At 39.5% G+C, this 52,216-nt stretch overlaps 2 protein-coding genes across 2 annotated transcripts; one reads left to right on the forward strand and one right to left on the reverse strand.

The window, feature by feature from the left end:
- The first annotated feature begins 3,336 nt into the window (after positions 1-3,336).
- Positions 3,337-24,797, forward strand: ccn6 (cellular communication network factor 6). The gene is made up of 5 exons (XM_032584537.1): positions 3,337-3,467; positions 6,419-6,698; positions 9,414-9,650; positions 23,151-23,323; positions 24,291-24,797. The coding sequence occupies exons 1-5, from the start codon at positions 3,420-3,422 to the stop codon at positions 24,570-24,572; spliced, it is 1,020 nt and encodes a 339-aa protein (XP_032440428.1). The 5' UTR covers positions 3,337-3,419; the 3' UTR covers positions 24,573-24,797.
- A 390-nt stretch (positions 24,798-25,187) lies between these two features.
- Positions 25,188-51,501, reverse strand: tube1 (tubulin, epsilon 1). The gene is made up of 12 exons (XM_032584536.1): positions 51,359-51,501; positions 51,148-51,221; positions 48,689-48,741; positions 48,555-48,612; positions 44,104-44,219; positions 41,777-41,898; positions 39,451-39,638; positions 39,177-39,349; positions 38,410-38,550; positions 31,588-31,728; positions 27,105-27,279; positions 25,188-26,400 (listed from the first exon to the last, which is right to left on the reverse strand). Exons 1-12 carry the CDS (start codon positions 51,381-51,383, stop codon positions 26,242-26,244), a joined length of 1,425 nt encoding a protein of 474 aa, XP_032440427.1. The 5' UTR covers positions 51,384-51,501; the 3' UTR covers positions 25,188-26,241.
- Between the last annotated feature and the right edge of the window lie 715 nt (positions 51,502-52,216).

Here is a 52,216-nt window from a genome sequence, read left to right on the forward strand (position 1 = left end):
GAACGTACGCGCAGGATTGAGACGCTTCGACTTCACATACCGATTATTCCACATGGTTTGTAGTGCGGCCGTTTGGAAGAAATGCTTTCATCCTTTCAGCTGCTATTAAAATCAGCAAAAATAATTTGGGACCCTGAAAGTGAGCTGCACATGGGAATGCTGTGTTCTAAAACGCTGATATGAGGCATGCAGCTGACTGAGCGTGTTCAGCCTTCCTGTCTCAAAGCATCTGGGAATTATGTTTGGTAATCCGGTCCAGAATTCTTGTATTCAAACAAACGTGCAGTCTCATGCAGGGCTAACACAGTTAGCACATGTAGGAACATCAGTGTTTACACTCTAGAGCTGGAAGAGCTAACTTTTACCAAAATATGCTTCTTAATGTTTTTGCTAAATCTCTCACTATGTAATGACAATATTAACTCAGATATATAATTGATGAAAAATGTAAAATTTCTCTGCCTCCTTCCTGTGGTCGTGCTGCCATTTGCAGAAATATACAACTCAGTCAGAAGCAACCAATCAGAGCGAGGCTGAGGGTCTTAGTGCTGCCAATCATCCTTGTGTTTACTGCGCTCAACCCCAGTGCACAGCAGCGGGTAGGGAGGGGCAACACACACACAATAAGGTCTTCAATCTGCACTGCAGTAATCTTACACAAACAACCTTTCAGTATTAGATATTGTGCATTCTAAAACGCTTTGTTTATTTCTGCTTGCTTGTAAAAAAAAAACACGAGGCGTTTCAGTCATTTCATTGAACAGTTGTCATGTGGTGTCGGGTTTGGAAGTGATGAGTGGGCACAAACGTGGGAGCGGTCCCTGCTCATAAAAGAAGCAACTAGAGGAAGGAAAATGGGGCCAAACGGTGCATTCCTCACAGCCAGCATACATGTTGTTCTGAGCTGATGAAAATGACAAAGGAAAAAAAAAAAAAAAACTGGAATAAATAAGTCGGCTGGTCCAGCAGGCTTAAAGGAACGTTCTGTGCTTTTCTGCGTGTAAATATTAAAAGTATATGCTCAGTCCCTTCACAAGTCCAGATGACAGGATGTTATAATCAGGCGCACGGATCTGCATGCAAAGTCCCGATCACTGGAAAGCTGAGAAAAGCCCAGTAGATGAAAAGTTTCAGAAATCTGACCAAAAGAATTTATATTTCCGGTTGTTTATGGAGGCTATCTTTCGGCCTTGTAAAAACAAACAAACAAACTCCAGCTGAGGCTCTGGGTGACGTCTGATATGATCATCACCAACACATGTTGGTATCCAGGAGCTCATCTGGATGAAGTCTCAGTCTCAAAATCTCAATAAATCCTACAATAAATACTCTCAATAAATATTGAGAGTATGTAATACATCAATAAATATTGAGAGTATTTATTGTACTCTCATTAAATTCGGAGTACAAAAACTGAAGCATAACTTAAAATTTAAATAAAAGTCTGGGAAAAAGTAAATAAGCAAATGTAAAAATGTTTCTAAAAAACAAGCATGCATAATAATATTTTCAGATATTTCAGCTTGTGTCCACAGCCTCATCTACTCTAAATACAGCATTCAAAATAAAATAACATTTCGTTTTATTCTAATATCATTAAACTATTTAATGATTTTTGATTCACTTTTAGGACCATCCTAAATTTGGTGGAGTTCATAATTTCCCAAGTGAGCTCATGAAAGCCAGCAGAAGAGAGAAGGCGTTATTGATCCTAACTTTGAGATCCAGAAGGTCTCATCAGATCTCTGGGATCTGATGATCTGATGCCATGTGAGTGCAGGTTTGCAGCCGGTCCTGAGTGACGGCGTCACAGAGGAGGAGTCACGTTTCACTGCAGCAGTTATGAAAATCCTTAGCTCTGCATAACTTTACGCTTCACGAAGTTATGCATCAACAGAAATTTGTGAACGGTACAAAACCAGTGTCTGACAGGGCTGATTTATCACAGGTTCAATCATTGCTAATAATCATCACATCAGTAATAGCACAATTTTAGTCGGCGGCAGCTTTTGGAGATGGTATGTGTGTCATAAAGAACAAGGCTACTACATGAACATGCTATGGTTACATGTTTGGTTGACAAATCTACACGTGACAGCGTGGTGCGTTGTTTCGTTCTGCCAATAAAAACAGCTGTGAGGTGAACATGAACAAGTACGGAGCTGGGTGTGTCCGCTGACTTCTCATTTTGTGGTAAGAAATTTTTACGCTCCCCTGTCCACCTCACCTGGCTGTAATGACCCGGGGAGAGCAACATTCTCTGCACTTTTCACTTTTACGTCCTAAACAAAGCCTTGCTGGAATAAAATCACAATGTAAAATGGGTTTTATTTTGATTTTACACGATAGAGCAACACAATGTAGTGTAAATTTGTGAAGTGGAGGGAAAGTGACACATTCATTTTCAAGTCTTCCAGTAGATTTGATTTTGAATTCAGTTCTATACTTTGACTTGGCTGTTGTAACAAATCTACTTTATTCTGAACCGTTTTGGTAGCACTGCAGCTTAACGCTTAGGGTCGTGACCCCGCTGGAAGGTAACCTACACCTTATCATGACGGAGTGGGATACAAAACAGTTCCATGTGAACATGACTTCCTGCCAAACGGTTTACTGTGACAGAGTACACACACAGCGTTGAAAAAAATGGACCTTTGAGTGGATGTGCTACATGGAGTCTGTGTTGATTCTCTATTGACTGTGTATTGACTCTGCATTGAGTATGCATGGGCCTCTGAGGAGTGAAGTGTTTGGCCTTTACTGTAAGAGGAAGCTGCTCCCTCCTGCATCCTTCCATGTGACGCTTCAAAGGCGTTTTGGCTCAACAGATTGAAGTCGTGTCACATGGACCTCTTTACTCAGTGTAAATACAGAGAAAATATAATTTCAAGTACATTCCACATTAAGTCGGCTTTAGCACCAAATCGACCAAACCAGAAAAGACTGAATGGCTTTAATCAGAAGAACTTTGCTCATGACATCAGGTTTGTTCAGCACCTTCTCCTGAAAACAGGCCTCTCTCTTCTCTGCTGAAATATTCCTGGGTGTATGCATGTGTAGCCTTGCAACGTGGATTACAGATTTAGCTCTTTCACCAAGCTCAATCTGAGCGAGGTCCACAGACGTAGAATAAACAAGTGGACCGGGCTGGACGGCCCGGGAGCCACCCAGCAGTTATGAAGACAAATATTTCCCTTCTGGATCGGCAGAACGAGGAAAGGTGTGTTTACAGAGGAGACAGAGAGGCGCTTTGTCCCCTTCCCCAACAGGTCGGCTCTCCAATCTCTCCCCGCCCGACCCGACCCCACCCCATTCCACTCTCCCTCTCCCAGTCTGTCCACCCTGAAGCTCACTGTCCGACTCCTTCAGCGCCCTGTGAGTCCTCCTCTGGTGCTCACCACAGCCTTCACACTGAAGAGATGCTATCGCTTCTCTGCTGCTCTCTCGTGCTCATCTTTGCTCAGCAGGTAAGAAGAGAAATCTTTTTCTGCTCTCATGTCACTGACAGAGTGGATCTCTGATGGGTGATACAGGGCATCACTCAGCATTCATCTTTGAAGAAAAAAGACCAGCTTAAAGACGCTTTGGTGCTCCGCATAGCATCAGAACCTGATCATCATCCAGAAAGCCATAGACATGCTAACATGTTGTTTGCATGCAGGCTGTATTCAGGGACCGGGTTCAGTCTTTCAACAGACTAAGCGGGCACAAGCCGTTTTCTAAGGTCTGTGTAGTAAAAGCTCACGGAGATCCGTTTTCACACCATCAAATGAGCTCTTTCAGTGAAGTCGGCAGACAGGCTTCAGATTTTTGGCATAGCCCTCAGTGACCTTTGGAAAATTGTCAGCAGAAGTGGAGCCCAAGCAGCAGCGGCAGCAGCAGCATGCCGGACCACAACCACGCAGCGCCGCAAATGTTGAAAAGCTGCTGAGAAGTCAGCGGTATGCTGCAGCAGTCTGTGTCGCTGCAGGTCCAAACCCTCTGAGCAGTCAGGGCGATGCTGCAGGGTGTAACCATTGGTGGAGGTACTGTACCTCAGTCAGCATGCTGTCTCTGATTTGTTTAGACCATGAGACTGACAGGAAGTGGACTATGAAGGAACAATAGCAAGGACTAGGACGACATGAGCCTCAGTTTTGCATATTCACCGTAATAATAGCAAAATATGAATGACAGACGCATAGTCCGACACCCATCTGGAACAATATCATTAAGTAAACAAGCAACAGAAGGATGGAGAACTCAGCTGCAGTGTGTTTGGTGGCTCAGACTGCAGCATCCAGCTCCGTACTTTATCCTTGACTGTTTCAGAAATGCAGTATTTTATAATATATTACAAAAAAATCTCAATACCGCTGTAAAGGGATTTGACTGTGTTGAACTTTCATCCAGATAACCAATATGGATGTATTTTCATTACTGCTGGGACTTGATTAAGATTTTAATCAAGCTAATTAGAGGGAAATGAATTAGTCTTTAGAGATATCCTCATATTTTTTAAACAAATATTTTCTTCTCAGGATAGAGCAGTAAAGTAAGGGTTTCTTTCTTCCTTACAAAGTTATCATTAAGATTTTGTTTATAAATCAGCCATTCATAATCAAAAATGATCTTTTGGGCTTAACAGCTGAATATTTAGTCACATGTTTAATTAGCTGAATCATAGCAGGAGGAACTGCTTTTAAGACTGTTGGGCTGGATTTTAGTACACTTTAGTGCATGTGCATCTTTTGACAAAATCATCATGCGATGAAAAGTTGTCATCTTGGAAATATGAGCAAGCTGTCACAAAAAAACTGTTTTCAAATGTAAAGTATTGAAATAATAATGTGAATAACATCAAATTCTGTCATTGTGTCACAACAAAACACATTTTCAACAGCCAAATATCTCCTGAAAGGACTTTGGAAAGCAAAAAATATCTACAGTGTACATTTAAAATCAATTGCTTGTTGTAGTTGTGCTGCCATTTTTGGCAGTACAGATGCCTAAACAGCAACTGGTCTGCCATTTTGGACTTCAGGTTGTGACACAGAGGCATGTTTTTCCAATTCTCTGATGTTTGCACACTTGTAACCTGGCACCGAAACCCTTATGTTCACTCTGAGTACACACTTCGTAGAGGGCGTAGTGCGAGTATTGGGGTCGGGCTGTCATCCATCGCTCAGTTTGTGGATGTTGCTTGTGCATCGGATTTACAGGCGTACCAGGAACACGCAAATGCAAAGGTTCCGACAGGAACAAAAATAAGATGAATTGCCTTCAATTTTTTTTTACCTGTTCAGATCTATGTAATTAACTAATCAAAATGAATGCATTTATGTCCCGGCCCTAATTTAAACCCTTTCTCCAGATGCTTTTGGTTTGGCAATGAGGGAACATTTTCATTGACACAGTATAGCAAAATAATAATAATAATAATATTATTATAAAATACATGTAATAATATATAATAATATATTTATTGTGTAGTAAATTTTCTTAATCTGGGACCTGAGTCCGAATTGTGTACCACAAACAAGCAAAGGTGGCATGACAATAAGAAATCCTTGAATCCTGTAGTGTACTGTATATCAAAAGACCTGGAATACATCTTCTGGGAAAAAGAATTGTTCTATCAAAGTATATAGAAAGCCAGACTTTTGAAATTTTCCTAATAAAAAAAAAACAAAACAGAAAAATTACAAGAAAATACTAAATGGATGCTTCCATGCCTGTTTTGAGTCTTTGCATGTAAGGCCTGAAAATCTCTTGGGCATGCAGCTATCTGCTGTGGAATCTTAAACCTTCAGTAGATTTACTGAACAAAAGCAAGGGATCTTCAATAAACTGTACAGAGCAATCTGCAGTTGCTCTGTCTTTGTAGTGTTACTTTCTGACTGACAGGCTGAGCATCAGGCATGCAGTAGCAGAGTTTACAGATGTACAGTGAAATGTTCTGTCCTATGATGATTTCAGATCAGAGGCTCTTAGCACGTTTAATTACACTCACTGACAAACTAGTTAAGCACCCGGACAGAATGATGGGATCAAAGCGAGGTGTGTTAAAGGTCATAAAAATGTGTTGGAAAAGATATTACAACATTAGATCAGCTCAGTAGTAGATTCAGATGCTACACTACAGTGTAGGAAACTTTCACCTAGTCAACTCCAGTATCTGAGCCACAATCTGGCTCAGATTGAGGTTAGTTTGTATTCACACCAGAAGCAAACTGCACCAGAGTTTGCTTGGAAGTGGACAGAAACCACCTCAGGTCCAGTTGTTTGGTTCACACAGGATTCACAAGTATTCACACTTGTACAAAAGATCCAAACCAAGATGTGAACACACATGTAGAGTGTACGTCTGAAGGAAGTTTTGTGTTGAAAAACTGATTCAAACCAGTTCTTAATGAATGTTTTGTCCCTCTTTACACAGCCCACCAGTGATGCTGAGAGGAACGGGCAACAGCCGGCTCCCAGAGGAGGACGGGAGCCGGCCGAAAGGCGGCAGTTCTGTCAGTGGCCTTGCAAGTGTGCTGAGAGGAAGTACTGTGCCCCGGGAGTGAGCTCTGTCCTTGACGGCTGCGGCTGCTGCAAAAGCTGTGCGCGGCAGAGAGGGGAGCACTGCAATGAGAGGGATGTGTGTGACCCACACAAGGGCATGTACTGTGACTTCTCAGCAGACAAGCCTAGATATGAGGTTGGAGTGTGTGCATGTAAGTGTCTCTCCTTTAATTTAGTCAGAGCTCTACACAGTTACATCAGAAAGATCATTCTTGATTGAATAGTGCAACGTTTGTTTTTTCCACATTCAAGGCAGCTTCAGAGCCAAAAGTATTCACTCCTCGAAGTTTTTTTTTCTTGCTGTTTGTGACAAACTTCAATGTGTTTTCTTGGGATTTTATGTCAAAGACCAACACACAGTTGTAGGAAAAGAAGAGATGTGGAAAATGCAACATTTCAGTTTAGTCCATTTTACTCCAGTGGAATCAATTGTCCCGTTTAAAAGAGGCAGCATCATGTAAGAAGCAACTTTTTTTAGCTTTACATCAGGTTATAAAGTTATTCCATCATCACAAACATACATGGAGTGTTGTCTTGATTCTTTCAGGAGAAATCCTTTAATCTCCATGGCAACCAGCTGTGCAAAACACCTGGTTGGACCTAGCGCTGCCTTCTAACGGCTCCTTCACTTCCTGAAGGCGGAGTTTCAGAAAGAGCTAAATGGTCTTAAACGGACAGAGGCCCAATTTCAAAGTGTTAAATTACAAAGTCAAATTTCTTTTAAATCATGTTTGATATATGCAAGATTTTTATAACAACTGAAGCTAGCCACTACTTCATTGTGCTATAAAAATGGCAAACATGATACTGTCCCTTTAAGTCACCTAAATGACAGAAGAACACAGCAAATCAGTCAGGAAGAACTGAAGGAGCTGCAGAGTCACAGCAAAAAAAGAAAACTCTGCTGCTAAGATAACTTTTAGTTTCACCCCAAATATGACCTTTATGAATAACTGGCAAGAAGAAAGCCATGAGAAGTCCACTTCCAGTTCTTCACAAGCAGTGAATCATTTGTGCATCACAATTCAGATGCACACCGCACTATTCCTCCACTTCACAGTTATATAACTTTGTGTTGGTCGATCCCTTAGTTGTATTTTATATATGAATGTTTCCATACACATGAACACCCCGTCTGACACAGGTTTTGTGGGAATGTCAAGATGAAAACCGTCAAGAGCGAAAAGCACAGGCGAAGCCCAAACAGAGCTGGGCCCCGGGCAGCTCAGCTGGAAACCAATGCAAAAACACGCTGGTGTGAAAAAAACCTGCGGGGATTTTTTTTAGATATATTACTCTGTGGGGAGTTTCAAAGAAGCGCTCTGCTATCTTTACATCAGACACATTCCAGAGATGTTTGTTGTTCACATGCATGTGATAAAGATCTACTGTTTAATCAGACTGTTAAACTCATCTAATCCTGCCATGTCAGTCACAGATTAATTGTTTCCATCATAAAATCAGATTGAAATCAGATTTTCGGGGGTGAAGCATAGGAGGGCTCATATTGATCATGTAAAAGCTAAAATGTCAACACCTATTGCATTATCGAATACCATAACATATTTTGTAAATAAGAAATCCCTTAAATGTTATGGTCTTCCATATATGAGTTATAGTGCGGAGATCTGGAGAAACTCGTATGAAACTAACACAGAAGAGAACTGTATGAATTAGAACTGCATCAATTATTTTTATCCAACTAATGAAATATTTCTCACACTGCATGCTGTAAAATATTACAAATTAGTCACATAACTAATTACGTGACTAATTCTTAATTAGTAACTAATTCGTAACTCACACCAGATAAGGAGAAGGATATGTGAGTAACTGAACTGTGTGGAGCGCGCTCCCTGAATCAGAGGCAATAACGACGGATGGTTGGGTGAAGGAGTGTGATATCGTGTTTCCGGATGCAGTAAAAGGCTCTTTTTCTTTTTTCAACAACACGTTGTTGATTATGTACAACGCTGATTATGTTCATTATGTACAACACTGTTGTAATCAACAGCGTTGATAATGTACATCCTATAATAAACTCCTTCCCAGGTATACAGAAAGTGAAGAAACAAACAAGAAAATACAAACTTTTTAAATAAAAAAACTAAAGGTCAGGATGAATATGAAAAACAAATGTTCTTCAGTCTGAGGGGTGCAGGTGGGAATAATTGTTGTGTCGAGTTAAAACATTTTTCACTCTTTAAAAAATATATATTTAAGCCATTTGCTAAACAAATACAATAAGGTCTGATTATGTTTACTCTCATGAGTTTGTCTGCAGACTCAGCTGGAGTTCTTTGCAGTTATGTTTTAGAAAAATATACAGGAAAGAATGTGATGATGCTTTATGCATCACAAGGTGAATGTAGAATAAGCTACACTTTTTTCAGTCTACACTTTGTGTTCTTGCCATCAATGGGAATCTAAATAGTCTTTACCTATTGTGTTTTCAGTCTTATATTTTTTCTTTTTTGACTTGTGTATGGAAAGGTTGAAAATGGCTGAAAAAAAAGAAAGAAAAGTGGCCCATACCAGCATCCGCCCTGCAGTTTTGACAAATAATGTAACAGCGTAACATAATGTGTGTTGAGGATTCTCTAAAGTTGCATTTTCTAAAACTTTAATCCCAAATGAGGATTAAATAATTTGTCAAAACAAACACTGAAATGATTGGAGACTAACTTTATATCCTGATAAGTAATGAAACTAAGTCTGGTCTTTATGTGTATGCTGGAGAACATTAAGTGTGGAAAACCTCATTCCATATTTTCAAAGGAGCGTATTTATCATGAGAAAAATGAACTGGCCCTGAGCTCAAAGGCAAACCACATGAGGAGTCCTGACGCATTTCCCCTCTCTAACAGACATGATGGCGGTTGGCTGCGACCTGAATGGGCTCCACTATGAGAACGGGGAAACCTTCCAGCCCAGCCCCCTCTATAAGTGCACATGCATCGCCGGAGCCATCGGCTGCACGCCTGCTTTCATCCAGAAGCCTGCTGGCCTGCTGGGCCCCGCGCCGCTGATGGGCAACAGACCGGCCGGCCTCCGCAACGGCCCAAACCCCGGCAAACACCAGCAGGAGACCACATACATAACAGGTGTGTGTTCAGAGTAACTGGCCTGGAACTGGCTGGAGATGATTGGAGCTTGGATTTCCAACGTTGAGGAAATGATCATAATGAGGAAGATTGATCGTTTTCTGAAGTGATGGTAATCCTGGGACTTCTATTTAATATCTACATCCTCCCACTAGTTCAGGTTACGACAACACTGCAAAAACACAAAATCCTACCCAGTTAGTCTTGTGTCTAATTGGGGCCTGCCATGCAAAGCAATGGCAGGAACCTATTACTATTGTCGGAGAGAAGCGTCTCTTTATTATTCTTTATTTTTCTTCCGTAACCGTTAATGCGGCTCATACCGCTGGGTGCACACCTACAAATGAGGTATCAAAACGTGCAGAAAATTCACGCCATTGTTGCTATTACTTTTGGTGGGATTTGGGGTTAACATGGTGACATAATTCGCAAAAAACTACGAAAAAAACCCCATTATAAGTCAATGGGAAAAATCCTGGAAATACCCTATTTTTGAGGATTTTCTGTGTCGTCACAAATTCACGTAGAAATGCCATTCAAATTTCATTTTGTAGATACGTCTGTGATCTCTTCGAAAGTGAAGACGGCTTGTCGATACCAGTTACAGTTTGTCCACAATTTGTCTCTAAGTGACCCAAAGTTTCTCCTTTTTCCTAAAATTAGAGTGAGAGCCCATCCCGGCTAGAGTGAGAAATGGAGAGATTTTTTGAGCCCAAGATAATTTTCAAATCGCCATCACGCCCACAAATATCGCACGATTAGTATCAAAATCGGTCCTGACATTGATACGCCTGTCTGCTCCGGTAAAATGTTTTCGAAATTTATCTAGACCGTACGGTTTTCTGTCACGGTGCTTCAGAGCAAAGTCATGCGACAGGATTTTCTGAGGCTCTCAGGCTCTTTCACTAACAGTTCACACCTTGGTGTGAAACTTATTTAACATAGCAACGGATCTCAAGAGGCTATTGGCTGCTGGTTTGGACTACAAATACGCATCGCTTGTAGTTCTATCTATCCTCAGTTGAAACAGATCAGGACTGAACTGGCCTTTAGAACTAATTGCTGCTATGGGCTGTATATAACTGATTTAACTCAGTAACTGTTACACATGGGATTAGTTTGGAACTTTAAAATTAAGCATATTGAAAATTTCAAAATAAAAGCCTTGAATATTTTTACATCAGGTAATTGCACTTTTTGGCTTTATGTGACTTTTTTATCCAAAGCACTGTTACACAATGGAATAGCTTGGCCCTCTGAAATGAAGCATACTGCAAATTTCAAAATAAAACCCTTGAATATTTTTAAATCAGATAATTGCTCTGTTGAGCATTATATAACTGATTTAACCCAATGACTATTACGCATGGGATTAGTTTGGCCCTTTGAAATGAAGTTTAACAAAACTTCCAAAATAAAAGCCTTGACAAAAATTTTAAATCATACTGAATGGTGCACGTCCGCCTCACTTAACGTTCTTGTGGTTCTCCGCGTGCCATTGATTACGTTGCGGCGTTCTTTAGCGTCGATGCCAATTTGTGGCGTGACGACGCCGGGCCCAAACCCCACGGGCGCGCCTTGGCAGGCCCCGGCTAAATTTCTTCCGAAATTTTGTTTTTCTAGTTTCAGGTTTATTCACCAGGCCAAAAAGGTCCCTCAGGTTTAGTCTCAGACAGGTGTTCAGCCAAGTACCCGTTGAAGTATGCGAGCGCTCCCTACCAGCACATTTCTTTGGCACCTACTCTGCATGGGAGGTTTTCCAGTTGCTCTTGCAATCTTTTAATTGTTTCTACCGCTTCAATTACAAGTGGCCTAACTCAGGTTTTTTTGTTCCACATGCAATTGACTTCTATCTCAAGATTCTAGCCTGTTATTTTCTCTGCCATTTTCTTTAAGATGTTATTGTCATCTGGGATAAACACATCAAGCAAATTACATATTTTGTTATTCTTACAGCATAAGGTCTGGCTGCTTTGTAGAGATGGCACAGGTATGATTTTTAGAGCGGGTAATGCTCCACATTACAATATAATCCTCATTGTCAACCACTTTCTCAGTCCTGTGCTCATACCACTTGTCAATTGTACTTACACCCATCCTCTGGCATAATGCCTTGTGCATGCAAATCCTAACCTTGTTGTGTCTTTCTATGTAGTATTTTAGCGCCAATAATTTGCAACCAGATACTACATAACATATTACTCCTAATAGTAATAATAATAATAATGTTAATATTATAAATACTGCATGATACACATAAAGTAATTGAAAGAAGTTGCTTTTGTTATTTTGTTTTTGTTAAATCACCAACTATATACAGTAGATACATATGATACAGTATAATAAAAAAAAATGAAAGGACTACATTAACACAGAGCAGCGTTCTTGTAGCAGGTCAGTTACCATCGCAACAGGTTTGAACACACTGGAGACGAGAGAGGGAGGAAGACAGAGACAGGAAAACAGGCCTGAACATCAAAAAGTGAACCAGAAGGGAAAATCAACATGGTCAAAGTCAAAAAGAGAAAAAGAGGATTGGGACAGCACAGGCAGTGATCTTGTTTACCACATGATATATGTGGTCGTCATAACACAAATTGTATATTGTCCTAAATGGTTTCTGTGGCGGAACTGCACTCTTTTGTTTCCATGTTCTCTTTCACATCAAGCTCAATCTATTTTATTCTCTGAAGGGCATCATGAAAGTAACATTGTTTGCAAAGGATTCTTGCTTGGACTGTGACTGCATAGCAATAACATCTAAATCATAGCTCCAGTCGTTACTATTAATATGGTTAGTGAGGTATTCCAGTTCTTTACCTTTAGCCTTTAAGGCCCCACTGCACACAGCATGTGGCAATGCTGCAATGTTTATGTTAATTATGTTACCTGAGAAATTCAGGTTCAACTCAGTTAATATAATTTGCGCCATTTGCAAATGTCATCTCAAAGTATTTAACAAAAAAAAAAATCAATTCAATCCAATCATTCTCATTTCAATTGATTTTGGTTATCAAACAATTCAGTCAATTTCAGTTAATTATTCAACTTAGTTAAAAAAATAAACTTCTATCTAAAAAAATCCGGGCAGATTGCACTGAGTCATTGACTTGAAATATTCACTCCTGGATGATAATGTACAATGGAAAATTGCTTCTGTTGTTTTTTACCTTACAGCAATCCCTCATACAAACTGAGCATGCATGTAGTGACAGTGGAGAGGAAAAACTTCCCTCTTTCAGGAAGAAACCTCCAACAGAACCTGGTTCAATTCAAAGTACGTAGCACATGCATAAAAATACAGAATCCCTGATCCAGGAATACTTTCTATGTTATTGAAAAGGAAGAAGTTAATGGCATTAGTAGCTCCTTTAGCATCTTCATTTGAAGAGAAACATTAACAGGTAAGCTCTAAGCCAGTTTTAATGGCAGTAGGATGAAAGAGAACACATAAAGTTAGTCACAACAAAAGCTCAGCTAGTGATTTTGTCTAGGAGAGAACTAGGATCAACTTCATCATCTATCAAGAGAGAATGTTAAGTTGTTGGCAGCAGTAGCTCAGCCAATGCCCAGCCTCCAGGAATGTGTCACAGCTAAACAGAATGATAAATCATGTTTGGCTTATATGAAAAGTAAAAAACAGAGTGAACAAATCACGCATGTACATGACACAGTTGGTTAAAGAGCTGCAAGTGTGATTTTGCCTACATGGATGCACACAAGCAGGCCGTCGATGATGGATGACCTCAAGTTTTGGATAAACCTTTTTGCATCGGTCTGCTTTCCTAAAACGGCAACGTTTCGTAGTCAATTTACTGAGTTTATTTATACAGAGCTGGTTTACAACAAGACATATCAAAACAAACATTTCTATTTCATATAGAAACAAATTTTTCAAATCAATCTAGCTGTAAAGACAGGTTACATACATTCCAATTCAATCCCAGTTGTATTACAATTAAGTTAGTTTGTAATGCCAGCTGGCTCAAATTTAATTGGTCAAGCAACGATTAAGTATGTCATAAGAAAAAAAAATGATGGCATCACACTGTCAATTGTACATCATTCATTCTAAGGCACGTGCAAAGTATGTAACAGGATGTATTGCAAATGAGAAATAGCCTACATATAGATTTGACGGAAGTTGATGTTTCAGAAAATTTTTAACTTCACATTTGAATCTACCTTTAATGGGGCGTCAGATAAACCAACATGAGTAAAAGATAGGAAAAAGCAGGCAGCTCTTGGCTCATATGGCTCACAAAAAACATTGTACATTAACATTATTGCTCTCTTAGTGAAGTGATGCAAATTTTATTAATTTACTTACTCATGTATTTATCTCTTTATTATGTAGAAGACAAGAAGCAGAGTCACGATAAAACTTAAAGCAACAACTGTGAAACACTATGGGAAAAAAAAACTGTCAAACAGAAGAAGTTTTTGCCTGAATAGTCTGCATCTGTGTGTTTTTTTTAGAAAACGTTTCAGCATAGGTAATACAACTTGGTATAAGTTGGTATGGGTATAGAACTTGCTGCTGGTCCTCTCTGAAGTCTCAGCCCTCTTTGTTGGCTGGGATCAGAAGCTTTTTTCTGCTGTAGCTTCCTAATTCCTCAAAAAGCATGTGGTGATACATATATATGTTTAGCCTTCTTTGATTTTTGTTTCCATTCAATTTAAATAAAATGTCTCAAGATAATTGGGGCCTGCCCATAGCAATGCATAAGGAGAGCAGTGACTGACTTGCGAAGGGACAAGGGAGCACTGGGACCACCAGGGGGCGATGAGGGAGGACTGGGAGACACGACATAAAAATGAATGACAGGAGTTTGAACCTCCCGTAGTTCTAAGAGAGCAGTTGTTTGGATCCTGGCAGAGCTTTTTACCGTGTGCGGTTCTGGTGGGTCGTCGGTTTATGAGCTTCTTTGATGTTTGCCAAACTAGTCCATAAATTTATGCAAAACTGTAAGCTTGAATACAATAACTTAAACTTACTACCTGTCTCTTGGTGTTTTATTCACACTCGGGCTCCTCAGCCTAACCTTTCTGACTGCCTATTACCATATTTGTAGTCAGGCGCCTAGCCTTAGTTAGCAATACATGTGACTTTATCCACAACAACGTAGAAGCACAATTTATGCTGTTATGGGAAGATTCTTACTTGGCCTCACTAGAAGCTCAACAATTCAGAGTTTCTGATAAATCCTTTATTGTCACTAGCTAAATATCATATTCATTGTTCCAGGTAGGGGAAGCCATGCCTTGCTGCATTTTACCATGAAGTTAAGTTTTATATCCCGACCATCAAAGACAAAAAATAGATATTAAAACAATTGAAATCTGTATTGCTTTGAATGTACAGTTAGGAACCGAAGCCCCTTAGCTTTTTCTTTTTCTTGAACATGTTTATCTGTATTTGTTTTTTCTTGAGGCAGAACAAATGTTTCTCTCTGTCGTCATACAGTGTTAATAAAGTTTTTTTTTTAAAAAACATCCTCCCTTCCCCCCCCCACACCCAACAGACTTCTTGTGGCTATGATGTCGAACTGTGATGTCACACATCCTGTTTGTGACATCACTGGTGACTGTCTTTGTATTCCCAGATTCCACAGAGAAATTCATTTGCAGTTTAAGGTTCGAACGAGAGAGAAACAATGGCGGAGAAAGATTTCATATTACGAAAATTAGAGAGTCTCCAGAAGAACCAGGTGAAGCTGAACAGGGAGAAAGAACAGCTTCAGAAAACAGAACAGCTTCTGAAGAGGAAACTGGAGAGACTGAACAGGACTGATGACCCAACAAATTGGCATGTAGAGAATAGCAAACTCATAAATTCGAATCAGTATTATAAAAAACAAATTGTTAAAATTAATTTGGAATTGGAGGAAGCGAGGAAAACAATTGAAAGAATGCAAAATGATTACTGCAACATGCAACAATTGAAATCAAAACTAGAACGGAAGCGGGCCGCGGCAAAAATTGATGCGGAAAAGTCTTTAAAAGAAAAGTCTGAAAAACTGCTGTGGCTTACTAGGGAGAACGAGGAATTGAATATGGAGATCGTGTCTTGTAAAATCAAGATGGACAGAATGAAATCCAGGGTGGAAAAAAACAAGATTGAGCCACAAATTGATCAACCCCAGGAGGAAGAAACACCAAAACCAAATATATTCCAGAGAGTTGGGCGTGTTTTTGTTGACATGTATAATTCAGGAACGCTGAGGTACTGGGTGCCACCCTGGATTTTTTAATTACTGACAAAAATTTCAGGTCACTGGAAGTAAGTATGGGGTTAGCAACAGCAGAGAGGAGAACTTGGGGGGTAGCTGGTATCAGGATGTTTGGGGATAGCGCCAGCAGAGAGGGGAGCTTGGGGGGTTGCTGGTACCAGGATGTTTGGGGATAGCGCCAACAGAGAGGGGAGCTTGGGGGGTTGCTGGTACCAGGATGTTTGGGGATAGCGCCAGCAGAGAGGGGAGCTTGGGGGGTTGCTGGTATCAGGATGTTTGGGGATAGCGCCAGCAGAGAGGGGAGCTTGGGGGGTTGCTGGTACCAGGATGTTTGGGGATAGCGCCAGCAGAGAGGGGAGCTTGGGGGGTTGCTGGTATCAGGATGTTTGGGGATAGCGCCAGCAGAGAGGGGAGCTTGGGGGGTTGCTGGTACCAGGATGTTTGGGGATAGCGCCAGCAGAGAGGGGAGCTTGGGGGGTTGCTGGTACCAGGATGTTTGGGGTTAGCGACAGCAGAGAGGGGAGCTTGGGGGGTAGCTGGTACCAGGATGTTTGGGGTTAGCGACAGCAGAGAGGGGAGCTTGGGGGGTTGCTGGTACCAGGATGTTTGGGGTTAGCGACAGCAGAGAGGGGAGCTTGGGGGGTTGCTGGTACCAGGATGTTTGGGGTTAGCGACAGCAGAGAGGGGAGCTTGGGGGGTTGCTGGTACCAGGATGTTTGGGGTTAGCGACAGCAGAGAGGGGAGCTTGGGGGGTTGCTGGTACCAGGATGTTTGGGGTTAGCGACAGCAGAGAGGGGAGCTTGGGGGGTTGCTGGTACCAGGATGTTTGGGGATGGCGACAGCAGAGAGGGGAGCTTGGGGGGTTGCTGGTACCAGGATGTTTGGGGATGGCGACAGCAGAGAGGGGAACTATCATTGCTTCCTCAAGAAATGCTTTACAAATGTCACAGTTAAGACTTTTAAGACATGCATATTAAATGTGCAGCTATTCACATGAAGTATTTAAAATAAGTTATGCTTTATGATATTTTCTTTGCAGAAAGGACAATAGAACAATAGTTAATTGAGAACTTTCTAAGCTCTTCTGGATGCAGATCAGAGCATGTTTACTTAGGGAATATTAGAGCAGTTTACCATATATTTATTTCTCTGTTTTCTTAATTAACTAAGTGGGAGGAGACATTAGAGAAGGAAAAGTGGAAAAGACAGAATTATTAAAGTAGAAGTTTAAAGCATATCGTTGTCTTTCCCATTCACCCAGATTCCTTAGATCAGGGGATCAGGGGTCACCAACCTTTTAGAGACTGGTAATCATAAAACATTTGAAAACTATAAACATTGTGTTGTAATCATATATATATATATATATATATATATATATATATATATATATATATATGATTACATGCTGCCTGATCATGTTAATGTTAGGGACTACTGACAGTAGTTATCAGTAATAATTTACCATGGCAGCTATGGTTAATTGCTATTATGTGATCAGAAGTTCTTAGTTCAGAGTTTTGAGTTTGATTCCCTTTTGGAGCTTTTCTGTGTGATTCTAAATTGCCCACAAGTGACTGAGAGTTTGGATTGTTGCAGCAGCAGCTGTACAGCTGGACGCACTGAGAGATTTTCCTTTAAATTAAAAAAAGAAAAGTTATTGTATTTCTATTATCCAACCCTGTTTACTATTAACAAAATTATGGAGAAGAAAAAGTTCTTTTGTGCCAAAACATCTTGTACACTGCTCAAGAAAATAAAGGGAACACTCAAATAACACATCTTAGATCTGAATGAAAGAAATATTCTCATTGAATACTTTGTTCTGTACAAAGTTGAATGTGCTGACAACAAAATCACACAAAAATCATCAATGGAAATCAAATTTATTAACCAATGGAGGCCTGGATTTGGAGCCACACACAAAATTAAAGTGAAATAACACTACACGCTGATCCAACTTTAATGTAATGTCCTTAAAACAAGTCAAAATGAGGCTCAGTATTGTGTGTGGCCTCCACGTGCCTGTATGACCTCCCTACAACGCCTGGGCATGCTCCTGATGAGGTGGCGGATGGTCTCCTGAGGGATCTCCTCCCAGACCTGGACTAAAGCATCCACCAACTCTTGGACAGTCTGTGGTGCAACGTGACGTTGGTGGATGGAGCGAGACATGATGTCCCAGATGTGCTCAATCGGATTCAGGTCTGGGGAACGGGCTGGCCAGTCCATAGCTTCAATGCCTTCATCTTGCAGGAACTGCTGACACACTCCAGCCACATGAGGTCTAGCATTGTCCTGCATTAGGAGGAACCCAGGGCCAACCGCACCAGCATATGGTCTCACAAGGGGTCTGAGGATCTCATCTCGGTACCTAATGGCAGTCAGGCTACCTCTGGTGAGCACATGGAGGGCTGTGCAGCCCTCCAAAGAAATGCCACCCCACACCATTACTGACCCACTGCCAAACTGGTCATGCTGAAGGATGTTGCAGGCAGTAGACCACTCTCCACGGCGTCTCCAGACTCTGTCACGTCTGTCACATGTGCACAGTGTGAACCTGCTTTCATCTGTGAAGAGCACAAGGCGCCAGTGGCGAATTTGCCAATCCTGGTGTTCTCTGGCAAATGCCAAGTGTCCTGCACGGTGTTGGGCTGTGAGCACAACCCCCATCTGTGGACGTCGGGCCCTCATACCATCCTCATGGAGTCGGTTTCTAACCGTTTGTGCAGACACATGCACATTTGTGGCCTGCTGGAGGTCATTTTGCAGGGCTCTGGCAGTGCTCCTCCTATTCCTTCTTGCACAAAGGCGGAGGTAGCGGTCCTGCTGCTGGGTTGTTGCCCTCCTACGGCCTCCTCCACGTCTCCTGGTGTACTGGCCTGTCTCCTGGTAGCGCCTCCAGCCTCTGGACACTACCTGACAGACACAGCAAACCTTCTTGCCACAGCTCGCATTGATGTGCCATCCTGGATGAGCTGCACTACCTGAGCCACTTGTGTGGGTTGTGGAGTCCGTCTCATGCTACCACGAGTGTGAAAGCACCACCAACATTCAAAACTGACCAAAACATCAGCCAGACAGCATAGGTACTGAGAAGTGGTCTGTGGTCCCAACTGCAGAACCACTCCTTTATTGAGTGTGTCTTGCTAATTGCCAATAATTTCCACCTGTTGTCTATTTCATTTGCACAACAGCAGGTGAAATTGATTGTCAATCAGTGTTGCTTCCTAAGTGGACAGTTTGATTTCACAGAAGTTTGATTTACTTGGAGTTATATTGTGTTGTTTAAGTGTTCCCTTTATTTTTTTGAGCAGTGTATGTAGCGCACATCAGTGTGAGTCTGTGGGGGTCAAATGGCACCCAAAGCCTAAATCTTATTGGTCAGTTTGCTTTTTCTGTGAGCTAAAAATGATGAGTGGAGTTTGAACCTCCCGTAGTTCTAAGATCCCGCCAATCCTCCTCTTTCCGTGGATCTCACTGCTTCGCTTCAATGTCTTTATTATTTAGCATCGTTTGTGTAAAAAACAAAAAAAAAAGGGTGCGCTGCTTTAGTGGTTTAGTTTTGTGCCGATGTTTGCGCGTTGGAGAGGTGGTTGTGCTCCTGCAGGTCAGGTGCAGTGATAGTTTTGTACCTTCCAATCTGTCAGACATTTTTTTTCGACATCTGCTTGTGTCAGCCCGCAGGTGACCCGTCAGCTGTTCAGTTCGCAAAATCACAAAAAAGCTAATAAACCGACAACCCGCCAGAACCGTGCACTGTAAAAAGCTCAAGCAGAACCTGAGGTTCAAATGATGAACCTCAGGTTCATCATTTGAAACTCCAGTCATCATTTTTAGCTCACAGAAAAAGAAAACTGACCTATAAGATTTAGGCTTCGGCGTTCCCCACCTCACCAACTTAAAACTCTGAACTAAGAACGTCTGACCACAATATAGCAATTAACCATAGCTGTCCTTACTGATAACTATTGTGCATAGTCCCTAACATTAATATGATCAGGCAGCATGTAATCATATTTACTTAAATGAATTTTTGTTGTAAAGAAAATTTATGTCTGTATCAAACAAGTAGCCCTTCGTGTTGCTCTGAACCTGTGAAGTAGCTCCCGGTCTCAATAAGGTTGGTGACCCCTGGTCTAAAAATAGCCAGACTTACCATGATTTTATGTAAAAAGAAATCAACTGTTAAGTACTATTTTTTTAAAAAATGGTTTCCACTGGTATTTTAACCATTTTCTTTCTTTCCAACAAGAATCCAAACAAGTGTTTGTAGTTGGAAGTTCTCTTTTCCATGACATCATCTTCATTCCAAATTTCTAAAATCTTCAACTTTTCAAGGTTAGAAAATTTGCATCCCTAACCTTCTTGAAAACACTGACTTGCAAAGCAAGTCAGTCACTGCCTCCATGCATTGCATGGCAGGCACCTATTGTTCCACACCCAATAGAACGTCTCTTTATTGGGGCCTAATATTTGCCTGCATTATCTTGTTATTTCAGGTTAAGGCACTGGCTTGCGCAGATAGTGCCTATCTATTAGCATTAGCCTTTAACCTAATGCTAATAGATAGGACTACAAAAACGCCATATCTCTAGTTCTAACACTCAATTAAAAGCAATTAAGAGCTGCCATTTAGAACTACTGGCTGTTTTGCCAGTAAATAACTCATTTAACCCAAACAACAATTCTATATGAAGCTTACTGAAAATTTCAAGATAAAAGCCTCAATATCCCTCTGAGGATAGTCACAGATTGACTTCCAATTTCTGAGCTCAGCGCACACCATCTTTCTCTCATCGCTGTTATTACTGTGAGTGAGGTAGAGAATATGAATCGTGGTACTATCGGAGACGACAAATAGCCCTCTCAGATGCTTCAAACGGTTTTCAAGTACGTATCACGGTTCGCGAACGGGAAGGAGTTGTTAGGACTGCTTTTTTCAGTCAAACTGGCTGACTCAAAGAAATGGAATTCTGTCAGCCCTGAGTGTCTGACAGACAAGCTTCATTACCATAGCAACAGAACAAAGAACAGGACAGGGCAGAGCAGCTGATTAGGACTACAAAAACGCATCACTGTAGTTCTAACTATGGCAGAACATACAGGGTAGAACTACAACATGGCAGAACTGTCAGTTACTACAGAGGAGGACTGAGTCTGCCTTTAGAACTACTTGTGTTTTGGGCATTTTATAGCTGATTTTACCCAACCATTGTTACACATGGGATTAGTGTGGCCATTTAAAATGAAGCTTACTAAAAAATTCAAAATAAAAGCATTGACAATTTTTACATCAGGTAATTGCTCTTTTGGGCATTATAGAAACGATTTAACCCAATCACTGTTACTCATGGGATTAGTTTGGACATTTAAAATGAAGCTTACTTAAAATTTCAAAATAAAAGCCTTAATACTTCCCTCTGGTTAGTGCACCGCCATAGGCGGTGCAATAATTTTAGCCTGTATCATCTTTTTCTCTCAGGTCAGGTCACTGTCTTGCGCAGTAGCTAATCTTAGCATTGATGCTAATTTTTACCATCCGAACACTGGGTCCAAACCGACGGGCACACTTTGGCAGGCCACGGTTAAATTTCTTCAGGAATTTTCTAGTGTATATATCTTAGTTCACTTGAAATAAGACAAAACTAACTTGCAAGTAATTTTTCAGCAAGATATAGGAATTTGTTTTCAGTCAATAATTCCTTAATATTGATCAGTTTCATTGGCAGATTATTTCACTTATAACAAGACATTTTTGCCATATTATGAGTGAAATAATCTGACAGTGGAACTAGATTTATTTTAATAAATATTCAAGAATTATTAACTTAAAACAACCTCCTACATCTTTTTGAAAAGTTTCTTCTAAGTTAGTTTTGTCTTATTTCAGGTCAACTAAGATATTTGTACTAGAAACCAAACCAAACATATTGGGGAAGATTTTGTGTTTTTGGAGTGAAGAAATAAGAGTAGTGACCATAAATACGCAGATGACACACAGTTCTACATTCTGACGTCACCAGGTGATTGAACCCGTCCAAATCAATTAGATCAAATCAATATGTGGACGAGTCATAACTTCCTCCAGCTGAAGAGAAACAAAACTGCAGTTTTTCCAGCTAGAAACTAGAAATCAGGCCCGAAATCTGGGTGATGGAGTCAGACATAATGATATTTGAGGGCTTTTGGAAACTGCTTTCAGCATCTTGTGGTCTCCTTGGAACATAATTGGGTATGTTGAAAGTTGTCCCCCATTTGTAGGTTATCTTTGTAAAATAGAATGGTTGATTTAGAATTATTTTGAGCCTATTTAAATCCCCTGTCAGACTCATGAGCAGCTAGTATCTCCTACTCAGCTCTATGGATCTCAGCAACGTATCTACTGACGAGAAGTCTGAGCTTTAAATAGACAAGAGTCCATCAAAATGCTAAGTAATAATCCTCTAACCACGTAGACATGGTGGTGCCATAGCTTGCGATTATTTTAGTAATCAATTATTATATCAATTATTCTGATGATTAGAGTCGTGGCAAAAAAAAACCCACATTCTGCAAACTTTTCATTTAGCCACTAAGGCTTATTTTGTACAATATTAGAAATACATACAAAAATGCAAATAAACATTTCAAAAATAATAATAAGCATTGTCTTGCCTAAAATGTAACAGCATTTGTTTAGTGAACACTTGAACATTTGGAGCTAAAAAGAAAATACTTCTAACATCAACATGTGAAAAGATCAGCCGTTTCTGCTTGACTTAACATCAACGCAGTGTAGAGCTGGTGACTTTTAAAAAAAGATTCAGAATTGGATAGCAGCTTAAATGCAAAATATATATTTTTGTACAGTTTGATGTAATTACTGCTCTGAGTGAGCCATTCTTTCAGCAGAGGGCCTTTTTTGAACCTGTATACTCCAGTTAACTATTCAATTACTAAATTAGTTGACAATTATTTCAATAATAGATTAATCACAGTTAATATTATTAATTTTCCAGCCCTAAAACTGATTAGTCTTCTCACTATTTTCAACTGGTCGAAGTTAAGAAAAAATGCCTACATGTCCAAATAGTCTACAAAAATAAAAATGGCCGTCTTGCAATGTTCTAATTTTCTCACCTGACTGCATTACACAATGAAACATTCCCAAGCCTAAGTTGTCATCTCTGTTGTAATTAGGATCAGACCAGCGCCCCCTACAGGGTGCTGGTGACACAGCACCCTTTAACTATAACACTGAAGGCTTACAGGGATCCTCCTTTAGCTTGGAAGAAGAGCTGTCTGGTCCAGACGACCCCCTGGAGCCCCTGCTCCAACACCTGCGGACTGGGCATCTCCGTCCGCGTCAACAACGACAACGCAAAATGTGAGATGAGGAAAGATCGGCGCCTGTGTCTGCTGCGGCCTTGTGAAAAAAATCTGCTGAAGAGCATCAAGGTGACGACTTCGTCTCAGTTAACGTGTGTTTTCATTATGACGATGTTGGGGTGCACTGATAAGAACATTTGGCTAATATTGCTGTCCCATATTAATATTGCTGTCATGGTCAACAATCAATATTATATACGTTTCATTCCTACTTCCACGGCCACACCACTGACTTCACACTGCTTCAGTTAGACTCCCCACAATCCTTTGCTGCATTACTGTCACATGACCAAACAAATACCACACCACCGACCTCCTTCTCTCCCCCTCCAGTAAAAAAAACAAAAACAAGATGGAGATAAATATTGGCTTTATGTATTGGACTGATCTCGATATGTTAGAAAATGACTGATATCGGTAGATACCGATGTTGGTGCCGATACATCCTAAATTCCAACACCGGTGCATCTCAGCATCATATGATATTACAGCATCATTGAAAAGTGTGGGTGTTTCAGCAATTCAACTTAAAAGGTGAAATTCATGACATATTTAGAGAAGAATTAATCAAATGTTTATATTGATTAATGTATGTTGATTATGGCTAAAAGGTTATGAAAACCTGAAACTGATCTTCTCAGGAAACTTAAATATCCACTCTGACTAATAAATCATTCTCTGATAAAAATGTGGGTTATCAGAAACTCAAGTTAACTTATTAGCAGAACTCCAGTGAAAAATCACTAAATATTACCAAACTTCTTTGTCAATTTTCTTGCGCAAACGTTACAGTATACTTTACATAAACTGAACTAACTTACAAATAACTTTTCGGCAACATATAAGAGCTTGTCTTATGTCAAGGAATCTTAACACAAGACAACTGGAGTCAGCAGTTTTCACCATTAATGTGTCAACAAAATATGTCTGCAATAAAAACCAGTTTCACTTTTAATATTGAATTACTGAAAGTAGCTTATGAAGAATATTGCTCCTGTAATACTCATAAAGACACCAACTAGAGTTTTTCATCCAGGTGCCAAAGGGGAAGACGTGCAGACCAAAGTTCCAGGCGAAGAAGGCAGAGAAACTGCGCCTGTCGGGCTGCACCAGCACCAAGAAGTTCAGACCCACGTACTGTGGTGTTTGCAAGGATAAACGCTGCTGCGTCCCCAACAAGTCCCACATGATCAAAGTGAACTTCACCTGCAAAACGGGCTCCAGCGTTCAGTGGAAGATGCAATGGATCTCGTCCTGCGTGTGCCAGAAGAAGTGCACGGATCCAGGAGACATGTTTTCTGACCTGCAGTTACTTTAAAAAGCGCCAGACACGATCAGCCCGAAGAAATTCTACAAGAACGAAAACAAAAGAAATGAAAAATGTTTGAAATCAGTCATCAAACGAGGGAAAAAATGTTATGTTGAAAGATTTTATGAGCTCTGTCTTTAAGACAGGTGTGTGCAATAGGAGGGAGAGGCAGATGTAAAGCTGGAACTCCAGCAGGAGATGAATAAAACTCTGTGGCTTCATGACTGAACCCAACTGCTCATTGACCTGATTTTCAGCTTCCCAGTTTCAACTTCTGAACTTCCTTTACTCTCAATTTTACTTTCTATTTAATGTAATATGCATCTAAATTTCAGACAGAATTTAGTGAATTTAGTAACAAAATTTCCTTTTGGGATAAAAAAAAAAGTTCTGATTCTGATTCCTCAAACCCAGGAAGAGGTTTAAACGCCTCTTTAACCAGATTCATGATATAAAGTGATATTTGGATTTTTTGAACAATAATGGTCCTGATAACCCATGACTCACTGAAACAATGTTTCTGTTCTTTTCAGGTGAAACGGTCACATGTAGAGGCATTAAAATGTCTCCAGGTGATTTATAAGCTGGCAGGTGGAGTTCAGATGAGCAATATGAGCGACATTAAACCTTTCATCAGGCTCCTTATTTAAGAAATTGTAGTAAAAATGTTTTGGGGCATGTCATGTATAGAAAATATCTTGCAATATCTTGACATTTGCATTTGTAAGCTCAACCAAATAAATGTTTCAGATGTCCTTATATGAGTGAAGGTTTTGTCAGCTGATGTGCCTGAAAAAAATGTATTTAAAAAAAGATTAGTTAAAACTATTTTTGAAGCAGCTCACAGTGCTTTGAACATAATCTTCACAAAGTTTTACAGTAACAGAAAAGATGTGAATCCCTGCAGCTTCGTTCAGAAAAATCCCCACATTAAACATGGCATCCAGAACAGGAGAAAACCAAACAGAGACATCATTACCCAGGCTAAGTAAAATTAGAGCTACTGCTTCATAATGGATATAACTGACATGACCTGCAATCATTCATCGAGAGATTTTAGAAGACATGAAAACCTGGTAACTTCTACTGAGGAATGGGGAAGTAGCTGTGAAGCATCAGGCTGGACTTGAGTTTCCACAGAGATGAACTTTATCGAAGGGGAACGCTTTATCGCTTTGGAATTTTGTAATAATACGTAGGCCTAACATATTTGCTTTCTCTTTATACAGTAAAAACAATATACTAAACAACTGGTTTTGCATGAATTTGAAATATAAAATTTGGTATAGAAAAATACATCTCTGATTTTATTTTAACCCCCCCCCCCAAAAACAAGCAAAATATTAAAATGAAGAAACAGAAGCACAGAAATGTAGTTTTAAGCAAAATCCAAAGTAAAAAAAGAGAGAATTAAAAATGATATTTTCTATCCATTCAGACCAGAACATCAGGAGATCCTTCCTCACATCCAGCTGTGGACCCGTTCAGATTAGCTAATAGGAGTCACAGATCCTTAAAACGCTGCCAGTACTGACCAAGTCACACTCAACCTCACATGTTCTTTTTAAGTCCAACAGAAAATTTCACTTTATTCACATCATAAATTAAATATATTAAAATTACAAAAGGTGCGTGTGTTTTTATTGGGAAGGATTTTGTGAAATGTCCGAGTGGATCTTCATCTGGCGATGGAGAGTCTGGGTGCGTCCGGTATGAGTCGGGCTTTTGTGGCGTCCAGATGATGATACTCCTCAATCAGTGCACTGAGAGAGGACAGCGCCTCAGAGAAGGCGCTCTGCTCCATGCCGTCTATGTGCAGATAGTGGTGTAAGTGAGCCTACACACACAGGGAGAGACAAAAAAACAAAACAAAACAAAACAAGGATGTTAGGGGAAAAGAGCAGCACCATGCTGCCTCTGCCATGCTTGGCTCAAACTGCATTTCCATTGACCTTAAAATTGTGCAAGTTGGAATTACGAAAATAAATTCAATGGAACCACGAAAATTAAAAAAAAAATTTAAAAAAGTGTCTCACAACTGAAGGACATCAAACCTTCAGAAGCAGAAGTGGCTGAAGCTCATTGTGCAATCTGCATGGAGACACTATCTGTGTCTACACTGGAGTCACCTCGTGACTTCATCAGCTGCACATTACAGCTGAAAACCGATTGGTGAGTTCGAGATCTTTCTGCTTTGTTGGATGTTTCTAGGTCTGAAGCTTCACTTCGGTTTCAGTGACACGATGTGAGCTTGGAGGAGTCAAACAGATCAGTCTTTATTTTGCTTGACTGGAAAACATTCCCTCCAGAATACACATAGCTTCTAGATGTGGGCTGTCAGTCTTAAAGTCTTTGTTTATGTTGGACGAAGTGTGGATTTGATACAAACCATATCAACCTTAAATGTCTTGTACATTAAAGTTGCATACTGTACCTACTGTATCTAGACAGAATTTCACTGATAAATGAATAAAAGCCTAAAATAAATGTAACACTGATTTCTATGACAGCTGTAAAGATAAAGGTTTATGCAATAATCACCTTCTTCTTGTAGAGCTTTGTGAAGCGGTCTCTCAGCTCAATGAAGGTGGGCTTCACACAGGTGTTGTTGGCCAGCGCCAGCAGGGAGTGGGTGTGTCCTACAGGGGGGACGGAGCACAGGCCCGTCTTCCAGCCCTCCTGATTCCACGACACGAAGGGCAGCGATGGTCTCAGCCTGAGGACGGACACACAGAAGATGACCACTGCAGCTCTGATGCTCACATGGTTCGCTTAAAGCAGTCGGTTAATAAAGCAAATTAAAAAAAAGACAAATACCTGGAATGTACAGATCAATATTCAACAATACAGACTGTTCACAGTTTTACTATTAGTGAAATTAGAAATGCACCAAACCGATATCTGTATCTTTTCTGATATTGAAAAAAATCTAGATCAGGTATTGTGACAATGTGACCGATCCGTAAGGGCAGATCTATTCAGTCTAATTCTATGCTTTATTATTTTATTTGTTTTAGTCAGTTTCAGTTTCTTTATTATTTATTTTCCATTGGCTGTTATTATTCTACTTGCACTGATTGAAGAAACTCATGTTGTTTCAACATGTTGACCAAGCTGATGAAGCTGTTGCAGTATGTCAGTGTGCTGTACTGGTGTAGAATTATCACATAAATGTGTAATTCAGTACATTTATGTCTGTGTTTTAAAAAAAAGACACATTTTAAGTCAATTCAGCTATTTTTCAGTATCGGCTTGTTATCAGCTGATACTAAAGCTCAGGTTATCGGTATTGGAAGTGAAAAAAATCTTTTAGCAATGTAGCATTGAAAAAGAGTCGCAATGTAAGTAGTACTAGTAGTGAACACAGAATCTGGACAGGTTCTGTGTTCTACACACAGAACCTGTCCAGTCGAAACAGGTTCTATAGAACCATGTTAGCAGATGGATGAACTTGCTAACAGGCTTCACAGATACCTTTTCTTTAGAGGTTAAGAGAAGCTTGACCCAGTGAAGACCAGGGGTTGGATGGTTTAGCTTTGAAAAAAGGTTTCTGGACAAACCAGGCCAGTAGTGGTAGTGGTAGTGGTGGTAGTGGTGTACTGGAAAAGCAGTTGCCGTGACAGCAGGAACAACTAGAAGTCAGCTTCACCTTCTCCAGACTGCCAACCACAGTGGAGTAACATAACAGGTGTGAATAACAGGTGAGATTTTTGAGTTATGACTGAAAGGAAGTGTTGACATGACAGTCGTGGTCAGACTACATGGTTTCCATAACAACAGACAATGTTGTCACAGTTCTGCAGATATGCAGCGGTCAATAAGTATCCCTATCAGTGGAGGAGCAATCTTGTTTTCTGTTGAAGTTTGGATCTAAAAAACTTGATTTGACTCATTTGAAGATGAGAAGATCTGCTTTTTGTCATGTGAGCACATGGGTGATTAAACTGAGGAAGATTCACTTTTCATCAAAAACTGGAAATTAATTTAAACTCTAATTGCCGAGTTTAATAGTTGTGTATTCATATCTAAAAGTCACATGACAATATCCAAAAATGTTTTATTAATGAAGTTATTGAGTAACAACTTTTTACAGGTTTTAAGATAATGTGAAGGACGTAAATTTCACCAGAATTTCAACATTTAAAATGCTGTAGATGTAGAAGTTTTTATGCAGTTGTTGACTTGCAGTACCTGCTAGTCAAATCTGGCTTGTTCCTGACAAAAAGTAAATATTACTATTTAGAAAAAATTACCATGGTGCTAATTCTGGTACATATTGCAATGATGATATAAGTTCCATCACTCTGTGACCTTTAGCCTTTTGTGGGCTAAAGTTGCTGTTGCGAGACTCTGTCAAAGCGGTTAAATATTATGTTAGCATGCAATAAAAAGCTAATTCATAACACTTGGAATATATTGGCTAAAAATTATTGCACTCCAAACAGTCCTATGAATATTGCAACAATGAGTAATAATAGTCATTAGTTAATGTCATTGATATTGGCAAAAAGTTACCAAAACCAAAATTCAGTTTTTCAAAAATTTAAAATATTAATTTGGAGCAATACAAAAATACATTTGTGTTTTGATCTACACAATCACGAGGTAGAAAGACTCAGCAGTTCTACCCACAGAGTGGTAAGCCAAAAATTGATCATGATTTAACTTCCCTTTGGGATTAATAATGCACTTTAAATGCAACATGTACTGACAGTGCTGTCTCCAAGCCTGAAAACTGAGTGGAAGGAAAAGGTGTGATAGTGAAGGCGCACATGCATTGTTAAGTTTGAGAAGCAAAACCAATGTAAGAGTGTGTGGAATATTTATGAGGTGTGGACAGCTGAGTCTGAGTTTCAACAGCTTGTAATTTACTTGGGCGAAGGCTGAAGAGGAAAGACTTTATTAGGGCTGCACCCACAAATCAGCCCCAAATTACTTGATCTTAGCAGATTGGTGATTGGCTAGTGCCTACATGTGAACCTGAGCTTATCCACTGATCTTATCTAAAAAGGTTCTAAAAATCAGACACAATCCTCTTTGCTCTGTTATGAGAAAGGTTTGACTGACAGACCAACCCACCCCGTCAGGTCTGCACAGGCATGGTTAACAGTAATCACTCTACTGTTGCCAACTATTTAGCGACTTTCCAGACCAAAACTATAAATCTAATCAGCAGGTCAGGCTTATAAAAGACCAGAAAGCTGCAAACGGTGTACTTTATAGCTATTTATTCTATTAATATGTTCAAATGAATCTGGATCAGAACCCCATAATGTGATCTGGCATCTCAAAGACTATTCAAACAACAGTATGCAAACACAGACAACAGATCACACACTGACATTATTTAATCTCAGCTTTTCCATTTTGGAGAAACACCAAGAGCAGCCCAGAGTGAGGAACTGGTAGAACCACCTGTCAGCAGCAGCTTTAATTGGTCCTTTCTCCTCAACTTTAATCAGCCGCTCAGATCTTCATGGAGGAATTTCAGTTCACTCTTCTTAAAAATCGGTTTGAGGTTTAACTAGGCCAGGTTGGTCGCTGCTGTGTGGAATCATTCAAGTTTGGGTCGAGCTTCAGCCATTTAGTTTCACTAAATATTATTTAATTCAGGAACAATCCTGCAGACCTAAGCAGAGGCAGAGAGAGACTAACCCTTCCAAACAAACCACACCTGTTCATACTTGCTCTGGTGGTGGAGATAAAGATCTGGGCTCTGTGGTAATTTCACTGAAGACTAGGTGATCCGCCCTCAGGGTGAATTAGCTGGGATATGAAGCAGGTGATTGTAGGACTGGTACTAGTGCAGACAGCCTGATTAATTCACCAGCTAGTATCAGCTGGGGACACTTGAACAATAATAGGCTGTTAATTATTAATCAATCTAAGAAATAGTTGCTTTCAGAGAATTTCTGTATGTAAAAAGTCTACATATAAAATCTACAACAGGCTTTTAAAAGTAACTAGCTTCAAACTATGATCCATATCCCTCTTCATTTACTTCAACAGAAAATGCTCATGCAATAAAATAGTCTTTTTCCTTTTGGAAAAGAGAATTCAGTTTGTTTTAAAATAAGAATCAATTTCAGTTAATTTTGTTGGCTTTCAAAATAAAATATTTTACATAGTACAAATTTAAAAAATAGTTTTTGTTTTGCCAGGCTAGGAGAGTTTTATTTTGTAGCAGCGGAGATAAAAGTGGCGCTTTGAATGGAAAAGGTCGCTGACCTCTGGGCTATAGTGCAGAATACTCTCTGCACCCACATCTACACAAGTCAACAAATGCTTTTTAAGCATTGCTGACAAACTCAGTATGTGTATCATTGCACAGCGGAGGGAGCAAACTGCAAAAACACAAAATCTTACAAAGTATTTTTTGTCTAGTTTCTGGTGCAAATATATCAGTAGACTCAAAATAAGACAAAACTAACTTGCAAGTATCTTTTCAGCAATAGGAGCCTGTTTTAATTAAATAATTTCTTAATATTAATATAAAAAAGAGTACTATAAGGAGATTATTTCACTTATAAGAAGAGACATTTCCATTGATAAGAGAAACATTCTGTCAATGGAACTAGTGAAGGACGTATGGACTTGAAACAAGCTCCTATATCAGGTGTACTAAGATATTTGCACTAGAAACTAGACCAAAAATACTTGGCATGGGAACAAGGAGAACACACACATCCCAGAGACAGACCCCTGCTGAGATTCCAAGCAGGAACCTTCTTGTATGCCAACACCTGACCTCTCCCTTCCCTCTCAACTCTTTTTTTAATAGAAACTTCACACACAGATATGTGCTCTGACACCAGTCTGTGCTTCGATTTGTCAGGAAAACGAGCTCAGGGCAGCAGAAGGGAGGCAGTCATGAGTTGGTGCTGCCACTGCTGAATGGGGGTATTATAGGAACACATGAGGGTTAAGGTCATGGTGGAGTTTCTAAGGGTGGGTGAAGAAACTCCTGGCCTGTTTTGGTGAGGAAATGGAGGGGGAAGGGAGGAGTGAGGTCTGATATTCTGACCTCTCGATGTTCCTGCGGAGGTCAGACACCTGCACGTTGCCTCGGACCATCAGAGCACAGGCCAAGTAGAGGCTGTGCTTCGGGTCGGCCCGGATCAGCTGGTGCTCCTTACTGAAGGCGTCGCTGAACATCTGATCCAATCTGGAGTACAAGAGGGAAAATATACAGATTATCTGGTAAATGTTTTTAGGAAAGGTCAGTCCATGTAACAACAAACTCATTTTTAAAGCCTCTTTTCTTTAGATACTGTAAATGTCTTTAAGAGACGCTGAGTGAAGTCTTGTTAAACTAGGAAGGTTTTCTATAACGTTATTTATTAAAGGAGCAGTATTATGTAAAATATACTTTTTTGAGCTTTACATCATGTCATCATGTTATTCCTTCATTAAAAACATACCAGGATGTTGCTGTAATGAAGACTGAAGCTGGTTTGGTTATGGATAAACAATCACTCCAGGGTTAGAACAGCTGATATATATGTTCAGGTGAGTTAGTGAAAGAAGAGAATGTCCGAGTCCAGAATTGAGCTTTACTTGCTTTTAATTAGCTCTTGAGGTTCAGCCATACATATAAGGGCACGTATGTGTGTGTGTGTGTGTGTGGTTTCCTATAAAGAGAAACAAATACAAATTATGAGAATTTGAATGTAAATCCTTTCACCAATAAACCAAATGTCCACAAATGAATAAATGTGTTTAAGGATTACTATAGACTAATAACTGGTTAATGTCTGACTATGAGAATGTAAATAAATAATTATACATAAATTATAATAATAAGCCCTGCTAATAATAGTGTCACACGATAAAACATACAAGAGAAATAAGGCATTTCAATTGGAAATGGTAACACAAACTAGAAAATTTCGGAAGAAATTTAGCCGGGGCCTGCCAAGGCGCGCCCGTGGGGTTCGGGCCCGGCGTCGTCACGCCACAAATCGACGTCGACGCTTAAGAACGCCGCAACGTAATCAATGGCACGCGGAGAACCGCAAGAACGTTAAGCGAGGCGGACGTGCACCATTCAGTACGATTTAAAATGTTGTCAAGGCTTTTATTTTGAAATTTTCAGTATGCTTCATTTCAAAGGGCCAAACTAAGCCCATGTGTAACAGTGCTTTGGATGAAAAAGTCATACAAAGCCAAAAACAGCAATTACATGATGTAAAAATATTCAAGGCTTTTATTTTGAAATTTTCATTATGCTTCATTTTAAAGTTCTGAACTAATACCATGTGTAACATTGCTTTGGATGAAAAAGTCAAATAAAGCCAAAAAGAGCAATTACGTCATGTAAAAATATTCAGGGCTTTTATTTTGAAATTATTATTATGCTCCATTTTAAAGTTCCGAACTAATCCCATGTGTAACATTGCTTTGGATGAAAAAGTCATATACGGCCAAAAAGAGCAATTACGTCATGTAAAATATTCAAGGCTTTTATTTTGAAATTTTCAGTATGCTTAATTTTAAAGTTCCAAACTAATCCCATGTGTAACAGTGCTTTGGATAAAAAAGTCACATAAAGCCAAAAAGCGCAATTACCTGATGTAAAAATATTCAAGGCTTTTATTTTGAAATTATTATTATGCTCCATTTTAAAGTTCCGAACTAATCCCATGTGTAACATTGCTTTGGATGAAAAAGTCATATACGGCCAAAAAGAGCAATTACGTCATGTAAAATATTCAAGGCTTTTATTTTGAAATTTTCAGTATGCTTAATTTTAAAGTTCTGAACTAATACCACGTGTAAGAGTGCTTTGGATGAAAAAGTCAAATAAAGCCAAAAAGAGCAATTACGTCATGTAAAAATATTCAAGGCTTTTATTTTGAAATTTTCAGTATGCTTCATTTCAAAGGGCCAAACTAATACCATGTGTAACAGTGCTTTGGATGAAAAAGTCAAATAAAGCCAAAAAGAGCAATTACCTGATGTAAAAATATGCAAGGCTTTTATTTTGAAATTATTATTATGCTCCATTTGAAAGTTCCGAACTAATCCCATGTGTAACAGTGCTTTGGATGAAACAGTCATATACGGCCAAAAAGAGCAATTACATGATGTAAAAATATTCAAGGCTTTTATTTTGAAATTTTCAGTATGCTTCATTTCAGAGGGCCAAACTATTCCATTGTGTAACAGTGCTTTGGATGAAAAAGTCACATAAAGCCAAAAAGCGCAATTACCTGATGTAAAAATATTCAAGGCCTTTATTTTGAAATTATTATTATGCTCCATTTTAAAGTTCTGAACAAATCCCATGTGTAACTGTGCTTTGGATGAAAAAGTCAAATAAAGCCAAAAAGAGCAATTACATGATGTAAAAATATTCAAAGCTTTTATTTTGAAATTTTTGTTAAGCTTCATTTCAAAGGGCCAAACTAATACCATGTGTAACAGTGCCTTGGATGAAAAAGTCAAATAAAGCCAAAAACAGCAATTACCTGATGTAAAAATATTCAAGGCTTTTATTTTGAAATTATTATTATGCTTAATTTTAAAGTTCCAAACTAATCCCATGTGTAACAGTTCCTGAGTTAAATCAGTTATATACAGCCCATAGCAGCAAATAGTTCTAAAGGCCAGTTCAGTCCTGATCTGTTTCAACTGAGCGGTCCACTATAGATAGAACTACAATGATGCGTATCTGTAGTGCTAATCAGCAGCCAATAGCCTCTTGAGTTCCGTTGCTATGGTAAATAATGGTCTCAGCAGGTGTGAGCTCTGAGCTCTGAGCTCTCAAACACACAATTGTGTGTTTGAGCAAACACGTTTTACTGAAAAAAAGCATTGGAAACAAATCCTTCCTGTCCGGGAACCGTAATACATATTCGAAAAGCGTTTGGAGCGTATCAGAGGCCTATGTGTCTTCTGCGATAGTCCCGAGATTCATATCTGTACCTCACTCAGAGCATTTACAGCGATGAGAGACAGAAATGTTGTGCCCAGATCTGAAATTCTATTCAAATACATGGGAGAAAGCCTCAGACAGCCTCAGAAAATCCTGTCGCATGACTTTGCTCTGAAGCACCGTGACAGAAAACCGTACGGTCTAGATAAATTTCGAAAACATTTTACCGGAGCAGACAGGCGTATCAATGTGAGGACCGATTTTGATACTAATCGTGCGATATTTGTGGCCGTGATGGCGATTTCAAAAATGATTTGGGCTGAAAAAGTTGTCTTCATCTCTCACTCTAATCAGAGAGAGAAGCACTGTAATTTTCGGAAAAATGAGAAACTTTGGGTCGCTTAGAGGCAAATTGTGGACAAACCGTAACTGGTATCGACGAGCCGTCTTCACTTTCGAAGAGATCACAGACGTATCTACAAAATGAAATTTGAATGGCATTTCTAGGTGAATTTGTGACGACACAGCAAATCCTCAAAAATAGGGTATTTCTAGGATTTTGCCCATTGACTTATAATGGGGTTTTTTTCGTAGTTTTTTGCGAATTATGTCGCCACGTTAAGCCCAAATCCCACCAAAAGTAATAGCTCCAATGGCGTGAATTTTCTGCACATTTTGATACCTCATTTGTAGGTGTGCACCAAGCGGTATGAGCCGCATTAACGGTGACGGAAGAAAAATAAAGAAGAAGATTAAAGAGACGCTTCTCTCCGACAATAGTAATAGGTTCCTGCCATTGCTTTGCATGGCAGGCCCCAATAACAGCTGCAACTAATTAACCGAGCTTAATAGCTTAATGCTAAACGGCTAACTTCTAGCTCTCAACAATACAAGTAAACCACACCAAACGACCATAATATTCAACGGGACAAAGTACAAATACAGCTCTTAGACATTTACGAAACCGAACTAAATCAACAACAGTATTACTTACATTCAATGGACGCACACAATAGAAAGAGGTACTAAACGAAGTTGGCCTTGAGAGCCGCACCACTCAATACTCAGATCCATAAGCAAGATGTAACAAATATGAACGTGAAGCCACCTAGTGGCTGAAATAAAATACTACATCTAAAATACTTTGATGAAGAAAACCTAAACTAGAGGGCTGAAAACAAATAATTAACAGTCTTTTGTACAGTTGCCTTGATTCTTTCAAGCATGTTTCAGAAATCCTTTAATCTCCATAGCAACCACGCAACTGTGCAAAACACCTAGCTCCACCTCTGAGATGAAGCTCCTCTGCAAAGCTGCAGATTCCATGTTACCAAGCTTCTGCCTCACAAAGCAGACCGACCCCGCGATTCCCCCACTCAGCACCTTCAGACTAGTCAGCAGAAATTAGCAAACACTTGTTAGAACTTAGAACTGTCTGCTGAGCTCATTATAGGAGCTAGTTCTCAGAGCAACACCAGTAAAAATGTTGTTAAAGGGTTAACAACCCTAGCTATGTTGTAATGACTTCCTGAAGGCGGAGTTTCAGAAAGAGCAGGATGTTTTAAAGAGACAGAGAATCAAATTAGGAAGTAAATCTCTTTTAAGTCATATTTGATACACAGGGTTTCCCCAGTATATTATAGGCCTGGCGCCCGCCATGCTGTACGAGCCTCACTGCCAGGCTAAGCCTTTCTTGTTTATGTTTTCAAGAAAATAAAAAAAAATAAAAAAATTGGGACACTCTACGGGATTTCTCCGTAGGGTTTCTGGGCTCTCCCTTAGAGACAGGGTGAGAAGCTCAGTCATCCGGGAGGGACTCAGAGTAGAGCCGCTGCTCCTTCACATGGAAAGGAGCCAGGGGCATCTGATCAGGATGCCTCCTGCCTCCCTGGTGAGGTGTTCCGGCACGTCCCACCGGGAGGAGGCCCCGGGGAAGACCCAGGACACTCTGGAGGGACTATGTCTCTCGGCTGGCCTGCGAACGGCTTGGGATTCCCCCGGAGGAGCTGGAACAAGTGGCTGGGGAGAGGGAGGTCTGGGCCTCCCTTCTGAAGCTGCTACCCCCCCAATCCAACCCCGGATAAGAGAAAGAGAATGGATGGATGGGAAAAAAATCGCTTTCTTTTTTTTTTTAAAGCCGGATTGCAAGCGTCTCTGTTGCGCTGAGCGTTTCATTGGCGGAACAGATTTATTCCTAAAAGATATGTTTGTAGTTTATGCATTTGAAGCCGGACCAATCACACCGCTGGCGCTTCTGCGCGTTGCCTCGCGCGCTGCAGCAGTTGGATGTCTGAAGTTTGCCTCAGCACAGATCGCGCGCCTCTTTTTACTCAAGCTGGACACAGGCTGACCTGTATGGATATTTACATCAACCCCCTGTGAGGAATTATGATTCTTTCCAGAGTTTCTGATCAAGGTAAGAGTTTAAAACCCATCGTGTTAGCTCTGGTTGCGCAGCTCTACGTTGAACCACAGGAATAACTTGTAGTCGCGCTTTCAGAGGTGCTTTGAGGGAGCGATGAGAATGATTTATATTTGTGAACAAAGGATTATGTTTGGCGTTTCCATCCCAGCACGCTGCCCAGCGCCCGGCTCTGTCTGCGCTGATAAAGTTTATGTCTGTGTTCCCGGTTGGTCGGTGCGTTAGTGGTTAACGAACCAGGCTAACCTCATCATTCAGGTTCAGCCCGGTGAGGAACTTTCGCGCTCTCTTCGTAGTCACGCATCACGCTGGTTTTATATTATTTTATTATTATTTTTCAGGTTACACGAAGCATCAAACCATATCAAATGCTTTGTCCACTTAGAGTTAATGTGCGCGGCTTCGCGGAGATCTCAGAAACTCGTCCCATAAACTGGACCAACCAAATTAGTTTTTGTGTCCCCTTGTTAAAAACTCAACAGACACGAAATGGAAGAGCTACTAAAGCCACATTAGCAGCATTAAATTAAATCTCTCGTTTGTTGCGCATCTCTGCGCAGTGCAGCGGCTTTAACTCATCGTGCAGGGCCGGTCCATGGCTGTATGAGGCCTGGAGCAGAATCTGACTTTGGGGCCCCTCTTGCTGCTAAAAACATCAGCAACTCTAGCAGCTTCTGTGTTAGATTTAGTGAAATCTGGGAGAAGGGGAGTAGTTTCATTGGCCAACCTAAAAAGCAATAAGTTATAATTGCAGTTTACTAAATTGTATTTGTGGGCAAACCTAACTCAAACTCAAAGATTAAACTCACAGCATCAGATTGTTGCTATGGTAACAAAACAATTTAACTATGAATATTGTTCTTTGAACTTTTACAAAGTAAACTTGCCAGCTCCTTGAAATCTTACATATAAATGTTAAACAATTTTAAAAATTTTAATTTATATATGCTGAAACCATTAAATCAAATTTAGAGTGGAGCTGGAAATCTTTTCAGTTTACTAAACAAAGTCATTTTACAAGATAATTTAAAATGCAAGGGTATGTAAAAGACAAAAGCCTTGCAACTCACCTGCTTTCAAGCTTTTAATTTTTGTACCTTCTGTTTAAAACGTAACTCCTCTGCAGCTCTATCTTCCACTTTGTCCGACATCGTTATTAAAATGAAAACCTTTCGTTCAGGCAGCCAATAGTCTTGGTTGGACTCACCAGACACATCAAACAAAGTAGTACGTAATTTGAAATATATAGTTCTAAAGGTTTTTTTTTGTTTTTTCACAAATAAAACCTGAACTTTGGCTTTCGTTTGCATCCAGCCCTCTTGGGTTGTGAAGATTTTGCAAGCCATTGTCTATTGTAATATTAACTCTAACTGTAGTTATCTTTCATAACGCCGGGAGGGAAGCATCTGTTGCTGAGCTTGCTGCTACCTTTTCATGTTCTAGATAAACACTATGGATGCCATCAGTGAGGACGTAATGTGAGCTCAACTCCCAGAGCTCAGTGGGTGGGAAGTAAAAATATCTGCCCTGACAGTATGAAAGCAGACCTTCTAGTAGGAATGTTGACATCGGCCAGTGTGTACAGGGGCGTGAGGCTGGGCACTAGGTAGTGTAAACGAGGGAAGGGGACCAGATTCATGGCGATCTCATTCAAATCCATGTTGAGAGAACCCTCAAAACGTGAAGAACTGAAATCAAAAAGAAACCATTGTGAGTCACCAATCCCCCAATTTCAACAACTTTCACATATGAAATATAAACCAACCTTCACCAATTCCACTGGAAATTACGTTAGGAATAATAAACATTCATCTCATTGAAACAATCCAAACAAATTTGTTTAAGGTAAATGACATTCCTGCTCAAATTAAAAGCACAAGCAGTTGCACAGAAAAAAAAAAAATCAGTCATGACAGTTTCCATTAACTTTGGATAACTCAAGTTTGTTCATAGTTTGAATAAATAGATATTATGTTTCCTTTTTAGTGTGTCAAAAACGTACTTTTATTTGCGAACTATAACAGTTGATCTTGGGTCATATGAAAATGTTTTTATCACTAGTTGCAAAACAAATGTCGATTAAATAGAATTTAGATGAACATGTTTCAGTTTGAATACTTTACAAGTTGGTTTGATACCACCATTGTAAAAAGAAAGGATGTTTCAGTAAGTCAACCACAATCATTTAGCATAAATCAGAAATAACATCTCCAGTATATAACCCGTTTTATGCTAAATGTCTATGGGACATTAAACTGTATTCTTAGAAGTTGATTAAACCCCAAATGTTCATTAATTAAATGCAGCTTCATACCTGGTGATGTTGAGCAGCAGGTTAGCTACTATGTTATTCATGGCATCAAATGGCCTCTCTGTTGGACTGACCCCCCCCTGTCCAGAGGTGACTGTGCTTTCTTTCTTTAGCACACATCCAGGTTTTGCATCATGAGACATGAGACTGATCTTGTTCACGATGTCCACCAGAGACTGGAATAGAAAAAAGCGATGGAAAACATAAAAGAAAAAAAAATAATCAGGGTTTTGTTTAATATGTAACCTGTGGGTTTCTGAAAGAAGAAAAGTGAAACCTGGTTTTCAACAGGCAGGACACAATCTGCATGCTCTGTCAGCTCTCTCATAGCAAGGACACTGTTATAGGGAGAAGTGATGACATCATCTTCTGCTGATGGATACATGGCAGTGACAATGCGACAAACATCAGGAAACTCCTCCTCCAGCAGGCTGAGCACTCTGGTCCCCAGACCGGACCCTGTACCTTAAAGTCAGAGTCAAAGTTACTGCAGTTTACAGGCACAAAGGAAACTGTGGGAACATCCTTCAGTCAGTGACTGGAGAACAGAAAAAGGTTTCCAAAGACTAAAAACTTCTATCCAGGTTGGAGTGCCATCTCGGTTAGATATATTTTTACTGTTTGTGAAGCCACTGTTCTTACTTCATCAGAGGAAGACACACAGGACTAGGTCCAAACCCTGAAGCTTTTATTTAGTTGATATGAAATACTTGGAAATTGAAGTAGAAAATGCCAAAAAATTTGGTCCTCAGTTTTTCTGCAGTTGTTTATAAGTGACTTAATGATGGATTCACTAAATAAGGATTTCTGCAGGAAATGCACTATGACTGAAATCAGATCCAAACTGTCCAAGAATTTGTAAAGCTGAGACACTAATGCACCAAAACTACTAAAATAACTTTTACAATAGAATGTAAGTATTCTGACAAAGTATTGCATGCATCTTATTAATTACATTGCAAAAAACAATTCAATCTCCCGCTGGTTTTGCTCACAAAGAAGTTAACCATCTGTAATTTTATAGCAGTTTCAGTTTAATGTAATCATAATATGAAACGATACATAAAAGTCACTGTTTTAAAGGTTTTGTTGTAGACTACATTGTGAAGATTTTTCACCTGGTTTGCAGAGGTCTCTGGGATTCTGACCCACTTTTCTTTACAGAAACACTATGACATCCTTTCAGTTTCTTGGAGTTGATGACAAAAATGTCAGATATTTCTCCCAAATCTTCTCTGAATCATTAAGATGTTTAAGCTTAATATTAATAGAGACATTTCATACACATGCAGAAAACTGATTAAATTTAACACAATGTATGTAGTCGACAGAGAACATAGAAGAGGTTCAAGGAAGGACTCCTGAGGAACCTCACAGCTCGTCTTCACTGAAGACGACCGTAACCAACCACTTATCCACAGCAAAAGATCTCTCAAGCAAACAAAGAGTTAAATCACCTCAAATCTATAGCGTGTCTCTAAATCTCTAGATAACTTAATAAGATGCAAATAAGCCACAGCGTTGCATGCAGAACTCCAGGATAATAAAACTATCAGCAGCAGCAAGCAGCTAATCAAGTGAGTACTCAAAGTAATACTGCCTCTGTGCAATTATAAGGTCAATGAATAAGGACAAGTCTGTACAAATGTCATTTTTACCAGGGACTATTTATTCCAATACAGTGTAATGATGTTCTTGCCTCAAACTTAAAGATCCTTAACAACTGGTTGTGGGCTTATTTGGCCTGCAACTTTCACATGATCCTCCCATGAGGCAAGATCCTGCATGGAGCTCCAGACAGAGGATAAACAGTATTTCTTTCATTTGTGAATGCTTAAAAGCACAGTTGCCACCATCTCTCCAAGAGTCTTGCTAGTCATCTTGTAGTCAGTTACAGCCACATGCAGATTGACCACCATGTCCCTGATATGCAGGCAGCTCTTTGGTCCGGCACATGTTGGGTGGAGAAGTTGCAATGGAAGACACTGATTCTGTGTACAGACCTGTGCTTAAAATGTAGTAAGTTGGGGTCACTAGTTGGTCTGAGGGAATATGACATGGAACATAAGCAGTCTGGAGGAGACATAAACCTACATGGGTTGTAGAAGGTCATATTTGAAATGTATTTCTTTTCCAAATTTGGATATTATGTAAAATTAACAGCATTGTCATTCTCAATTTAAAAAAAAGCTAAAATTCTACATCTTTGGTCTGTGTTAAAATGTTAGCATTTATGGGGCCCCTGAAGGTCTGAGCCTTAAGCAGCGGCTTAATTCATCTATGCCTTGTGTTTCCTCTAAATTTGACCAGTATCACGTTGTGTTTTCGGTCACACTGGCTGGCTACCTAACTGAAGTGAAAAGACAAAAAGAAACACCGTCTTGATATACAAGGTGTGTAAATATCAAGTTTCATCTGAATGTTTTGATGCAGAAATGAAAATAAACATTGGAATAGATAGGTCAGAGGTCAAAGAAAACTACAAACAGGCATCAGCCAAGAAAAGATAAGTAATGCAGGGAAGGTAGGAACACATGGAGATCCTCTGAACAGTAAATTAACTCATTTGTGCAACAGGGGGTCAGAGGGTGTGTGTGGCTTACCTCCTCCCATTGAGTGAATGAGGAAGAAGCACTGGAGACAGTCACAGTGTTCGGCTGCCTTTCTCAGTTTGTTCACTATGGAATCCCTGTAGGCCGAGCCGTACGTCAGGTTTCCAACAGCCCTGAGTGGATAAAGATTAATACAATGGGACCAATGGTTATTGATTAATAAGAAATAGTAAATGGAATACAATACATTCTTTACTTTTTTTGCAAATACATGTCTGACACCTTGAAGTAAAATCCAAAGTTGTCAATTACCTCCAGAAGTCACCAAATTAACAAACACCTGTATGTAGTTTGAGTTCAGTATGAATTCAGATGTGCCATTTTTGTATTTAAAGGGGCAGTATCATGTGTTTTCCAGGCACATGGTGCCATTTTAGAGCATTATCAAGTAACTAAGTTAACTTCAGTTATTATAAACTGCTGTACATATCAAATATGACTCAAAAGAAATTAGACTTCCTAATTTGACACCTTGAAATTGGGCATTTGTCTCTTCAAAACCTCTGAAACTCCTCCTTCAGGAAGTCATCAGAACGTCACTCCTCTCTTGACCCTTTAACAACATTTTTACCAGCGTTGCACTGAGAAGTACGTAGCTCCTATAATGAGCTCAGTAGATGTGCATTTCCACCGTATGTTTGCTAATTGCTGCTGGCTAGTCTGAAGGAGTTGGGTGGGGGAGGCTAAGGGGCTGGGCTGCTCTGTGAGGCAGAAGTTCATAAGATTGGAAGCAACAGTTCTGAGGAGGAGTTGCCCCTCAAAGGCATGGGTAGGTCCACCCAGGAGTTTTGCACAGTTGAATAGTTGCCATGGAGATTTAAGTATTTCTCAAACATGAAAAAAATCAAGGCAACACTCCAGGTATGTTTTGGATGAGGGAATAACATTAGAAGATGATGTGAAGCTAAAAACTGTTGAATTTACATTTTGTTTTGTTTGGGCATGTGACAGAGTTCATGATTCAGCACAGAATTGCAGAGGATTTAACAGGAGCTGAGAAGCAGTGTAAGCAGTGGGCAGGGAAATATACATGAAACAATTAAATATTGCTTATCAGACATAACAGCAAAATTAACAACAGACATTAGTATTGGCCAAAATTTTCAGATAGGTGCGTTCCTAATAAAAACCAGACAAAATGTGAAATGTAAATTGTTTTTCCAAGGCAGTGAAACTGTTGCCGTGTTAAGGAGATTATGTGACACTGAATGTTACACTTTTCATAATTGTTTTCACCGGAATTTCTCGAGCCTGCCCCCTGGAAACGGAATGAATGACAGCCAAGACATTAGCCTGCGCTTTGACACGAGATACAGAGATTAAGATTACAGGATGAGCTTCTTCCCAGTGTACAGCTACAGGTTAAACAGGCCAATTGTTCTAGAAGAATAAGACATTAAAGAGGTTTTGGGTGTCTTGTGGGAACTCCCCTTTAATATGCCTCAAATTCTTTTCTCAGTGAGTCACTAGCAGCTCTGGTTCAAGTGCATCTTTTCTTTTGTTTTTAACAGTAACTGTCACGCGGCAGAACACATGCAGAGGACATTTTCACACGTTCCATAATTGAATCCCTTTAGTCTTTTACTACAAGTAACAGAATGTGTGTGTGGCCTTGTATTTCATCCAGGGTAAGGACCATTTTGTTAACAAATACTATATATTTTTTTGGACTGACTGCTCCTTATGGGGACAAAAGGCCCCAGAAGAGGGTTGTTTTTTTGGTTAGGGGTCAGGTTTAGGATTAAGGTGTGAATTGAGTTCATGTCAGACTTAGGGCTATGTGTGTACTAGCAATGGCTATGTTGAGGGTAAAAATCGGAGTCAGGGTAGGCTGTAGAAATGAATGAAAAACCAATGGAACTCAATGCAAAGTCCCTATGAAGATAGAAAGACTTACAGTGTGTGTGCGTGTGTGTATTGTCAGTCTTAAGTGTTTCTGTGTTGCCTTGTGATGGACTGACGACCTCTCCAGGGTATACTACCCTTTCACCCTGAAGATAGACATCAGCCCCTACACGACCCTGCAAGGATAAACGGATATAGACGATGGTTTGTAAAATGAAATTACAGATTAGTTTGGTCTTATAATGTAGTTGTGCTTTCAAAAAGTAACATAAAATTCTGTTTTAGCAAAATGTTTCACTTCCTTGAACCAAAACAACAACAGCCAAACTACCCCTGAGCACAGCGCCTTGAGAAATCAGTGTGTCGTAACAGAATGTGTGAGTGGTTGTAAAATAGCTGTAGCATGATAAGAATGATGGTGCGCCACAGTTGCTCCACCCTGACAGAACTCCTGTGGCGTGTCTGTCTCTCACCAGTTGTTGCCTGAACCCGAAACGTCCGTGAGGAGCTGAGCGCTGTCAAACACTTCCCTCAGTGGGCCCTGCAGGATCCCGTGGACCACGCCCTCCTCCATGTCGATCAAGACCGCCTGAGAATGTGGCAAATCTCTGAGAATGTGGACGCCTTAATACTATCACACACGGGCACTTTCCTTCAGTCACTGCAGGCAACTCATAGCTAAGTTTTAACTGATACTGATTGTCCAGTAGACTCCCCAGAACCAGAACCAAACATTGAGAAGCAGCATTCAGCTTCTACACACCACAAGTCTGGAACAAACTTTCAGAAAACTGCAAAACAGTCAAAACACTGAGTTCCTTTAAATCTAGACTAAAAAAAAATCACCTGCTTAGAGTTGCTTTTGAAACATTATTAACATTTTTAAACATTCTGATATGTATCAGTGGCACTTGACAAAATGTAATGCTTCAATTGTTGACTGTGTTCTATGACTTTGTATTTTTATAATGTTAAGCATGTTGAACTGCCTCGTTGCTAAAATATGCTATACAAAAAAAACTTGATTGATTAATTGATTGATGAAAAAGATTCCAATGTTGTGTTTTCAGCTGCTGTGGTTTGCTTTCACACTGCATTGTCTCAAATAAACCAAACCCTTTGAAAGACCTGTTCCTCCTCTCGCCTGTGGTGGCGCTACACCAAGAACCACTGGAGGAAACAGAAAACCTCTGAAGAAGACCCCGAGTGTAACTTCCTCCTTCACAAAATGTAAACTAAAATGGTTTAGTGTCAGATTTTAATGGCTGTAGGCTTTAGAGTTTCTTGGTTTTTACATTTCAAAACACAATTGAAAAATAAAACAACCATGTCTTCCTGTTTTAAAAAGCCAAATGTAAAAATGTGAAACCAAATTAATTGAAAATCCACAGTGTTCTTGTTTGTGATATCTTTAGCCAGAATGAAATATGTGGTGGTTGTTTTATATGTAACTTTTCAGAACCGGGCAAGACAAAAAAAATAGAGGTTACAACTAACCAACATTTTATATGTCATTCTGATGATTAATCAGATTAAAATAGGCAGATTCTGTACGTTTTTCATTTAACCACTTAGGCCTGTAATGTACAACCTTAGAATCATATTAAACACAAAAAATTTACACATTTTTAAATAATAAAAATATTGTATTGTACTTGGATATTTTTGAACCATTTTGGCATAATCACTTCTCAGGATATTTTTGTTTTAGCAAATTGCCTTTTTCTGAGTCTGCATGCTCCATTTAATGACACTTAGTAAATTTGTTGACGATTTCAATAAAACAATTTATCGTGATTAATTCAATCTATGGTTTCAGGCCTATTCTCCAGCTGTTTGGTCAACCTTACATGAAAATCCCATAAATTTTACATATAAAAGTCACATGTGAAAACCATGTTGCAAAGGAAAAATGAACATGTGGCTGAAGTCATCAGAAGTGCAGCAAGCTGAACAGGAGGCAATGCCAGAAGAAGAGAAGCCATCCTACAAACAACACCTCTAACATCTGCAGCCGATGCTGCAAAGCCGCATACGGAAGTTGCGAGCTATAAATAATTTTATTATCCTAACTATAAATAGTGTAAACAGTTAGAATAATATATTTTTCTTTTAAAACATGCCCAGTACAGTGGGTGCTGACATGGCGTGACATAAGCGTGCCAACATTGTTAGGTAATTAGGAATAATTGCAACAGTTCATTGAAAAGAAGACAAAGCAGCCTTCCGCCTAACAAAAACATGAAGGACGGGTCAAAATTCACAAGAAATTAACAGAATGGACAAAACAATAAGGGATTTTCTCTGAATGGTCTGACTGTAGGAGACATTTATAGAAAATCATCTGTCAAGAGAAGAATAAAGACACCATGAGTGCAGTGCCATGACTGCAGTGAAACATCAGGGTACAACCCATGAGTGGAGTTCCCTTTCACCAAAAGGAGTAGGCTAAATTGCAATTCTACCAAAGAACACTGCAAAGAATGAGATCAAGACACTTTCCATGAGTAACTTATTCTAAAAATGGAACAATAATTCAATGGTGATAGGTGCACTTTGCAATGAAAGATAAAACTAGCTCAAAGATCAGAACCTTGCAAGTCTGGAGCTGTAGTGAGGGTTTGAACCCAACTTGGAGCCTGTGGTCTGTGGCCAAAAGCAACTGGATACAAAGGAGGAAACAACTCCAACTAACTACATCTGTAATGAAACAAGAACAGGGAAGATCTTCTTGAAACATTACATATTTGCTTTTCATTCATTTGAACTGACTGATGAGTCTCTTCCAAGATATTGAGAGATGAGACATAACTCATTTCTGTTCTGAAAAGATGGATCTGAAGTTACACATGGCTAGCTGTCCAGTGAGCACCAATACCAAACAAGTATTAAAGATTCAATGCATACATAGAATTATAAGCTTCTAAGTATACATTGTATAAGATATGCTAACCAAAAAAGCATACAGCTTATTATGGTCCTAATGGCAGCAAAACCCCCAATAGTTGAGCTCCATGAGTGACACGATTAATATAAACAGCAGAAAATGACAACATGTGATAGATTGAGGCATACTGCTATCGTTAGAAGATGAAAGTTAAAAAAGACCCTGCTTGACAGGAACATCTGGTACAGTAACAACTAAATGACTTGGTTGTGTTATTATAATAATGACTCAAATTAATGTGCTAGGTAATGATAAGTTGATTCTGTTCAATAAAAAAATAATTTATTGAAAAAGGACATTAAATGTTGTTGTACTTCATTATGGAATTTTCTTCAAAGAGCCGTCAGAACAGCTAGAGGACTACATGTGTAAGAGAGTAAAGGTTTTGTCACAGTCTTCCTAAAGCAGACAAACTTTTTCTATCCTTGAGAACTCTCAAGCTATTAAAAATAACACACAAATATATCTCCAAGATCATCTAAGTTACATAAAGAGGTGTTTTCTTTTGATACATGTGTTCTTGCAAAAGAAAAAGCTGGAGTTGGTTGATTGTTTTCAGTGCATCAGCAAAAGTTCTACTATAACTTACAGGAAACCTAAAGTAGGGAGATAATGGGTTTCATACGACAGCACTGAGAAAACTAATAAAAAGTTAGTTTTGTTCCCCACTTGCCCTACAGACCATATGTGAGGTAAATGGCTTATGTATAAAACTTAAAAATGTATGAAAATGGCACAAAATCATAAATTAAATGAAATGTTTCTTTCAATTAAATTTGCCATCCCCTTATGCAAAATAACTGAATAAAGTCTAGAGCCATTGGTCCATTATTTCTAGCCTCTCACCAGCGGTCTCTCTGGAAAAGCTGCCAGGCCTGAACAACTTCTTCTACAGTACAAATAAAAGAATAATTACAGCATTACACACTCAGCCCACACTTGTTTTGACACTTTTAGAGTACCAGATGGCGCTTGTTAAATGGTGCTTGATGGTAATTTGTTTTAAATCATGGGACAGTACTTAACAATGTATTTAACTGGTTATTGAACTTCAAAAGGGCTGCAAAACATGCTACCACATTTTTGTTTAAAAAAATCTAGCACTTATTGATTTGTCATAATTTGCTAAAGTTTTCGCACTGTTTAGTGTGAAATGCTTCAGACAGATGTACAGTAGTCTTGCAATTGTAAAGTTGTGGGTTTGATTCCAGCTTTCTCCCATCACATATCAATGTGCCTCAGTTTGCCTCGCAGTGCTTGAAACACTGAAAGCAGTGTTTCAGTGTATGGTTGTGTGCAGTTTATTTTTAGGTGAATGTGGTTGTAGTGTTACCTATACATTCAATCGATCTTCATGGACCTGTTTTGTGTTGTAGCTGGTTGCCTATGAATAATGTATCCTTTGACTGACTGGATACCCCAGTGTGACATCTGTTCCTCGATGGCTTGGGATGAAGAAATCTACCTAGAAACCTTTCATACAAAAACATCCGTATAAATATTGTGCTTTTTTGTACACTCTATTAACTCAACCTCTCAGCTGAACATTTCTTTCAATTGGATGGAGTAAGCTATTTTTAATAATGGTATTTTTTTCCATACTCTACAACAAGTTTTTGTTTTTATACTTTTATTTTGTGTAAATCTACATGCTTTAACTTTCCTGCCACTTTGCTGCTGTTGGACCTGAAATTTCCCACTTATGTACAAAAAGGCCATTTCTATTCTGTTCTGTCCTTTTACACAGGTGAGTTTGTCACCAGGTAACAAACTCACTGGAATCATTTATAAACGCCTCCTTTTCTCTAATCTGTCTTCCACTTTTTGTTGAGCATGTTGGGGCCACTTCTTATAGTAATTTAATTAATTGAAAAACATTTCATAATACTTAAATCTTGTAAAACGCTGTTTGGAATTTCTTTTTTTGTGTGTGCCATTTTAGGAACATCGTTGTTACCCGGGTGGGGCAGGACTTACTCTAGCCTTCAGGTGTTGGATCCTCCCTCCAACATAACAGGCTCCACCATCACTTTTCCTGGAAACATGTGTCAAACATCAAAATAGCTACAGCTATTCCGTCTCCACCTTTCTGTGAATTAAGGTGCAATTACCTTGGAACCACATTACGGAAGAAGCTGCTGAGGGCCTCGTCGTACAATCCTCTCTGAGGAAGGAGGAAAACACAAGATGTTAGGACGAGCTTTAGGGCCAAACAACTTCTAGGATTCTCTTTGAAAAAAGTTAGATAGATTTTTAGGTTGCTGCACTGATCTGCATACTTCATTAAGGTGCAGCAGTTTTGTTTCCTGGTACAGTGTTACTGTAACTGAAAGGTATGAAGGATGAATTATTAATGATGCAAGGCATTTTTACCTAACAGAATAACGTGAAAACAGTTCACTGCAATTTCCTTTACTTCAGATACTTTAAGCGGCATCGTAGAGAAGGTTAAAACCAAAATTTATATTTAATTATTGTTTGATCTAGAGCAATAATCACATTCTCTGGGGAGAAGAGGAAGTGTTGCTGAAAATGAATATGGCTAAATCTCTGCATGTAGTGAAAACAATCCATTGATAAGGAGAAAATAAAGACATTAATTGAAATTGTTTATAGTGCTTACATTCAGAAAATTTTAAGTCAATAAGGCCATCCATTTAAAAAAAACATACGATTCCTCATTCTTCATGTGTTAGTAAAACGAGTCACATTTTACCATCCAAGCCTTTCGGAGCCAGCATGTTCATGCAAGAGTATAACTGCATCTGACTGCGCTCCCAGTGTTGCTAGTGTTTAGGAGTCTTTGCATTAACATAACCAAATTTAAGATTTATTCATCTTTTCAGTTTGTCTCCACATATTCCCTGGATGTAGGTGCATACAAGCAGTGAAGCATCCAAAACATGCAGGACACCAAAGTTACAAAGGACAACCATTTTAGCTTTAATAGGAGCCAATAATGAGTCCAAACAATAACATAGAACCCTTTATTATAAGCCATTTCCAAAACGAGAGCCATAAATGATTCACAATGGAAAACAGCAGATCCCTCCTCACTACAGTTCTTATTAAATGTGTTCATATTCTTCTGTTGATGATCTGGTGAATATCTGGCGCCATCCTCTGACTGAGACCATTATTGGCCCTGCTGGCAGAGACTACCAATGTTGGACATTTAAATCTGGACTTCATAGTTATTCAGATAGTCACAGTCTCTTTTGGCCTCTTGGATGAGACGCTGATACACTCAGAGTAATTTTGGTTGACCAGTCACTCCTGGGAAGGTTCACCACTCTTCCATGTTTTCACCTTTAGTGGATAATGGCTCTCTGTAGTTCACTGAAGACCCAACACCTTGGAAGTTACTGTAACCCTTTCCACACTGATAGGTGTCAATGACTGTCTCTCATCTGTTCATAAATTTCTTTAAATCATGGACTAATGTGTTACTTTTTAAAATCTTTTAGCCTACTTCATGTTGTTAAAGGTTCTATTGAAATAATTTCTTGATTCTACACTCCAGATAAAGGGTAAAACCATACGACTCCAAACCAGACAGACCTTGAGAGGAACATCTGTTCCCTCAGGCCTAGGAACAGGAATGAACTGCCAGAAATCCTATTTGGACATAGTGGTGACAAAACTTTGGTTTATTCACTGGGCAAACGGAAGCTGATAACAGAAGACTTCTGAGAAGTTGTTTTTGTTTTGAACTTACTGAACTGCTCTGTGCAAGGTCACAGGTGCATGTGAAAAGACTGTCTCTTTTGTTATAAGCTGATGGAAGTCCCATAGTACATAACTGGTGGCTATTAAAGAGCGATAAATCTACTTCTTTCTTTTCTCTTGGATTTGCCAAAAGTCTTAACCGTCATTCTTTTCTTTGACTCTTAAATAAAATGATGACAGAACACATTCTGTGTTATTCTTGATTCAATGTTAAGTGGAACAGTGTCTCATATCAAAATAAGATTAATTGATCTCCTTAACAACAAATCGGTGTACCGCTAGTAACTCTAGCTAATTTGGCTGTATGCTTATGGTCACTATCCATTTGGAAGATCTGACATTGAACTTCCTGGCTTAGGTCTTTAGATGTTGCGTTAATATTTTCACATTGTTCTCTCTTTATGATGCCATCTATTTTGTGAAGTTAACCAGTCTTTCCTGCAGCAAAACACTCCTACAACGTGATGCTGCCACCCCACATTGTCATTATGCCCCAACACTTTTTGTTACAACAGGTGACACCACTAAGGGCTTTGTCCCTGAGCATATTTCATAACTGTATTCTGCCTTTTCTTGTTGCTTTTGGGTGAATGGCTTTTTCCTGAAGGAGTGGTGTGATAGTTGAATATTCCCATGTATTTAATGCTTGTATTCAACACATATTCAAGAATACAAATCCAACAAGAATATGGTTTTATTTATGGTACTTTTGATGTAAAAGGAATATTTTTGTATAATAACTTGCAAGAAACAGATCAGGTAAGAAGCTTATGTGTATTATACTGATGCTTTTAAGTAAATCTGAAAGCGCAGTTGAACGTGGTCGTACGTGCGCGCCTACCTTGTTGACGTGTGCGTGCTCGCGCAGAGCCAGATCCCAGAATCTGCAACCGACCTGGTTTCCACACTGCCCGACTGGAAGAGAACATTTCAGTTTAGCTAGCAGCCGTTCTTCCGAGGTTATGTATTAAATTGGCGACATATAAGAAATCATTTAAAGCAATTTCCCAGAAAACCAAACCAAACCACAGTTTTTCGGGAGTTCAGCTTACCTTGAACAACAATTGACTGAGTCATAACAGCAGCGAACCAGAGACAGCAGCACCAGCTATACTGGTTAATGCTTCAGTACCGAGAAAGCAGCGGTGTACACAGGACTTTTGAAGGCTGTGTTAAGTCGCGCCTTCACTGTGTTTGGTCCGGTATTGATGACGTAATTGCCATAGTAACAACATGGGCGGTGCAGCCGTACGTAGAAAACGTAAGTCTGTAAGCCGATATCCCGTTATATGAAATGGTGGAAGTTGTTTTTGTTATTCACTTATAATGTACATAAATTGAAATCTTAAAGTTACAGGCGTTTCATAGCAATGGTTCACGAAATGTACTTTCTAAACTATTAGCTTTTTCACAGCCCGAGTTACGTATTACACAAATCAAGTGGTAGACAGACAGACAAATTATTTCTGTCTTTTAAAAAGAAGTTTAGACAATTTCTCCATCTCTGAAATCTGTCAAAATTGGAAATAAACTGGACAATTTATTGCTGGGCAGTAATTATTTATAACAGTCACTCTTTTTCGTAAAAAACAAACAAAACAAAAAAACTCATGCATCTTTATATACGTACAGGGCGCTGTTTCTGGTTCCCCAGCCTGTCCTTAGAACCTTGTTTATCACAGAAATGCGTTCATTGGTAGAATCTATAACAATTAAAATGCAGCCTTGTCATTCTTTAAACCATCTTCTTCTTTAGAAGAAGATGATCCACTGCCTTAGATCCACTTTCTAAGGCAATGGATCATCTGCCTTAGAAATTTGTTGTTCGCTCCAAGCTGAACTATTTTATTCTTTTCCCTATCAGGTGCTGCTCTATCCCTCGTACCCTTCTCTCGTCTTCTTCTCTTGCC

Source organism: Xiphophorus hellerii, chromosome 15 (genome assembly GCF_003331165.1).
Source record: "Xiphophorus hellerii strain 12219 chromosome 15, Xiphophorus_hellerii-4.1, whole genome shotgun sequence".
Lineage (NCBI taxonomy): Eukaryota > Metazoa > Chordata > Actinopteri > Cyprinodontiformes > Poeciliidae > Xiphophorus > Xiphophorus hellerii.

Coding starts and splice junctions, on each gene's coding strand:
- ccn6 (XM_032584537.1), top strand. CDS start 3,420: ATGCTATCGCTTCTCTGCTGCTCTCTCGTGCTCATCTTTGCTCAGCAG. Junction 3,468..6,418: donor TGCTCATCTTTGCTCAGCAG/GTAAGAAGAGAA, acceptor CTCTTTACACAG/CCCACCAGTGATGCTGAGAG. Junction 23,324..24,290: donor ATCTGCTGAAGAGCATCAAG/GTGACGACTTCG, acceptor TTTTTCATCCAG/GTGCCAAAGGGGAAGACGTG.
- tube1 (XM_032584536.1), bottom strand. CDS start 51,383: ATGACTCAGTCAATTGTTGTTCAAG. Junction 48,742..51,147: donor AGCACGCACACGTCAACAAG/GTAGGCGCGCAC, acceptor CTCCTTCCTCAG/AGAGGATTGTACGACGAGGC. Junction 48,613..48,688: donor TTCCGTAATGTGGTTCCAAG/GTAATTGCACCT, acceptor ACATGTTTCCAG/GAAAAGTGATGGTGGAGCCT.